General features: G+C 33.9%; 2 protein-coding genes across 3 annotated transcripts; both read right to left on the bottom strand.

Annotated features, from left to right (window-relative positions):
• Window positions 1-32,064: 32,064 nt before the first annotated feature.
• LOC133305099 (pentatricopeptide repeat-containing protein At3g06430, chloroplastic-like) lies at window positions 32,065-34,106 on the bottom strand. Its single transcript, XM_061505231.1, has 2 exons — window positions 33,696-34,106; window positions 32,065-33,390 (listed from the first exon to the last, which is right to left on the bottom strand). The coding sequence occupies exons 1-2, from the start codon at window positions 34,071-34,073 to the stop codon at window positions 32,278-32,280; spliced, it is 1,491 nt and encodes a 496-aa protein (XP_061361215.1). The 5' UTR covers window positions 34,074-34,106; the 3' UTR covers window positions 32,065-32,277.
• Window positions 34,107-35,580: 1,474 nt separating this feature from the next.
• On the bottom strand, window positions 35,581-48,256 carry LOC133305095 (squamosa promoter-binding-like protein 1). Of its 2 annotated transcripts, none has more exons than XM_061505222.1 (11): window positions 47,916-48,256; window positions 47,086-47,761; window positions 46,638-46,822; window positions 40,284-40,936; window positions 39,439-39,513; window positions 39,240-39,347; window positions 39,030-39,147; window positions 38,753-38,894; window positions 38,156-38,306; window positions 36,848-37,483; window positions 35,581-36,395 (listed from the first exon to the last, which is right to left on the bottom strand). In XM_061505222.1, the coding sequence occupies exons 2-11, from the start codon at window positions 47,643-47,645 to the stop codon at window positions 35,943-35,945; spliced, it is 3,081 nt and encodes a 1,026-aa protein (XP_061361206.1). In that variant the 5' UTR covers window positions 47,646-47,761; window positions 47,916-48,256; the 3' UTR covers window positions 35,581-35,942. The 2 variants fall into 2 exon arrangements, with proteins under 2 accessions (XP_061361206.1, XP_061361208.1); XM_061505224.1 differs by having other exon boundaries at window positions 47,841-47,931.
• Window positions 48,257-72,089: the final 23,833 nt, after the last annotated feature.

The raw sequence follows: 72,089 nt of genomic DNA, 5'->3' as shown, positions 1-72,089 counted from the left end.
TCTCTTTGTTTTTATTATTTTCAGGTACCTGAACCTCCCTCGAGTTTTAACCAAAGTTATGTCTTCGTGATTAAAAATTGTCTCCATATTATGATCATCCTAATCATTTTCTCCTTTTCTCCCTTTTTGAGGATTTTTATGTTTGGAACCGATCATTTTCCTATGTACAATATGAATTGGAGCATTTACAGTTGGAATATTAGACTTATTGGTCAGTTAAACCATCTGGCAGTCGATAAATAATATCTTTTTCTCGTATTTACTTGGTGAGAGGATCTATATGAGATAATAATAATGCATTATGTATTTTTCAACTGTTTATTCTCTCCCCCTTATGTTGGAAAAACTGATAACAATAATCCACTAAATCTTTAATCATTATTTCAATATATTATTTAAGGAGATTCATATCCAACATATATTTCCAACTATATTTGGGATTCATCTTTGTGCGTTATAGTCGAGTAATTAGAATATAAATCGCACATCAAAAATATTATTTGGCTCCTGACCATAAGCCAATGTAATGGGGAGATGATAACTTATTGGCATAATGCGTACAAGTATTGCAACATAAAATATAGCATATCCCATGCCAAAATAGGGAGCTTTGTTCTCATAGGAAATGTTCTAGCAACCAATTGGAGACATATAATATAAATTCACCAGCATTATAAAAATTAATTGTCTTTGTTGTGCTCTTGATATTATTATTTGAGCAAACAATCTCATAAGTGTCAAGATAGAGAAACATGTGGCCATTTTATAGATGCATCTATTAAATTCAAAATATTTGAAAGGTCCACATGATGGGTGAACGGGCCCATATATTTCACCCTGTATGCATTTCAAAACGCAAGAGATTGAATCTCAACTTTAGCTGGTATAATTTCCCTTGAGAACAAGCAATACAAGAAAATTCAATAAATTGAAGAATCTTCTGGTTCTTCAATGCATGATAATATGATTTTTTTTTTTATAATTTGTTTGCATCATATTTGATCCGGGATGGTCGAACCGGTCATGCCAAATAATGTAGCTATCATAATCAATATCCTTTTGATTTACCAAGGCATGTTTTTCAATCATGCTAATATTAGTGTAGTTTTCAATTGAAAGAAAAACATGTAAATTTTTTTTCACATTTCTTACCTGCAATATTGTAATAATAGTCAATTTTACCACCATCTTGGTCTCAATGTGATATCATTTATAGCCAATTTAGTCCCCCTTGATAATCACAAATTAGCACTTCTAGAGCTTTATATTGTCAATTATTGTATTAAAATTTGCTTCCTCCATACCTATATGTGTAATTACATCCATCACATATTGAGGCATTAAATAGGCAATTGATAAAATAATTGAGAATTTACTACTTCAAGAGCAATAACCAACAAAGATATTTAGCCTCTCATCAGTGGGATTAATTTCAATGGCATAAGATTCATAACACTTGCCCTTATTTTAATTTGTCATATTAATTTCATTAGCCACTTTCGTTTGGCTTCTTTCATTTTCATGATTTGACCCAATATTGGATTTTCTTTCAGGATTTTGGCATTTGCTTCAGGCAATGCTTTTGAACAACGGGTCTAAAATTTATTTTCACTCATTCGGATACGGAGAAACAATGAATATTCATAATGATCCAAAACAAAGATAATTTATATTATAAATTGAGCATTAAAAATATTCAATATCTAATCAATGTCATGCTATAAATAACCATACAAATTCATTACATGTATTTTCTTTATTAAAAAAACGGGGTCAAGTCAAATTATGACGTTCGGTTACAATAATCATGTCAATCCATAACTGAATAAATTGTATTTAATTATAAAAATCACAAATACCGCATCGGTAATAATCATTATTGTCTCATTTAAAACATATATGCATAATCATATCAACTCATAAATTCATGCGTTAAATTATTGAATAACATTTAGCCATGCACGAGATAACTGTAACAGTTATGGGATTTGATCATATATAAAATAATTGTAACGGTTATTTAATCAACGGGTATTTAATTAACGGTTAAATTTCAAATAAAAGAATGAATTTATTTGCACATCATCATTACTCTTTATTTGCATTCAATTAAAAGAATATTACTACTTAATATATTGAAGTAAAATATATTACATGCAAAATAAAACGGTTAAACTCATAACCATTCATTTGAATGCATTAATTGCTCCAACGATTTCTCATTCATTTCAAAAATTAAATTTGATTGATGATAAATGGTTTGTAACTGCCTTTTAACACAAAATTAATAGCGATATAAAAGGAAAAATAAATTGCACATATTATAATACATGGTTATATAATAATTGCAATAAAGCGACATATTCTCAATCGTATATACTGAGTTAAGTAATCAAAAAAGGTGCCTATGATCAAATTCAACAATCAACATCTTAGAAAGACCAAAACAGAACAAACAAATATATGAAGCAACCTACTGCTCTTGGGATTGAATCCCGTTTCAATCAACCACTTCAATTTAAAAGGTTATGCTATAGGGAAATAGCCATGCAACGCAGATACTTTTTTTTTTCAAACACTATGTTACAATATTTAGCACAAATTTAGTAGCAATACACACTAAATGGGCTAAAACCCAAGGTTAAAGCTAAATCAGCTGCGACTTCATGTAGCAAATGGTTGAATGAATACTTCCACAAAAAAAAAATTAACCCAAAGGACAGCTGATCAAGAGAGGAACAGCCATCGGGTGATCAACAGTTAAGTTAATAAAAAGTTCTTTCTTCCTGCTAAAAGAGCTAACATATTTAACCCATCAACCCTTTCAAGTTCTTTCATTTTTGAAGGTATATGACAACTTTTTAAACCCTTCACTTTGAAGGAAAAGAAAAGAAAAAGACAAAAGACATTTCCAGAGAATTGTTCCTAGCCAATTACATTTACAGATTCAAGCTTCTTTTTGGCATATATACCCTTTTATCATTCAGGTTTCTTTTTATAGCCAGACAGACAAGTTACATTGCACCTCTTGCATATATTTAACATGCAAATGTCTATATTGAAACAATAATAATGAAATCGACACCCCATTTCCCACTTCTATGTTTCATTTTCTTTTTATGCTCATCATAATAGTCATTACCAATGTAACATATTTAAAAAAAAAAAAAAAGGATAAGGTGAAATAATGGTTTGGGAAAGCACTAAGGCCAGCTGCATTGAATTAAACTCCAGAATGAAAAAGGTGAAAACAAACTGTTTTTGATGGACAAATATTTAGTATAATATAATAATGATTAACAGCTAGTATCCTCCAATGCAGAGAAATATACAAAACAACACCACTTCAATGAATGAGGATTAAATTGTGGGTGGTGATAAATTTAAATTGTGAAAAACTTATCCCCATGTGAAGTTCAAGAAGAAATTCTATCCATCCTATAAGAAATATTCGTGTATGCATATATGGTCATTTTAGAAATCATTATTTTATATAAATGAGATTAAAAATTGGGTTAGTAACCTTTCTCCGTAGCTATTTGAAAATCTAACCTTTTTCCTTTAGGCTCTCTATATCCAAAACTCCAATAGGCTAGAAGAATCTTCATGTGAGTGGAATAATGCTAATAACATGTTGTAAAATTAATAAGAATTATAAGAAGAATAGAGATAGGAAAATGTATTCTCGTATTGTCACACTACAATGTCTTATTTATATGCTCAGAAAATACGAAAGTTACAATAACTGAAATTTTTATCCAACGGTCATATGGCCGTTGGTGACGTTATGGTTGTTAGAGATATTATAACCGTTGGAGAATGATTTTCATGGAGAATGATTTTCAGTTATTGTAACTTTCATGTTTCCCGAGCCTATAAATAAGACATCATTGTAGTGTGACAATACAACGAGAATACATTCCCCTATCTCTCTTATCTCTATTATTCTTCTGATTTTTATTAATTTTACAACAACAACAATATTATTTAAGAATTTTTTTTTTAAAAAAGCAGGGAATTCAAAATTCAATTTTAGTTTAAATTTCTAAAGAACTCTTCTTTGCGGGACGCACTCCACACTATTCCAAGGATGACTTTAAATTTCAAATTGCATAACCAAAACAAGAAAAAGAAAATCGAAATGCAAATCAAATCCAACCATCAAATTCTGTATTGAATGTGACTATTGGCGTAACACCAAAAACTATCATCAAATACAATATAGCTTTATATATTGGCATTAAATTAGGAAATAACAATAAAAACCAAGCAATTATTTATCAAGTAAGAACTTACATAACATAAAATTAGTGGTGTGAAAAAAACCAAAATAACTTAATTGTATTATAAACTAAACTGTATTTGTTTTGAAAAATCAGTTACAAATTCAAAAACCGAACTAGTTTTTAAAAATTCAGTTCAAAAACAAAATTGTTTTAAAAAAAAAAAAACAATTCATAAACCAAACTGATTTTTTCAAAATAATGAACAAAACTTTTTTGTGTGTGTTATTCTATAGATTTTTTTTATCACATGCAATGCTTCAGTTATCATATTTAGACATTATGCAAAACATTTATGAAAGTTGTAACATTGGTAAGCCTATGATCAATTTATTTTATTACAATTCTTCAGTCTATTGTACATTCAGGGTTGTTGTACAAAAAACAAAAACAAAATATAAATGGTGATCCTTCAAAAAGATATTCTTGTGAGAGTTTCTTTTATAATCTAAAGACCAAAACAACACTTAAAAAGGTTAGGAATGTGACAACTTAAATGTTTTTTTATTGAACGGTAAATAACATAAATCAGTGTTTGCTTGAATTGATAGATCATTGATGGGTTGGTGGGATATTCAAATTAATTTTAACTGGTTCAAAACAAAACCAGTTCAGAACGGGTTCAAAACCACAACCAGTTCTGAACTGATTTGATAAAATAATTTAGTTTTGTTCTACAAACTGATTTTTTTTTTCAGTTCAGTTTGGTTAAAAAAAAAATGAACCAAACTAAATTGTGCACACCTAACAAATTTTGAACTGATTTGATAAAATAATTTAGTTTTGTTCTACAAACTGAGTTTTTTTTTTTTCAGTTCAGTTTGGTTAAAAAAAAATGAACCAAACTAAATTGTGCACACCTTTATATGAAATTGATCGTTTATAAACCAATAAATTTGTTCAAGTTATGCTCTACAACACCACTTCAGGTCGTGTAGCCTAATACATACTAGACAAGCAAATCCACCCTCTTATTTATTTTATCTATAGATTATACAACCTTTTTTAGATGATTTCATGGATTCGGAGTGATCTAAAAGATATGAAAAGATAACAAAACATCAAGATACCCACACATATTGTTCCGGCCAAACAACAATTAACCTTGTTAATTGCGAATTGAAGGAAACAACTCAAATAAATCAAGAACAGTAAGAAAGCAATTGGCACAAAGACTTTTTTTTTTTGGTACATTGGCACAAAGACTTTTAACGTGGAAAAATTTAGAGCCCTTCCCCGTTTGGAAGGGCTTTTTCCCTCAAAAGTTGTTTTTTTTTCAACAAAAAAATTCTTCCGTTATAAACTAGTGTCTGGATGTCTGCTTTTAAAAAAAGAAGTCATTAAAAAAGTAAAATACCTACTTTTTATTGAAATTAAAAATTTTAGCTTTTAAGAAAAGAGAAGTTAAACGCCAAATATTTTTTTCAAAATCCAAATTTAACCCAACTTCAACCAATCTCACCTCCCCTGCCTCCACCTCCATCATTGCCACTAACGCTGCCACCACTACAATCATAACCCTAAACCCAACCAATTTCACCTCCTCTACGATTGTTGCCGCCATCACCATCACTGCACCCCACTATCACTACCACAAAATCATCATTGTTGCCACCACCATCACTACCACTCTGCTACCACCCTGCCACTGCCATGACCACCACATTGTCGATGATACCACCCCACAACCACCAATAATATCGCCATTGTCGCCACCACCATTATCACATTATCGTCGCTATCAACACGTCACTACCACCACTTATACCACTATTGTTTCTGCTACCCTCACCACCACCATACCCCGCCACTGGCCCCACAGCCTCCATTATAACCAAAATTCCTCCAATGATTTGTTTTCACATGTCATTTTTACTAAAATTATAAATAAAAAGTGCTTTTTAATTTTAACATCCAAATAATATATTTAGTTAAAAGTGTTTTTCATTTACTACATCCAAATAAATATTTAGTTAGAAGTGTTTTCCATTTACTACATCCAAATGCAAAATAGCTTTAACTTTTGAAAAAAGTCCTTCTAAAACAAGCAAGATATAAAATGTCGTTTTTTCAAAAGTTCATCCAAACAGGCCCTTAAAGTGAGGGGAAATTACGGGACATTTATTAAAGTCCAACCAAATCTTCCACAAATATAATACATAAAGGAACTCAAATACATAATCACATAGATGGAAACCAATAGAAAAAGTAAAGAAGAAAGTCACCAATAAATGATCCAAATGGGGAAAATAAATATGTGCTCTAGAGAACTCCAAATCATAAATCTTCTATTGGATATGAAGTACTAGATGCCATGAACACCCAGCTAAAGTTTGAGCTCATTCCAACAATTCTCATTGTTAAATTAGTCGAAGAAGGTCTTATATCCTTTCTTCATCCTTTTTCTCTCTTTTATTTTTTCTTTATCTCTTCTTTCTCACTCGTGGTTGCTGCTACCTCACTTTTTCATAGAGATGGAAAAATAATAGGTTGGTCCACCCCACCAACCTACCAAAATAAGGTGGGGCATGTTGGCTCACTTTTTAGAAGTGGGTTGAAAACATTAACCCGTCTTGTTTTTTGGCAGGTTGGGGGTTAACCCATTTAAACAATAAAAAGATAAAAAAAAATCATTTTATGAATTTTAAAATGTTACTCAATTATGTCTCATATTTTCATTCATTTGTTCCATTCCCAAGCCTAAATGTATATTAATACTCAATATGACAATCTTTAGGAGCTCATGTTTGTCTCATACATGGATAACCTCCTACATAAATTAAATGTTTTTTCTCCATCTTTTAGTAAAGAATAATTGAGATAAAAATATTAGAAAACATAAAAACTTGGCAATACAAACTAAACATACTTGAAAATAAAAAGACTCGATGAATCCAGCCCATTTTGCCACACCAACTTTTTTACACATAATGTTCTTCCCTTATTTCTTTCTTTAAGAAAGAATTAGGATAGAAAAACTAACTCTTAACTAAAAGTCCATGCATGCTAGATCATTGCATAACTCAAACTTCTCTAAAGTAACAATTTTAGCCAATATGTTGGAGGCATTCTTGTTAGTATAGATCTTCTTAATCTTCAATAACTCGTCTTCCATTACTTCACGTAGTCAATGGCATCTCACACTTATATGCTTTGTTCGAGAATGATAAGTTGAATTCTTGCTCAATTCATTAACACTTCATATATAACAATAGATCACATATTTATCCTGCTTGAAACTTAAGTCTTCAATAAATCTTTTCAACCATAGTATCCTTTTTTAGCTTCCATAGGGCCATTACTTAGCCTTAATTATAGATAATGCAATATATTTCTGCAACTTAGACTGCCAAGAAAGCTCCCCCTCAAAAGTAAGCAAGTACCCAGAGATGGACTTTTTTCAATCAAGGTCACCCGTCATATTAGAATTTATGTATCCTTCCAAGACTGGATTTGAACCTCCAAAACATAAACACAGTTTGGAGCTTCCTCTCAAGTATCTAACTATCCATTTTGCAGCTTTCCAATTATATCTTTCACGATCATCAAGAAACCTGCTCACCTGATCATCAGATCAGAGGAATCCTTTGGAATTTTAAACACAGGTTGATATTTAAAAAAATAATTTTACTTTTTAAATAAATCATTAGTTATCTCCTTCGCAGTAGTAATTTCAATTGGATTTTACTCATAAATAATTCTATCGACACACACATATAAGTAATTTTATATTTATATGTCTTTTATGATCTAATTAAAATTAGTAACACTTTTTATACTTATGTTTTAATTCTAAGACTCCAAGCAAATATGATTTTTATTTTTCTTATGTGATATAAGATAAAAAATTTCCCCTACTTTCATTTTAATGTCAATGTTTTTATTTTAAGTAAAATGGATCTCATCATTTGTTTTATGTGTAGGAAATAAGGGTTTTCTTATATGACATAAAAGAAATAAAGCCCGCAAATCTATATGGTTATGATTTTCTATATGACTATATTATATATTTTTTTTTTTTCAAATAAGAGACAATCCACTTGATTACCAATTCTTGGACTATTTCAGGACATTAATCATTATGTCACATTTATTATAATTAAGAGTTTATTGTTTCTCAAGTTTAGGAAAATAAATTTATCTCTTACATACATATAAAATTATATGAGACTCATCATATTTTTTTTTCTCTTTTTTTATCACATAAGAAACATTAAATCTTAAAATTAAATATTATAATGATACGGATAAATGCTAAGACTAGAAGAGCTGTTGTCATTAATATTTTTTTTTTGGGTGTGTGTGTTAAAAGTTACATTTTTCATATAAAAAGATGAAAATATAATTTTAAAAGGTGCTGTAAAACTCGAAAAACATTTATGACAAGTGGTGTGAATTGATATATTTAAAAAGAACTTTGGGAGACGAAACTTTTTTGAATTTATATACCTGATGTCGAACTTTGGGAGAAGAACATTATGACAAGGGCTGCCAACAAAAAAAGTATTTTCTCCCAAATTCTTTTTGAACTATAGTAAATTCTCACCCCATGTCATAAATGTTTTTCGGGTTTTACAACAACTTTTTAAATTTTATTTTCATCTTTTTATGAGAAAAATACAACTTTTAATGTGTATCTGCTACATGTCCCATATACAGGGACTGACCAGCAAAGATCCGCCATTAATGATAGCGAGTCTTCACCCTCAACATTTTCGTCATGTAGCATTCAAACTCTTTGCCGCTGACACTGGATATGTCACCATGGCATTTTGAAAAAATTCGCCACGTATATGGCATCATGGTATTTAATTTTAGTAAATGTGACACAATAGTAGATGTCCCTTATTCCTAATGTATAAACATATTTTATTATTTATTAAAAATAATTTTCTATTTAAATTAAATATTTTAATAAATAATAAGGTATTAATTTTTCATTGATTCAATCTACGGAATATTGAGAATTCAAATATGTGATAAAAAGTCATATGACCTAAATTGGGTTTGTGGGCATCGGACAAGCAAGTTTTCTTTCACCTGCGGGTGCACGACAGCACGAGTCATGAAAATTTGATGAGGTGTGAAAAGAACTATATATGACCAAATGGGTCACCTTAAAAGAAAACAGGTGGAGCTGTGAAAACCTTATGTTTAGATTTAGGATGAGCAACGGTACAAAAAAATTTGATTCCTGAAGAAATAATGGAGTTGCCTTTCCTTTTTCACAATGATTTTGCAGATTGCCATAGTATTAAGCCACTTGTACACAATTCCGGTTACCTAGTAGGCACGTTGGACCACTAGCTATCAGTTTCATCATTCGTGTAGGGGACTAATCAATGATAACAAAGAATCTAATAGCAAAGTAATCACATTATTTTTTATAAATAAATAAAGAGATTAATATTTCTTAAGTTATAGAGAATAATTTTAACTTCTACATACATATAAAGATGTATGAGGCTTGATACGTGTTGACAAGTATACCAATCGAACAAGTAATACAGTTATAAGAAGAGTATCGTTTTCACAGGGATTATGATCGAATATCAAATAATTGTTCCTTTTAAGATGGAAGAAATTCAAATAGTTGTGAAAAAATATTGTGGATTTCAGTCAAAATAAAAACTAAAGGTAAAGACGTATTTTGGATTTCTATTATGAAAATATAACAGATATGGATTTTATAAAATATAAGAAATCATTGTAGCTAGAGTGCACTCATCATATGATCCCCACCTTTTACTCTGGATTGATTTAAAATACTCATCTAAATAAATATTCAGATAATTTATCATCTAAAAATATTAAATAGCTAACCCTCAATTCCTTGCAAGATTAGCCCTTTAACCCCAATTGGAACCCTAATTCCTTGCAATGTTCCTCATGGAATTAAGCAATAAGCACGATAAATTAAACATCTGCAATAATATATACGTCTATTCCTAGCACGCATACAAATTGTTATCCTACTCCCTTTCAAGATCAAAATCCAAATATTCCTATATAGAGTTCCAACCCTCGAACTATCATCTACTATCAGATTGATCAGTTCTAATAAAGAGGATAGACATTACGCACAAAGTAGAGATAAATATAAATATATAAAAGAGTAAATATAAATCAATCTGTCGTAACAGGGGTTCACATAAGGTTTGTGACCCTAACTACACTAAAGAGTACTAGCCAACCATGGTAATGGCTAACATACAAAAATCCAACATAAACTGGAATAGAAAATGGAAGAACAAAAGATGAACAAGATTTTCTCTCAAGAACTCTCTCTCCGAAGCACCGACGTCTCTGATGATCGATCCCCAATTCTGTCTATTCAGCATCCTTTTTATATTCTTTCTCGCGCGTCATTCCAAAATTTTCCTTCAAAACACGCGGTCAGGTCTTTCCGCAAACTGGCGCGAAATCACGCCATCACAGCGCTGAATCACGCCAACTTTCTGGAAAATGGAAGAAGAACTATTGGCGCAGGATCGCGCCACCATCCGCGCGACAATCTTCTTTTCTCACAATTTCGTGTTTTCCTTCTTTTTCCTATATAAAAATAACAAATAAGTGAGAAATAACACTGAAATGGAAAAGTCAATATATAAAGCAAATATGTACAAAAACTGCTCTTTTATGACTTAATCCTTATTATTTTTAACTTGAAAAACCACATATGCCAGAGGCACATCAATGCTCATATGAGGTCATATGAAGAAAAGAAATAGAAAAAATAGGTCTCTTACATTTTTATATATGTGTAGGAGATAAAATTATCTCTTACAATATGAAAAACACTAATTCCATAAATAAATTCATCAAATTAAGATTGAAAAATGTTATGGAATCATATATGAGGCTCGTTTATCATATGGACCAATAAGGGGCAATTCAAATAAAATTTGATATAATCAAAGGAAGATATCCGCCAAAGATATCAACCCTAATACGATAGCATTAAACATAGGCTTGAGCTGCTACAAGAGGCACAGAAGGTCCACAATTCTAATACCCACAGGTAAACCATATAAATAGGAGGTAAAGCCTACAAGTATGATGATTCTCTCCCTTTACTGTTACGCTGTCACTGTGCACACACCACCCCTTTGGCTAAAACTGTTCTTTACTCTTTTGTGCACAGTGATTCACTAAACTCTAAGGTATCTAACTCGTAGATACCTTAGAGAAAGCACCTAGATCCAAAATATTCACTAGTCCTTTGGGCTAGACATCTCTGTCTTCAGGACAGAACACTGGCATCTTTTGTGGCGAACAATAAATTATTATTCCCACGGTCAAGAATGGTGGTTCATACAAAAAGTAGCAGTCAATTGTCGCCATAACCAAATCTACCGTCGAATCCAATTTTGGAGGAGGTGGATCGACCATAAAATCAGTCTGAGCATGAAGCAACACCAGATTATGACGCAATTCATGTAAGCGAAGGTGTCTCAGATAGAGCCTCTACGCCGGCTCCAGCAAGGAATCCTCAGAATCAAGTAGTGCCTCTTCAACATCAACTTGCAAATCTAGAAGCTCGCCTTACACGGACCGCTTTCAACGTGAATTTAAAGTGGATGGAGAAGATGGAACATTGCAACAATCTTCATAGGCAATAAGATGTTCAAAGGTTTCAAGAGACGCAGGAACGTCTAATGCAATTAAGAAATCTGGAATATGTTAGAGGCTAGATCTGAGATAATGAGAAAAGAAAGGCATAGGGGGCTCATAATGGTGAAAATGCTAATGAGCCTAGGAATGCCAATGATACAAATAATTAGGTTCGGGTTAATGAGAACCATAATCAAAATAATCAGGTCCGGGTTAATACAGATAATAACCTGGATAATCAAATCTGGGTTGGAGTTAATGAAGGTCGAGGTATAGGTAACATTGGCCAAAATTCAAATACTAATAATCAGGTCCAGGTTGGAAGTAATGAAGGTCGTGTCTTAGATGATAATGACCGCAATGCAAATGTGATAGCTCGTAACCTGATTGTTGGAAGAGGAAAGAATATGGAGCACAACCGAGGTGAGATGCATCACAATCAGGATATCTAATTTCAATATAACCAGGTCAAACTCAAGGTTATGTTGAAGCTGGTATGTATGGAAGGAAATATAGTAGGGGACAATACAATAATAGTCCTTTTACTAATGAGATTGTTAGTGCTCCATTCCTAGAGGAGTTTGACTTGATACACTTGTTGAAATATGATGGAAGCCAGGATCCACAAGTCCATATTGATACATTTGATACTGATATGTATGTAAGAGGAAGTGATGAATTCATCATTTCTCGGATATTTACTACAACTCTGACTGGGGCAACGCATACATGGTTCTCAACTCTGCCTGCAAATTCGATTGGATCTTTTGAAGATTCCGGAGATAAGCTTTTATTGAACTTTGCAACAAGCAAGAAGCATCCGAAATCCAAATGTACGTTTAGCAAAATCAGGCAGCAATCTGGAGAGACTCTCTAAATATATGTGGATCGTTTTAAGGATACAACATTATAAGTCCCGGGATTGCAAGAAAATGTGCATGTGCATTTGATTGTAGCTGGCTTGGATGGTTAATCTCGGCTAGCAAAGTCAATATATAGAGATCCAGTGCGAACGCTGGAAGAATAAGATCTCGATCAAAGAAGTACTTGGAGCTTGAACGAATGAAAATAGAAAATGCTTCAAACAAGGAGAATAGAAACCAAAGTTCGAAAATAAAAAGTCTAGCTCCAAAGGAAAAAGAATAGCCAAGGAACAAAAAACTCGATTTTCGAAGAAGAAACCCGGAAGACAGATTTCGAGTAGGGAGGTATGAGAGATATACCCCCTTAAATGTATCGCGATCTCAGATCTGTAGGGAGGTAGCTACAACAAAGAAGAAGAAAGTAGAACGACCTAGGCCTGTGTTTAACAAAGGAGGTTTAAATCAATCAAGATTTTGAGCATTTCACAATGGACCTGGGCACACTACAAATCAGTGTTGGGATCTTAGAGATGCTGTTGAGAAATTCATCAAATATGGAAAGCTGCGTCAATATGTAATCAAGACTCAGGGATGGAAGAACAATAAGCAAAAATTCAGCGGTCGAAGCAAGAGCAAGAGTCTGGTTCTTGAAAAGAAGGATGAGGAGGATAAAGAGAAGAAGGTAGAATCCAATGACGATGAATTTCCAGAAGCCGAGTTTGACTATATTGTTATCAGTGGACCTCTAGGTGGTGAAGGAAGAGATACAGTAAGTGCAAGGAGAAAATATCTTAGGGAAGTACTTTCAGTTAGGGATCGACCAAAATTTAAGGATGATCACAATAAACCAGATCCTCCTTTGTTATATTTCACTAAATAAGACTTGAAAGATGTGGTACCGGAACACGAAGATGGACTGGTTATCACATGAAACTTGGTGAATTTTTGGGTTAAGAAAATCTTTAAGATGCCTGGAAACTGTGCTGATATCATCTTGTTGGATGCTTTAAAACAATGAATCTAGATGAGGAAGATTTAAAGCCATCAAATACTACTTTGATAGCCTTCAATGGATAAAATACCCCTCCAAAGGGGTATATTGATCTCAGATTAACTCTGAAAACCAAGGAAGCATTTAAGTCAGAAAGGGTGACATTCATTGTAACCGACTTCCTCTTTTCATATAATATAATCTTGGGAAGGCTAACTATTCATAAGTGGGATATGCTATTAAGCATAAAAAATTGAAGATGGTGAACAACAAGAATGAAATCATCACTATACAGGGAGACCAAAAAGAGTCAAGAGAATGCTACTTTGAAACTGTCAAAGAAAATGAAGGGGGACACTTATCTCCACCCTGGATTCATTCAGAGGATAAAGTCAGAAAAAAGAAGATTACTCATCATCCAAGCAAGCCAGTTAACATGATTGAATTGGATATGAGAGAAGAAGATATTATTCCAAGACCAGAATCGGATGGTGAGTTAGAAGATCTTATCTTAGGCAATGAGCATGGGCAATTTACTAAAATTGGTAAAACTATTACCTCGGATGTAAAAGTCGGGTTAATATAATTCTTGAAGAAGAACAAAGATATTTTTGCATAGAAGTTATCTGAGATTCTTGGGATTGATCCTAAATTTCGCTGTCATAAGCTGGCAGTATATTCCGAATCAACTCATGTTGCACAGATGAAAAGGAAGCTGGGGCCTGAGAGAATGTAGGTTTTAGATGAGCATGTAAAGGAGCTTCTAGCTGCCAGTTTCGTAAGGGAGATTGAATACACTACATGGCTAGCAAATGTGGTTATGGTAAAGAAGCCTAATATGAAATGAAGAGTCTATACTAATTACAATGATCTTAATAAAGTGTGTCCTAAGAATTCATATCCAATGCCCAATATAGATCAGCTTGTGGAAAACTCATCCGGGTTCCAGTTGCTATCTTTTGTGGATGCATATTCCGACTATAATCAGATACCAATGTATCCAAAAGATCAAGAGAAGAAGGCCTTCATCGTTGAAAAGGCCAATTACTGCTATATTGTAATGCCTTTTGGTTTAAAAAATTTGGGGGCTATATATCAGAGGATGATGAACCGAGTATTCGAAGATCAACTCGGCAAGATTGCAGAAGTTTATATAGATGACCTGATTATCAAGTCAACAGATCTTGTAAGTCATGTTCAGGATTTGAACCAGCTTTTCCAGAAGTTGAGATCTCGTCGTATTCGGTTAAACCCGATAAAATGCGCATTTGGAGTCTCAGCTGGAAAGTTCTTGAGCTTTATGTTAACGCACAAGGGGATTGAAGCAAACCCAGACAAATGTAAAGTTGTGCTAGAAATAAAAGCTCCTAGAAATAAGAAAGAAGTTCAGCAATTAACAGGTAGATTGGCCGCATTGATTAGATTCTTGCCAAAGTCGGCTGAAAATGCATTCCTATTTTTCAAGTTATTGAAAATAAAAGCTGAATATGGATGAAACTCGAAATATGAAGATGCATTTGAAAAGGTGAAGAGATGTTTATCTCCACCACTGATTCTATCAAAGCCGAACCCAAGAGAAATCTTGGTTCTATATTTAGCTATTGGAGAAGAAGTTATAAGTACCGTGCTAATACGAGAAAGAGAAAATGGCCAAAAGCCGATTTATCTTGTCAACAGGGCCTTTAAGATCCTGAATTGAGATATAAAAAATTGGAGAAGGTAGCATTCACTTTACTTACTACGGCAAGGAGACTTCGTCCATACTTTCAAGGACATCAAGTTATCGTCAGAGACGATCAACCAATTCAGTAAGTATTTCATAAGCCGGATTTAGCTGGACAGATGACCAACTATGCAATTGAACTTTCTGAGTTTGATATTACCTATGAAGCTCGGCATGCCATCAAATCTCAAGCTCTAGCTGACTTTATAATGGAGCTCACCTCGTCTCATAAAGGGGATGACAAGATAGATGATACGTGGAAAGTTTATGTTGAAAGTTCTTCAAATACTAAAGGAAGTGGAGTTGGAATCATAGTTGACAACTAAGAAGGGATTTTAATAGAACACTCTTTTCATTTGAATTTCCCAACTTCAAATAATCAAGTAGAATATAAGGCTCTGATAGCCGGGTCAATGCAAGTCAAGGAGCACGAACCTAAGAGAGTTAAAGTTTTAAGTGATTCGCAACTTGTTACTTCTCAAATTGAAGGAAAGAATCAAGCCAAGGGTTTTTTGCTGATGAAATATCTGATTAGAGTAAAGGAGATTATATCTGAGTTTAATGAGGTTACAATCATTCATATTCCACAAGGAGAGAATAACAGAGCTGATATTTTGTCTAAATTGGCAAGTACTAAGAACCCAAGTAATCACACAACCGTTATTCAACAAAGTATAGCTGAGCTGAGTTGTGTGATGGTTATTATGTCATCTGAAGATTGGAGGCGTCTAATCATTGCTTATTTGGAAAGAGGAATATTGCTAGAGGATTCAGCTGAGGCCAAGAAATTAATCTGAGATGCATCCATGTATACGTTGGTAGAGTATCGATTATACAGAAAAAGTTTGCATTCTCCAATATCGAAGTGCTTGAACGTGGAAGAAGCTGAGTATGTCTTAGCCGAGATACATGAAGGAATTAGTGGACAACACATGGGTGTCAGAGCCCTAGCTCGAAAAGCTCTTCGAGCAGGGTATTATTGGCCAACTATGGAAGTTGATGCAAAAGATCATGTAAAGAAATGCAATAGTTGTCAAAAGCATGCCAAGATGATATTTTCTCCTCCTAAAGAATTTAAATATATCTCGGCTCCATGACCCTTCTGTAAATGGGAAATGGATTTGTTGGGACCATTTAATTAAAGCGACTGAAGGGCCGTTATGATGGTTGATTGTAGCAGTTGATTATTTCACAAAATGGATAGAAGTTAAACTCGTCACTACCATTACCTCGGCTAAAGTTCAAAGATTCTTTGAAAGAAATATCATATCCAGATTTGGAATTTTAGTCGAGATAGTAACAGATAATGGAACCCAGTTCACTAATAAGAGATTCCAAGAGTTGATGACTGATTTTAAGATTCAACATCACTTCACATCTGTTGAACATCCCCAATCAAATGGGCAAGCTGAAGTTGCTAATAAAATAATTATGGATGGACTTTGAAAACGGATGGAAGATGCTAAAGCAAGTTGGGTTCAACAACTATATTTTGTTTTGTGGGGATACATAACAAGTATTCAAACAGCAACTGGAGAGATTCCACTCATACTTACATATGGATGTGAGGCTATAATTTCACTTGAAATAGGAGAGCCATCTTGGAGGAGAATGAAGACCCTTGAAGAGAAATAAGAAAAGAATAGCGAAGCTCTGGCAATACAGTTAGATCTAATAGATGAAGTCATAATCACTGCTCATTTTCGAGATGTGGCAACCAAGCAATTGATAGCAACTAGATACAATAGTAAAGTAAGACCAAGATTGTTCGAAAAAGATAATTTGATACTTCGGAGAGCAGATATTGAAAACAAGAATGCTAGAGATGGAAATTTAGCTGCAAACTGGGAAGACCATTGTCCAGTAAGAGAGAAACTTGATAAAAGAGCTTATATTCTAGAGACTCTAGAAGAGAAGCCTATCAAGAGAACATGGAATGCAGATAAATTGAAGATATATTACAGTTAAGATCTAAGTTCCATGGAAAGGCTATTTTAAATATTTTTTCAATTTTTAGGCGAATTATTTTTGCTTTATAGGGATTGTCTAAAGTCTACTATAAAAATCATGTAATCAATAATTTCAATTTGAACAAATGAGGAAATTTTTATTAAAATTTATCCTTGAAATTCTGATGCTAACACCTAAATTTTTAAAAAATGAGAACAAAATACAAAAAGATTAAAAAAATAATAATCTAAATTTGTGAACCTCTATTTCCTTAAAATAAAAGAAAAAAAAGGGATTTGAAAAAGGAAATTAAAAGAGAGTATATTTGTCTTATAATTTGCAATGAGCTGATATTAAAAAAAGAAAACAAAAGTAACTAGATGCCAATTCCGCAGAGGACAAGATACGCATGCAAAGTCCAATAGTAGACAAATGGCAGAAAACAAATGCAAGGGCTTGAAGCAGAGAGGTATTCACAAGAAGAGAAATTTCAATGAAAAACACAGGTCCAATAAAGAGGACTTCAGGTCTTCTTGGTCGACACCTCTTTTGAAGAAGACAAATGCCTTACCTGCATACATAGCAAAAGAACAGAGCTGTCTGTACGCAGAGAGCAAAAGAATCAGAGTTGATTTGGGATTTAGCCTAAATAAGGAATAAAACTTTGGTACTACTGTTGTACTTAGTATCAGTGCATCTCATCAATGAGAGTATTACACATCAGAGGAGAGAGAAAAAATCTGACAGAAAAAACAAAAGTTTAGCTAACATGTAATATTTTCATTAGTGAGATGTACTGAATCTTTGGTACAGCAGCAGTAGTACCAAAGATTTATTCCTAAATAAGGATGACAAGAAAGTAAAAAAAAAAAAAGATAAGGGCTTCAATGCAAGTTTTATAAACATAGCAAGAGTGCTCCTAGCAAAAAAGAAGAAGGAGAAAGAGGCAATCAGAAAAGAACAAAAATCATTCTTTATATAAAAGGGGGTTCTGGGTGTTCCACAAAAAAAAGGGAAGGAGCATGCAAAGGAAAAGATGAAATCGGAGTAAGAGTTTGTAGTCCATGGTAGTAGGAGTGTTCATCAACCGATTTAAACCGCGAAAACCAAATCGAAAATTCGATAACCGAATAAACCGAAAATCAAAAAATCGAAAACCGAAAAAAAACCGCAAATTTTAATTCGATTGGATCGGTTTTCGGATGGGTTGATGAAAACCGATCTAATCCAAACCGATCAAATATATTAATTATCCTCTACCTAGTTGTCCTTTCTCCAATCATAGCCCAAAAATTTCTAAACTCAAGACTCATTAACTCATCAACTAAACCCAAAAAAAAACTTAGTCACGTCTCATCAACTATAGTATTGTTTACTGATATTTTTGTATTTCAAACAAAAAAAAATTACAAAACCAATATATACAAAAGATGTTATTTACACAATAATCACGAAACTAATTTTAGGATATTCAAAAAACCGAAAACCGATCTAATCCAAACCGAAAAAAATTGGATTGGATCGGATCGGATTTGAAAAATATCTAAACTGAATGGATAATTACATGATCAAATCGAAGAGATTGGATCGGATGAGTTTTGCTTCCAAAACCGATCCAATCCAGACCACGAACACCCCTACATGGTAGTGAAAGGCATTGAAAGAAAAACACCACCGGAAGGAGGAAGGGGGCTTCCATAAGTTAGAAAACAAAGAATTTTATAGAAGACATCACAGGAGAAACACCAAAGAGAAAAGGTGTGCGAAGACACCAAAAACCCACACTGCCACAAGACGTCTGCTGCATCAAAGCTGTTGTCTCTCCCTCGCGCTACCAATCTGTGTGGCCGGAAAGCTACGCCACGACAAGCTCCATCCGCCACCATTTACCGGTCACTGCTTGATACTCTCATTTCTTGCCATACTGTCATGTCATCATTGTTTTGGTGTACCCATCCATTGGCATACCTTCATCTCCATTATTCAGAAGAAGAAAAGAATTTACAGCTCAGGAGTTGACACTGGAAGGAGGTATCTTTACGATTTATGTGTTTTTCTTTCTTTCTTTTTATCATTATTATCTTGTGTTTTTTTATATCACCTAACACCTGTTCATCATTTGTCACCTCATCTATAGGTAGTGTGTCACTAACTAAATTCACATGGCTTAGTGATGTTTTTATTTTATTCTTTTCCTCTATTGTATCAGTTTTTTTTTTTCGTTACCTTACCATATGTAAATTTTTAGCTTTTTTTTTATTATTATTAGACTAGATGTTTGCCTCTTTTAAAGTAAATAAATATAAATAAAAATCTGACATTATATTATTTCAACACAAAGATAATAAGAGAACTCACTTTCTCTTTCTTATTAGGATAATCACTATGATTAATATATATATATATATATGCTTTCTTAACGTATGCTTTTCATTAAATACAAATGGCGAAAAGCAATTTCATTTTAACAAGGCTTTTATAAAAATGTTAACTCTCATATTGAATAAAGGGGTAAAATCACATATTAGTTGGTTTGATGTTTAAGTTGTACTAGCCTACTGATTTAAAATAATAGACACCGAAATTCTCTTTTTTTGATTACGTAGACTAATACTACTTAATTGTTCAAATCAATGTCAACCCCAGTTTTAAATGCCTCCACTGTTGTTATTATTTGGTATAAAGTTTGGGAAGTAAAGAAAATTAATTTATTTTAATAGAAGGATTATATTTGAAGGTTCAAAATTTAGCAGAATTTATCATAAGCTTTATAACAACACAAGTAACAACAATGAAATCATTTTATTACGTAAAGGGGTAATTTAGCCGTGACGGCTTGTCAATCCCTTATGTTTCATTCCGGATTATTTTAATCGAGACGGCTTGATGATCTGAAATTCATTAAATTTATCATATTTTCATATCAATTTAAAACATATAAAATATTAAAATTACGCGTAAGGGTGATTTAGCCGTGACGACTTGTTTAATCCTCTGTGTTTGGTTAGGGATCATTTTAACCGTGACGGCTTGATGATTCGTAACTCATTAAACTCATCATATATTGTTTTTATATTAATTTAACCTTAAAATCGTTTAAATGGGGTAATTTAGCCGTGACGGCTTGTCAATCCCATGCGTTCGTTCAGGATCATTTTAACCGTGACGGTTTGGTGATTCAGAGTTTATTCAAATTCATCATAAAATTCGTATTAATGAAAATTATCGTATAAAATTTATTTTTGTAAAAAATGGGGTAATTTAGCTGTGACGACTTGTCAACCCTGAGTATGTTCGAAATTATTTTAGTTGTGACAGCTTGGTAGTCCGAAATTTATTTTATCGTTAACCCTGTAATAATAAAATTCATAATATTATTCTATCACATAGAGATAATTTGGCCGTGACGGCTTGTCGGTCTCGCGTAATTTATTTTGGTCATTTTGGTTGCGACAGCCTGAAAATTCAAAATTTCAAATTTAATAAATTCCACAAACAAAATCCTTTCAAACTATTTTTTTAAAAATAAAATAAAATAAAATCAACCAACATACAAATATTTTTTAAAAGAACGACGTAGCTTTGAATTCCTCACTGCACCTGAGGATAGGTCGGAACGAAACTCTTTCCGTCAAGCTAAAATAAAGTTTAATAAATTATTTCTCTTCTTAATCATATTTATATTTTAGGGAAAAAGAAAATATTTTTAAAAGCTATTAATAATTCGCACAATTAATTTAAGGTAACCGTTTTAAAACGGATGTGTCAGGGGTGCACTGGAATTAAGTTTTCACCCTTCCTTGCGCATAATTAGACTCTCGAACCTTTGATCTATAATTTTATAGAACGGTTTGCAGTAAAGGGTTTTCCAATTTTTCCAAAGTAAATAAAATTGGTGGCGACTCCATTGTTTTAATTTTTTAATTTTCAGTCGTTATAGCATCAATGTGATGATCCAGGATAAAGATGTGATTTGTTATAATGACTCTGATCAAGTCAAAATGTTCTAAATTTATGGTCAATGAACCAAGCCCGAACATGTGACAATATTGCCTTTACTTCGGATAAAATCTTGGTAACAAAACCCGGATTACAAATCGAAGGAATGAATATTTACCTTCACAAATAAGAACTTTGCAAAAATGCTAAGTTAAAATAAAGAAATATCATAAAAATTAATACCAGAAAAATAAAAGTGCGGAATCCGCATAATATAGAGTGATTATTTCCAGGTCAGCGATAACATTCGAAAATCATATTCGAGTTAATACATATAATAAAATAAACCTATTATGGTTCGAAAAACTTGAAGATATATCCGAGTTAATAAATAAGCCTAAAAATCTAGGCAAACAAAATCATATTATCAAATTAAAGATACGATGAAAGCCTTGGCCTGAAAGGCCAGCTAAATCAAGATAATATTGGTTGTAAAGCAATGCATGCAATTAGCAAATGATGTAAACGTGAAAAATTATCAAAAATAAAAAAGAATAAATCGGGAAAGAACCCGTCAATATTCATTACAACACCAAAAAGGGGCTCAAAGGCCCCAAACCAGATATACAAAATTAAATCGACATATCGCTTCTACACTCATTTGGAATCTTGGTATAATTTTGCATCATATTTTCCACCCCGACAGCAATAACCCTCTCGGTATCAACCTCCTGCTCTCCTTCACTTTGTTCCTCATCGAATCGGGTTGCTGAATCACATGTTGGAGGAGACAGAGGAGGGTTTAATTTCCCTTTACTAAGGTAGACCAGGTGATGCAAGCCATTAATGTTGAGCTCGATGTCAGGGTTCAAATGCTTAATTTGATTCAAAGCATTGTTGAAAAAGCCTAATACAGATTTCTCAAGTTCAGCATGGAAATGAGATGTTTCAGCATCCTTTAAATTTTCTTCGGTATTCTCTATCAACACTTTGCATGATTTCAAAGATTCCACATTAAAAGCGTAGGTCCTCTAAAGAGAAAGATACTCAGACTTCTTCATTTTTAACTCCTCCTTCAACTTAAGAAGTTCTTCATAAGTTTTGGCTTTCTCCTCTCTGACAGCAGCTATCTCGGAGTTAGCCTTGCTATACATAGTCTTCATAGAAGCATAAGTCTTCACTAAAGAAGTCATTTTTATGAAGTTTAATTTAATCTCTTCCAACTCTTTGATCTTGGCATCAGAGGGAGAGTTGGGATCATAAAAACGAGTAGGAGGTCGGAGAACACTGCGAAGATTGCCATTAATTCTCACCTCCCAAATAGCACCTCAAGAAAGTCCACGAGGAAGAAAAGGAAGAGCTTGAGTTCTATCTGCCTGAGTGTGAGAAGAATCACCAGCAGTAGTGTAAGAATCCGCACCGTTAATTAAGGAAGTTAATTAATTAATTATGTGAAATTAGGAAATAATTTCATAATTGACCCTAATAATTATCATGAGGCTTAAATAAATGTAGTAAGTGATTAAGAATGCTAAAAGTCTCTTTTCTGACGAAAAGTGCAGATACCGATTCTGCTAGTCGGAATAAATGCGTACCGAAAAATTATCCCGGAAAATTATAATAAGTGCATGATAATTCCTAGAATAATATATAGGACTTGTAAAACGAGTTTCAAGTTAAAGTAATGAGAACTTGTGCCAGAAACTGATGCTGGCTATGAAAAGCGCTTACCGGAAAGGTGCTCCGAAAAATATTATAAAAATATGATAATTCTTGTAAAATTGAGTAGGTTAAGAATCTTGAGTTTGGGATTAATATGCTAAACGTATCAATTAAAGTTAATATTGTGTGTTTATTTCCTAAGTGGCTATATATACTTAGTGGCACATGATCCTAGGGCATATTTGTGCCTTCTAGGTGAACCTTGCTGAAGCCTTGTGACCAGCCACCTTGCTACCCCTCTTCTTCTCCATTTTGTCATCAAAGACACCATATTCGATCATTGTTTCTCTTCTTGATCAAGTAAACACTTGAATGTGAGCATGAGAGAGTGCTAAGGGTGCCTTTTCTGAGTTGTGAGGGCTGCCTTGTGAGGTGTTGAGGGGCTGAGTTCTTGGGTTGGGTTGTGTGGGTTGTCTTCTTGGCTTGTGGAGCTTCAAGACGCCTTCTTTGTGAAGAAAGGGCATAGCTTGGTTGTCTTTTTCGTTTTTGGCAAAGTCTGTGAGGAGCCATTGGTGAGCTCCAAGAGCACTCATTTCCTCTGTTTTAGCCTTGGGGTGAGTTGCCTAACCTTGATCATGAGCTAAAGTTGATGTCTTGGCATGTTTCTTGAGTTAAACAAGTAACCCACTGGTTTGTGGACCTAAAATAGAATTAAAATGCATGCTTTGACGTTTTGAAGTGTTAAAAATGGAACCTTTGAAGGATATCTTCACGAAATGCAGAACTGCATTCTGTCGTGAAATATCCGGATATGAATATCAGGATATTGGTATTCGGATATGATATCCGAATATGGGGTCTTTTGATATCTGGATATCGATATCCGGATATGTCCCCGACAAATATCCGAATATTCTGGGTTTGCGAAGAACAGTAGCTTACTGTTCATCCAGAACTGATATTTGGGGTTTGTGGATCCTAGTTTGAGGAAGTGTAACTTCTGTAATAATTGAACTAAGTCAGAATCAAGTGATTAAGGGCTTGTGGCTTGTGTGAAGCCTTAAGACATAAAACGTAAGAAAAGGCGTTGTCTTTATGTTGTATGCTTGTAGAGTATGATTGTTGATATACTATTGGTCCATAACATATTGTGATTGTGCTGTGTGTAGACCTTGAGCTTGGTTGGATTCTTGGTTTAGATAGCTAGCTTGAAAGGTAAGCTTTCGTGTCCTCATATTAGTCTGTTGCTTGTTCCACCAACCTCCATGGGAGGGTGGTTTATATGCATGGTATGCTTTTATGAAAGATGAAATATGCATTGATATATGCCTGAGATGTATTAAATTAATTGTTGACTACTTGCACAATCAGACAACGACTCTGGTGTGTAACACATGTAGTGTATGAAAGTGATGTTGTCACTTACACGATCAGACAGCGACTCTGGTGTGTAAGGCATAAGACTGCGACTCTTATGTTTAGATGGGTCGCAGACGTGTATAATCCCTATCCTGTTCCCTGGCCAGTCGAACCGCATTTACATACATCACATGATTAATGAGTTGTAGTATTAGCTCGTCGAGCAAGAAATTATACTATCATGATATAAATGCCTTAACATGAACATGCATTGAATTTACTGCTTTTGAACTTATATTATACTTGTAAGTGAGCTTGGGGCGGAAGAGTCCTTGAGGACCCCTTGTCTTACTGAGATTTCTTTTTAGAGATCTCACCCCACGTTTGGGGCACATATTTCAGGTTCAGGTAACGCTGGGGTTGAGACCTCTAGCGGCAGGAGGCCGGAGCTGAGTTAGATGTCTGTTGTTATGATTATATGCTGGATGCTGTTATGTTATCTTTATGATTATGCTGTTATTGTTGAGACTGATGTTGGGTCTTGTTGCCTTATTTGGCGAGCATGGGGATTGTCCATGCCACATTGGATTATGTTGTTGATTAGATTTGGGTTGTATAAACTATCAGGGTTGTCCGGTCTACGTGTTGTAGTTTCGTGACTAGAGACTCAGTTAATGATCTTATTTATGTTTTGAGGTATTTCAGTTAGTTGTCTTTTGCAATTTACATACAGGCAATGTTTTGAAAATGAATTAAGTATTCAACTTGGCTAAGTATAATGACGTCATAATTGAAAAGAAAAAGATATTCCACAATTTTAATTAAGCGCAGCTTAATACGATGATATGATAACATTACCGGATATATACGGAGTGTTACAAGTAGAAGCCGGGATATCCTTCGACTTATTAGCCTGAGTCCCTTTGGATTTAAGTACAATGCTATTCTTTTTGGCCTTTGGGTCAGGGGCCTTGCATTTCTTTGTTTTTGGATCTGTGGCTGAGATAGGCTTACCACGACCCTGTGCAGTGAGGAAACTCAATTGTTCCATCGGTTGTTCCTCCATATCTAGAATTACAAAATCAAAAACAAGAAAATTAGATAAGAAATGAGATTTCTTTATTACAAATATTAAATATGTAGTAGAGAAATTATACTCATTTTCAAATCTAACTCGGTTTGAGATTTGAAAATAAATGAGGCTACGCTAACATGGCCATGCTTCTCCACATATGCAAGTAATGATACAACCACGTTAACTTCAATATCCGAAAGTTCCGTTTCTTTGAAACGATAATTGGAGGGACTAAAGTCATGAAGGTCAAGGGACCAATATAATGGGAATTTTCTCTCAAACTCCTCAGCTTCAGGGGAACAAAGAAACCAGGGTTATTTTCTGACTTGGTAATAACTTTAAAATATCCATCTTTAAAGTTCTTAAAAGAGTCAGAATAGACATTGATGAGCTTGAATATTAATCCAACCCTTTCTTTTGAGAGACTCATGACCAGTATGATAAATGGCTAAGAAAAAGTAAAAAAAGAGTGAAATTGTACAAGGTAAAGTTTAATATACACAGAAACACTCGAAAGCTTTGACAAAACCCCAACTATTAGTGTGAAGTTGAGTAGGAGCAATATGAAGGTGATCAAAACACTAATTTGAAATTCGGATAGAGAAAATCGAAGATCAATTTTTCGTAATCAAATCTCGATAGAAAAAGAAAAATGAAGGCTCATCTATGTTCCTCCCAGAGCAGACTAACTCATTTTCATTGGGAGGAATAATGTCATAATCTTCTAATTTGCCAACATTAAGCTTGGTTACGTCTTCCATACTCATCTCGGACAAAGTATTTAATACTCCATATGTGACCCAAGAATACTGGGATATTAACGTGGCCGGAGGACGTTCGAAATTCGACTCAGTAGAGCGATATTCCCCTATAATTTCTGTGGAAGATGACCCCATAAAAACCTTAAATAAGGAAAGTCAAAATAAAAGATAATTGATAGACACACTGGACCAAAAAAGCTACTAGTTGAAGAGTCACTAATTGATAAACTTGAAGATTTATCCAATATCAAAATCGGATGATTTACATCACCAGGAGCCGAGTTTGATTCTGAAATAATCCTATGAAGACAACTTGACAAAGTAGACTCGGCTAAAGAGTCGCAACCTCTTTCTATAAGCTTATAACTCAAGAAGACACAAGAATAACATGGGTCACTTTTATTACCCTTATTTGAAACTAGAGGTTTTGAAATAATAATATTTGAAGGAGTTCTTCTATCCGAGGTTCGATGTGGAGCATTGCTCAATGGAGTTAATCTCAGATTTGAAATATGATGGGAAATTTGTCTGTTTGGGATAGATCGACCTCGACCTCGACTACTAATATGATGGAAAGCTTGAGTGTTTGTGGTAGATCGACCTCGACCTCGATTCCCAGAACTTTGTGATCCGAATCTTTTTCTATTGCTTCCACCACGATATCCACGAAGCATTGCTCCGCGATTATCCTCTTCAGTTCTTGATATTCCCCAAAACTAAAACTGGGGCCCAGGAGAAATCCTTTTGAGGAACTCATTTTCATCTTCTTTTTTATTTTCATCACGACCAGTACGCTATGGATTTTTCTTCCCTTTCATTTTTAACAGAAGTTGAATATAATAAATACTCTTATGTTTCAAGATAAAAGAGGGAAGGATAATATATTGATTTACCCAAAAAACCCAGAAAACAGTATATGCTTACCCACAAGTACTACAAAAGTTCAAAGAGATTCAACAAATCCAACAAATAAAGAACAATGTGGGGCAGAAAGCAGTAAGAGATTAAATTTTTAGAATATGTAGTTAGCAAAGAGTATGCGAAGATTCAAGAATACAAATTACTACAAATGCGTAAAATAAGCCAAAGACAAAGAAAGATTCAGTGATCATAGAAGATACCTGAGTTCAAACTGTTTAAAAAGTTATAAAGCACTTTGAATTGGATGACCTCTCAAAAATGAAAATGAAGAGAGAACACAAGAAGACCCTTCAGAAATGCAAATGAGAAATGAACGAGCAATGAAGGGGGAATATGAAATGTAAAACGTAAATGTTGGAGTTACGAATAACAAAGGACAGGGACAAAAATGTCAATACACCTCTAAAGTAATGATTAGATGGATGAAACGATTTATGCATTTAATGCGCATGAAATGCGAAGATGGCATATGTTGGCTACAACACGTTAATCCAATCAAAAGTTACGATGTGTAAGGATATCAACATTACTTGAAATGTATGAAGTTCTTGTCTCGAATTCATGATCTTGTGAATAGATAAAAAATAGTTGTTAACTCGGTTCATGTAAAGTCAAAACATAAGAAATTATGTGATGACTAAGAATTGAGGTTAATACAAAATGAAATAAGAATATCAAGAAAGATACTCTTGCAGAATAAAGTGACAATAAGTCTCATAAGAAGCAATTAAATCGGGTCGATAAAAGTTTGACATGGGGGCAAATCACCATCAGAAACTAAAGGCAATTCAAGGTTGATCATAACTTAGATTAGATTTATATGAATTATATCCTGACAATTTGAAGATTCAATTTGTCGGGATAGGGGACATTTATATTATCCCTTAGAATTAATTTAATACAATAAATCTGGATACTTCTCAATGGGAATCCGAGTAATTTTTAATCGAAACTCAGATATGCAAAGAAATCTACAGAAATTCGGGTGACTTTTAAAGTCAGAAACCTATATACAGCCCGGACATCCAGACTGTCTGGCTGGGAGACAATTGTTATAGACTCATATATGAGGCCTGTTTATCATATGGTCCAATAAGGGGCCATCCAAATAAAATTTGATAAATCAAAAGAGGATATATATCAAAGATATCAACCCTAATACGACAGCATCAAACATGGGCTTTGGTTGCTAGAAGAGGCATAGAAGGTCCACAATTCTAATACCCACATGTAAATCTTATAAGTAGAAAGTAAAACCTACATGTATGATGATTCTTTCTCTTTACTGTTATGTTGTCACTGTGCATACACATCACCCCTTTAGCGAAAGCTGTTCTTTACTCTTTTGTGCATAGTGATCCACTAAATTTAAAGGTATCTAACTCATAGATACCTTAGAGAGAACACCTAGATTGAGATAAATTTACTAGTCCTTTGAGCTAGACATCTCTATCTTTAGGACAGAACAAAATTATTAACACATTAAACTTTATACATATAAAAGGAGGAATTTGAAAACTATTGATAATATTTGAAGGACTAATTAATTTGTTGAAAAAGTTTTTTAAAAGATTAATGTGATAAGACACTAAATTTTAGAGGATCAATTTAAGAATTTACTCAAAATTTAACCAACAAATATTGACAAACCTGCATATTAGCATTTCAAGTAAAACCAAGTTTAATTATTCGAAGTTAAAAATACCAAAATATTTAGAATGATCATTTAAAAAAAAATGCCAAGTCAGAAACCTTCAATTAACAGTAAAAATTCAATGGTATATATAGAACAAGTAATTATTCTTGTTACCTTTGAACATAGAAATCTCTCACAAAATGTATATTATTTATATGAGTTCGTTTTTTCTGCAGTAAGTTCAATACGACGTCTTTTTGGGGCAAAAATCATGAAATTTTTGTAATTTTAATTTATTTCAGGGTTATCATAGTCTTTATATTTATAATTTTTTAATTTTTAATAAATGTAGATAACTTAACTGCATTAACTGCAGAAATATCTTTTCCTATTTATATTTGTCCAAATACATAAATGCATGCTCTCACTGCAGCATGATGGTATTTAATGTCGAAGGGAGAATTTCAGCTTCATGTGCATCGACATCCTTTCTCGTGCATGGCTTTAATGTTAGATAGATCCTTAGCCAGAAAATGCCAGCTGTAACAGTTAGCACTGATTTCAAAAAATAAAAAATAGAATAGAAAATAGAAAACTCTACCCTTGAGATTCTGATTCAAGCTTTATTTAATTTATTATGATGAAAACAGTGTGAAAATCATACATTTTTGGGGGAGTAGTCACGTTGAAACACAATAATTCATCTTATATCTTTGTAACGTATAGGACAAGCATTAATTCTTAATTCAATCTCTTCAATATCTGATAGGTACAAAATGCAATTCATTTTTTCAAACTCTATATAATATATAGCATCGCATGATCCGGATTACATTCCTCCATACCCTTAGCTAATTGATGCATTAACTAGTGTTATCTTAATCAAGATTAAGTGATATACACAGCTTCCACAGGCCGCAAATAAATTACTAAAAACAAGAAAAGAAGAAACATTGTAATATATGGCACCCAAGACTGAGTCAGCAATTAAGTTAAATTCATCAAATAATTTGGTTGTGTCTGTGATATTTTTAACTGACTAGCTAACTCTCAACTTTAATTTTTAATGAACAAGAGATAGGATAATAAAGAAACTTTATTCCTCAGTAATTAATCTCCAGGCTTATAAAAAAAAGTGCCAAGTTTTTGTTAGATAAATTTCTTTATTTTTTAGACTAATAACACTAAATAAGTCAGTTAAATAACTGTTCTACAAAATGACCACTGCACGCTCTTATCTCCAAGGAGATAGTTACCGTGCAGATTTAAAGTGATTAAACGTTTGTTGATCTAGTCAATCCCATTAACTTATCTTCATTTCCAGTTGATTAGTCAAATGCCTTGTAACTTATAAGCCTAAGCTTCCAACCTTATCCCTGTTTTGATGGGAAATGGATACAATGCAGAACACAACCAGTTATAGTCCATAACTTCAGCAAACCATAATTTAAAATTGATCTTCATCATCTGGCCCAATTACGCTGTCATTGCTGGACTTATTAATTTTTCATAGCTTAGGCCCGTTTCGGACTTGGCTCATTACTGCATTAATATGCAATCTTAACTCATTTAGCTAACATTTCGTTGAATTATGGTCATGTTTGGACCTAAATTAGCTGACACTGCACAAGTGCCTTGATCAAGCTTATTTTCAATCTTTTTAGTGTTAACAGGTTGTTAGTAACAAGATTGTGTAACATGGTCATCCCTTTTATCTAGTAAATTGTAACATAACCTCACGTTACAGTTTCTGTATAAATGTACTTATCATACTCGAAATGCAACACAGTTCCTTTACTTCAAATCTCCCTAAGATAGTGGGTTCGATTCTCAGAGTTACAAACGAGAATAGAGAGGCTCAAACTTAAAACTGAATTAATCATTAATAGGTCTATTAGAGTTTCGGACACCAATTGGTACGTACCAACAAAATATCTCCTTATTGTATCAAGAGCTCAACGCTACACATCTTTTTCCATCCCCACCCACCCGCAGCAGTGCAGCTCCATGAGCACAACCTCTTTCAACGATGACGCAACAATGTCATAATCTTAGATTATGTAGTGTTGGATAGGTTCCTTCAACAGACTGAAGATAAAAGCCATAACATAATATTTGATTTGGGTGTGGCTAAGGTTTTAACCACAGTATTAGTCTTGGAAACTCTTTCATATTGTTAACAATAAATAGAATAATGTGAATTTTAAGCCAAACTTTGTGAATTTTAACCCTTCTCTCTCTTTTTTTCTTCCGAAAAAGTGACTGGAAAAGAAAGAAACTAAAGTGGCCCATACTTGAGGTTTTTCTAGTGAGAAATCAGCAAGATTCCTGCACGATGAGTGATCGAAATACCACAAACTTTTATATTGAACAATTCTTATTATGATAATGATACTGGAGACACGGATCCTCAAAATCTCTACGGGGCCTTTTGATCTATGGAATGAAAAATAAAAAACAAAACAAATATATCACCGGTTTAATTCTTTTGACAAACTATTTACTAATTTAATGCAAATGAAATGTGCATGGAGAGTGTGCGCATTTAAATCACGCATCACCTCCATACACGACTTGTGTAGGAGAGTTAGGTTTGTATTCCTTGATGGGTGAAGTATATGACTATGGAAGTACTCTGAGAGGCAGTGATATGGATCAAAGCTCTTGAAGGAGTCATACTATGTACATCTCAATGGTGGATGAGAGAGGAAGAATGTGTGTAGGCACGGTGACTCAATATTCGAGCAAAGTAACAACTCATAAAAGTAATAAATGCAAAAGTCTCCTCAATATATATATATATATATATATATATATATATATATATATATATATAGAGAGAGAGAGAGAGAGAGAGACATGATCCTTTGATACAGGTGTCAAACAAAAAAATTTGGAAACTCTATGAAGGACGCAACTTTGATAGTATGTTAAAATTTTAGTGATTACGTTCGAAAAAAGGATATATATTTCACTAATAAAACTAAATAATTTATATATAATGCACTAGCCTACTAGTCCTATTTATACTAATAATTTAGGTTAACTACAAGTGTAATACACCTAATACAACCCCAAGCCAGTAACACTTACAACAAAACGACATTCCAAGAATTTCTACTGTAGTGATTTTCTACCAGATTCATCATAGGGGGAAAAGGATTACGTCAAAATGCTGGAATTTCTTAGCCTTCTACAGATGCAAAAAGTGAATTGAAATTCATGAATAAAAACATTCAAGTAATCTATTTGCTGTCAAGTGTTTGCTTTCAAAAGAAATTTCAACATTGACCAAAATATTATTGTCATTTTAAGGTATTCAAGATTCCATTTCATTTTTGAAGGATCATCATACTAGCTATCAGCATCAAAATGCAAAATGGATGCCAACACTATTTACTATAAACTTACACAAAGTAGGGAAGGAGTTGTCGTCATTCATCAAGAAAAAAGAAGCAAGACTACCAAACTGATCGATTCTTTCACATCAGATAACAAAACTACAGCTGATTCGAAAAGATGTCATCAGATATCATCATCTGCTTTTCCTGCTCCAAATAGTATATCTTGTCATTCATACCTTCTTTTCTGTATGCCTCAACCATGACAGAATATGTTGTGTCATCTGGTTGACATTGTTTTTCTTTCATACGATCGAAAGCTCTTTCCATTTCCACCAAAGCCTCTGCCCTTGCACATGCAGATATGATTGAATTGTAGAAGGAAGTATTCTCAGGTATCTGTAACTTCTCAGCCAAACCAACACTGCTAATTACTTTATGGAAGATACCTGCTTTAGCATAACCATTGATAAGGCAGCAGAAAGTCTTAGTATCTGCTTTCAAACCCTCAGCACACATCTGATCAAATGCAGACTCCATGTTTTCAGCATCACCTACAGCTGCAAATGCCTCAATCACACTGTTATAAGTTGAGGTATTCCATGGATATTGCATCTTATGCATATACTTCATAACTGATGACATTTTATCATACATTCTTTTATTCCCATATACTGCAATCAAAATATTAAAAGTGCTCCTTTCCGGTTGTATCCCGAAATTTTGGAATTTCTCATACCACTTCTCCATCATAAAAATCTGACCATAACTACCAAGGGCACTGATGACCGTGTTCATTGTCCGAACATCAGGCTTGCATGTAGTGCTCTCCAGCATACTTGACAGCAATTTCTCCATCTGATCAAACCTCCCAGTCTTACCATAACCACTCAGGACAATGTTCTGAGTGGAAGCATTCGGCATGACAGATCTTTCAGCCATCTCTTCATACAGCAACTCAACCAGTTCGAATTGCGAAGCATCCACACGAGCTTTTATCAGGGTACTATAAGTAAAAACATCAGGCTGGCAACAAGGGAGGTTCTTCATCTCATCGAGAATCGAAAACGCCTCATCAATCAGGTTGTTCTGACAATACACTGCAATTAAGGTTGTATAAAGTTGGGTACTTTCACAACCATCTTCTTTTATAGTGTCAAAAAGCTGATGGGCACGATGGGGTTGGCCACATTTTCCAAGCAACACAACGAGTTTCATGTAAGTCTGCTCTCTGGGTTCATAATAGGGTTGTTCTCTAAGCATGTCAAATAACTGCACATTCAAATTACTTATGAAGCATAATAATACTCATAATAATTCCTATAAAAGAAGAAACTCTTATCTATTCCAAGATAAGAAATTCCTATTCCTAAATTTTAGAATTTGGATCATCTATTGTTGTTAAATAACAGCATATGGTCATATCCAAGCATTCAATCAAAACTGAAGTTATATACACAGTTTAGTAGAAAACAAAAAACAAAAACAAAAAACAATAACAAAAACAAAAAAATAAAAATAAAAAACCGAAAAAATGAGGATGTGAGTTTTTTAAGAACACACGAGTGGTGACTAACCTCAAGGGCTTTAGGCCAGTGCTTCTTGTGAATGTGAAAGGATAAGGTTTCGGTGAGAGTGTGGACCCATGCCTTATCATTGTTCTGTTTCTCCACCACCTTCTTCTTTTTCTTCTTCTTATTAATCTGTGTCTTCCTCGTACTCTCCGAATACGATGTTTCAGGAAATTCACTTTCTTTCCGCTGTCTGTGTTTCGACGCAGACGATGATGAAAATGAAGATACAGAAGCAGCAGTTTTTGACGCTGGAGCTGAAAGTGAAAGTGAAATTGAGCTGCGGGGAACCCGGGGAATCGGGTCTTGGGTTATCGGGTTCGGGTTGGATTTGGCATGGGAAATGGGAGAAGGAAGAATGGATGCAGAAAATGAGAGTGACATTGAAGCCGTAGAAACAGAGACACAGAACTGAGAACTGAATGAAGCTTTAGATTAAAATTATTTTTGCAAAATTAAATGTATAAATTTGAACAACTTTATTTTTTTTTAAAGAACATTTGATTTTGAAATAGTTTCATATTGATGTTTTCTAGTGTAATTTTAAAATTTAAGATAAATTAACAGGGAAAGGATTCATTTATAAACTTTTTTTTATAAATTTTTGCAAATTACACTACGTACTCTCATGAGTGCGTAATGTAGTTTGTAAATAAAAAATTTGTAAATATAACCCTTCCCAAATTAATAATGGGAGAAAAAATGGTGAGGAGTAAGAAAACTATGGTCAAATGTAAAATGGTTATTTCAAAGGGTTTGTTTTTTCTAAAGTTACTTTAGATAACTTTATCTAATGTTCATCGAAACGATGTCGTTTTCGACGGAAATCATGGTCTTTTTGTAATTTTAATTTATTTCAGGGTTATAATAGTCTTTATCTTTTTAATTTTTCAACCCCAAAACGACGTCGTTTCGATGAACATTAGACAAAGTTATCTAAAGTAATATCGGAAACTTTTTTCTCTATTTCAAATAAGGGCAAATGATTTCTGCAAAAAGAAGATAAAATTTTCTGCCATTGATATATAAAATTCAGGGTTTGTTTTTTCTAAAGTTACTTTAGATAACTTTATCTAATGTTCATCGAAACGACGTCGTTTTGGGACAGAAATCATGATGTTTTTGTAATTTTAATTTATTTCAGGGATATAATAGTCTTTATCATTCTAATTTTTTAATTTTTTAATCCAAAACGACGTCGTTTCGATGAACATTAAATAAAATTACCTAAAGGATTAGTCAATCAAATAATAGATGGTAAATGGGTTAGTTTGCAAATAAATGAATTGTTAGTTGTAGAATATTATTCTCGTCAGACTTAAACCTAACTAAAAGAATAGGGTTTTGAACATTATATACTTTTTTTCCCCCTAAAATTTATGTTTTTTCTCTCATTATTTTCTTTCTCATTCTTTTTGCTTTCTCTCATTTATATTTTCTCTCTCATTCCTCTTGTTTTCTCTCTCTATCATAGAGAAATTTGTCTTTGAAAGAGAAATCATTTGCCCTTCAAATAATATTTCTGGATTTTCTTGGATAAGTTTTGGCTTAACTTTAGCAGAACATTTAATTATACTATTGCTTATAAGTACATAAAATTACATAGTGTTCTTAGTAAAAACAATTACGTGGTGTATTAAAAATGATAAAAAAATTATTGAATTATACTAAATTTTTGTTGAAGTTTATATAAAATTATTTTAAATGTAAGAAATAATAAACCTCCGTTATAAATAAATAATAAGGATAATTATCTTTGTCCAATTGATACTATTTAAGACAAAATTATTGTTACATAAATCCAAATACATATTAACACCAAAATTCAATCTAAAGTCGCCTGCAAATTATATAATTCTCTTGTCACTAATCTACTACATGTAGTAGCTTATCTATTTTTCATAATAGCATCAATAAATAATAATAACTTAAAAAGAATACTAACCTGTAGTAAATCTTTTACATTTATTGACTATTACAAGGTACCCTCCTAAATGCTGGCAAGCTTACCCTATTATCATTGCATATACATAACCTAATAAACAGCATTTACCCAACATTTGATAGATAATAGCATAGGGAACATTCTTGCTGAACAGCATAAGGTAAACCTTCCCTATGCATTTGGATGACAGCTCCATCATTCATATGTATATACCCAAGACTAATAATTTCACACTTCAAAAATAAAATGTAAAAAAAAAATAAAAAAAAAAATGCAGGCCTACTGCATAGAACATCTGATGTACAACATTAGATGGATCCATACTCCAATGATTCCCAGGTGAAGGGCTGGAATACATAATTAACTCTGGGGGAGCTTTTGAAGAGCAAAGCCACACAGACACATACAGCTGCAATGGCCACCATCGACAGCATTGCCGGCCGATAAACCAGTGCCCTTCTGACGCCACCATATGCCAGCTTGCGCTGGCAGAGCCCACAATGATGTGGCATTGCTTTTATTTCAATCTTCTCAGTTTGCAAACATGAAACTTTTGATGACCTATGCCCATCTGATTGCTTCTGCTTTATGTTAGTGTCTACAAGGGTGCCTGGGATATCAAGCACATGTTGACTTCCACATTTCTTGCTTGTTTTCCTCTGAACAAGTTGAATGTAGGAGTAGAAGCCCCGTAGGGATGCATAGTCATTTGGTGTCAAACCTGTATTATCCCTAGCACTTTTCCATGCCTCCGTTCCCACCTGAACATGGTAAACACAAGAATAAAACATTTTTATTAAATCCTTCCACAAGTAATTCAATTAAGGATTGACATTGTGCTCAAAATCACACATGCTTTAAGAGCAGATGAAAAGAAAGGAAGAGGGAGAGTGCTTGAAAGTATCAATCGTATAAATAAAGGTTTAAATGAAGTCTCCCACCCCTAGGCTATGTACAAGGGTAACCTAAAGCTACATAGCTCCCGTTACGCGTAGGGTCTAGGGAAGGGTCAGACTCATTGTGTATGTCTATAGCAGGCAGCCATATCTTGCATTTGCAAGAAGATCTATTACATGAATAGAGCAAGTAACGTCTGAGTCACATGGTGACAACACCAACCGTTGTGCCAAGGCAACCCTTCCACCCCAAGAGTTTGTATTAGTTAAAAAATGAACTGAAGAAATATGATGCATGCAGGAGAGAAAGGAATTACCATTCCTGGATCCTCAGTTAATGCATCCAATACATTCTCCGAGCCATTCATACTTGCGGCAACATGAAGGGGAGTCAACCCAGCAGGCCCAACAGCGTCAGGTCTAAATAAGAATCTGTCAGGGGACTTGTTGGCTTGCTTCTCTTCACTGTCTCCACCATCCGAAGCTTTAACTGGCACAAATTTTAGCAGTAATTCCACCATAGGCCTGCAATTTCTCTTTACTGCTTTGTGTAGAAGACCCATGTCTAACAATGCAAGCTCAACAGAGGTATACTCTCCTGTATCAACAACACCCGCAAAGATAACGTCCAAGAGTTTCTTTATCACGGCACACCAATCATGGTCCATGGAGAAGCCAACAAGCCAGGTGAACCGATTAAACTGGAAGCCATCTTGGACAGGTGCCATGGGACCTAGTCTAGCTTTCATATGATTTCTATGAAGGAGCCAACCCATTTCCTGTATGCAATACAAAGCTCGAGTCTTTTCTTCCATTAGTTTCGTTTTTATCTGGACATCATCAGTAGTCTCGGCTGCCTCAATGACATTCTCCAGCCTACAGATCTCTGAACAAATTTCTTGCTCTGCAACTATGAATGGAAATGAACAGCTGCTAAGTCCATTATCTTCCACCTGTGTAAAAATTATCAAACCAGATATGAAAATATAGCTTCAAAAGCTAGCAAAAGATGGGGGGAGAAACCCCCATTTGTGCAGAATATTTTTTATCTAATTCTACCACTTGGCAATTCTCTGCTTCATCTGCAGAAACCATCTATATGCTTTCTAGGAATATGTAACTTGCCTCTACTCAGCCATTTCTTAAACCATTTTCTAAAATTTATAGTTTGGTGTCACGAACAAAGCATCTCTTTTACATAAGTAGTTTCACCTAAGAAAAAACCACATGATTATGTATAACTCACGGTCTCAAGACAGGAAAAAGGGGAAGGGGGGATGTCAAACTTAACATTCACTCTCATTCATAGATCGGTTTTCAGTAGTTCATAAGAAAACCTAAAACTATATAGGACAATGATCAAGTCAAAGTTTATAAAAGCTAAAGTGACCAGAATGACCAAATGGCAGGCATCAATAGCAGCAAATATTGAATCATCTAGAAAAATTAATGAAGGAAGTCTCAAAAGTATGCTCCAGCTCATTCCGAGCTTCTGCTAAAATAAAGAAGTTTAGATTGAATAAAACAAAAATTATTTCATGAACTTAGAGCAGATTTCACTTTGCCGAAAAGAAGACCAGGGAAAAATATATATATGTTCAGAAAAAAATTGAGTAAGATACCACCTCAATAAAACCTCTCCCAATCACATTTGGTATGTGACAAGAGAAACTGAGATGCTGAAGCTCATGATGTTCAGTGGCTGCATCAGCACCATCAATCAAATCATAACAACTATCCTGTACCAGATACTTCCCTTCAAGTGCACAGAGCAACCTGAAATCAAGAGGAAGGTATTAACTCCTGGGCCAATTCCCATAAACAAAATCCAGAACATGGATTTTCCTTTCCGAATCATTGGCAAGATTATACCTGGACATTTTCAGTAAAGTTTCCTTGTTTCCCCCTCTCTCTCTCCCCCATCCATTTTTAAAGCTATTTCAGTGCCTATAAAACTATTGCATAATATTAATCACATGTGGCTATATTTTCTTTCAAAATCCCATCTAATCATTGCTTGAGTCTGGGGACATACGAGATATCTCCAACAAGTTGTTTTTTCCTAATTTCTTCTTATAAAATAGTATATCCAGCAGTATGATAACTGAAAAAAGTATAGCTCAACATATGCCTTTACGGCTCTGCCTATGCTCTTTTGGAGCTAGAACCTCTCGAGTTTCTATTAGACGAATTTGAATATCATCAGGTGTATGGAGATTTACCTTGTGCTAGACAGGTAAAGGTTGAATCCTTTCACAATAAATTGAGCACTTGCACTTGCAGAAACAGCGAGTGGTTTAATGCACAAAATCTGACAATTTTGTTGGCTTTTGAGGCGCAATGGCGCGTCTAAGACCACCTGACCTGCAGGAGATATATAAGAAACAAAAATACATATATTTTAGTTACCTAAGTAAGATGATAGTAGATTCTACTCATACTGGAAATGCAATCACATGAGAAGAATGCATGCAACACACAAAGTGTGAGAGAACAAACCATTATACAGGAAAGCTACAGAGTGCCGCACCCTTGTATATACCCATCCTGTTCTCCAAAAAGAATCATTTGATGCAGCAAGAAGTTTTCTCATGCTGGATCCTAGATTATAGCATAGCTGCATTATCAAATAGTAATAAGCACATTTAGAACTTTTATTGTTCCGATGGTTCCAGTAGGCAATACATATGGTATTATATCGAATTATACCTCCTCCCATGCAGAATTTTCTAGACGGAGATATATAGTTAATATGATACAGCCTGGCCTTATATAGCTCTCTATCTCTGTGGGACTGTGGGATAACCAGTTAAGGATCTGGCACTCGCAAAAACCATAAGTCAAACATTGCACAATGAAATAATGCAGTGGAACTGTTTATAGCAATTCCAAGGCAGGGAAAAAGTACCTGTGACCGGAGAACAAGAGGAAAATCATTTGGATCCTTGCCAAAGAGTTTGAAAACTATTCGATCTGTGCGACTCTGTAAACAGAAAACAGTAAACAAATAACATTTCAATAAATACAATCTTCTCACAGCCACCAGAAACCAAAGTTACAATAAAAAAAATCAAAAGTTAAACTGGGGAGAAGGAGGAATGCTATATTCTCTATATAGACTATGACTTTTGAGAACACTGAAGTACATCACTTTATCAATTAGCAAGAAATAAATCAAATATACACACAAGTATAAAAAACATGACTTTCTAAAATTTAGGTAACCAATTACATGGATTTTGCAATGGCTGAGAAATATACATGAATATTCGGATTAAAAGATAGACAAATTAAAACCAACAAATAAATTATAAGTTTGGTAATAAACATAATATACCCATCTGACTATGCATTATACTCTACATAATAATCAAGAGCCTAAATCTTACCTCTTCTTTCAAGAATAACAAGTATCTAAGACACACAACAGAACCGATAAATACAATGATAGCCAAGCATGATCAACAATTTAATAAAAATATAGGTCCTTTTCATACAAAATAATCTGGTCACTAGGAAAGGTAGATGAAACTGAATAATAGACCCCAATTGATGATGGTCTTGGGAACAAAACCCCATGGGGGGTAGCTAGGTACAATGTTTGTGATAATCATCCATCACGAAAAGATATTTAAACAATCATCCACAATAAACATTTGGAAAAACCATAACTTCTTTGATACAAAGGTATTAGGAACATTTTCAAATTATACAGTAATAAGGAAATGAATTCAAATTACTCATATAATATACCTGAGCTTCTCCACTAGAACTAGATGGTGACTGGGTAGAGGTTGAATCTGAGTTTCTGCTTGTCTGTGGTGGACTTGACTTGAGAGAGTCACATTGTACCCATGAAGGATGATCAAGTGACCCAATTCCTGATGCCACAGGAAGATGAGAATTCTTGGGGTTCTCAACATGATCCTGTACATCATCATATACATTATTCAGGTCTATATTATTTAACCCATTTCTTCCAATACTAGTCTCTGCTGCAACTGATTGGGGAGGAGAGCTATCCCTAAGCAGAAGTACATCTGAGGACTGCAGTCCTAAAGGAGATTTTGAACTTCCTACTCCACAACTGCCTGAAGGTATACATTTTTGGGCCATATCATTAGCAGGAACCATCTCACACTGTACCCTGGATGCTGGAGGGTCTTGATGGATTAGACCATTATCCATCTCGATAGAAGAACCAAAAGGTCTGGGCAGTTCAGGACCATTTGAATTTGTGTTTGGAACATTCTGTGCAGCTCCAGATGTCCCTGCTTTTACCAATTCCTGAGATCCCTCCAATAAGGATGCTATATTTCTTCCATTAATTGTACCAGTCATGCTTGCCAGGTTCCTCAGCAGATGAGACAGAACGTCCTGGTTTCTTGTATGATCTGAGCCATCTGCTGCAATTTATAGAAGGCAAAATTTATGGAGTCAAATAAATATGCCAATGATGAAACCAAAATGATGGTAGATAGACATAAAAATACCAAAAGCAGAGATAATTAGAATGAGCTCAAAAGGCAGCCTTCATCTTTTTCAAGAAATGTTTCAGCAGAACTCACTCTCACTAAGAAGGGCAAACATTCCAGCTTTCTAGTTATCCAGTATTTATGAGCCCAAAAGTTAGAAGGCACATGGAAACAAAATCAAGTGAATGAAACTGATGGTACAGTCCAGAAAAAAACAGAGAATCGTTATTGTACATTTTGACCAAATACTTCATGCCAGTCACAATTTTGGCGAATTTTAATCAGATTCTACATCAGATGATCCATTCTGGCCAACTCACATTGCCCAAATGATTTTCCCATCCATTTGGCAGTTAACGGTCCAAAGAAGAGCAAAGGGGTCAAGCTAAATTACTGAAGATAAATCATCTACGTTTCAAGTAGAGTTAATCTACTTGTGAAGCTTAAAACTTTCAACACACCGGAGAAAAATATAATCTTAGAATCATCTTAGGGACTAAGCTAGTCTTTCATTTAAATAAGAACTGTTAGCACCATTAAAATTGTCACTACCAACAGGCCACACATCATAGCTCTTAAGATACTACATATCCAAATCATCCCTATTAGCATCAGCAATGAATTACCTTTTAAGACTTTATAAATCCACCTCCAAGTCATAAATGTTGGGCATCTAAACTCACTATACTTGTTACTATAATAATAATAAATACAGAGATTCAGGCTCGGACAGCCTATACTGGAAAAAAATGTAAATCATATCTGTAAAAAACCAATTCAACCCAAAAACTTAAGCAGGTGGGTGAGGACTTTTTAATGGTTTATACTCTTCTCTACCACGCCGCCTCACACAAGAGCCCACAGAGCTTGTAAGGTGGACAATGCACAGGCCCACCTACTTATGCTAAGAAAATTCCAGAAGAGAAAGTGGGAGCGGTGAGGATCGAACCCGGGACACAAGGCTCTGATACCATGTAAAGAATCAATTCAACCCAAAAGCTTAAGTTGGTGGGTGAGGGCTTTTTAATGGTTTATACTCAAGCCAGGATAAAGGAGGAGGGTTGGCATCAGGTGTTGCAAACCGGCCGTAAAAAACAGCTATATTTTTATGTGATAAACCTATATGATTTTTCGTTGGGGCGTACCCTTCATAACGACGCGTTGCATCGGGCCCCGGGTGTAGCGAAAAATGGGTTAGGGTCCTTGCCACAAGGCAAGGCGCTGCATCGGGCCCGGGGTGTAGTGAAAAGTGGGCTAGGGTCCTTGCCCCAAGGCAAGGCGCCAGGTCTTCACCCGGATTTGGTGAGAAGTATGCCAGGGTCCCAACACGCAGATGGGCGAGCGTGGCAGGAAAGCACAGCCCAGGGCTTAAGGATAAGATTGGGCAGCTGGAACATAGGAACCTTAACAGGTAAATTGAGGGAGTTGGCAGATGTTTTTGCTAGAAGGAAAGTGAATATTGTTTGTTTGCAAGAAACTAAGTGGACTGGAGAAAAGGCCAAGGAAGTGGATGGAACTGGTTTCAAGTTATGGTACACAGATACTAACAAGAGTCGAAATGGTGTTGGAATTTTGATCGATAAAAGTTTCAGAGATAAAGTTGTGGACGTAAAAAGGAAAGGCGACAGGATTATTCTGGTTAAGCTTGTTGTGGGTGATTTAATCCTGAATATCCTCAGTGTGTATGCACCCCAAGTTGGATTGCAACCAACTGATAAAAGCCAATGTTGGGAAGACTTGGAGGAGGTTTTGAGGGGAATACCTCGAGAGGAGAAGATTTTCTTAGGAGGAGATCTAAATGGTCATGTTGGTAAAAGCAATGGAGGTTTTGGTTATGGGACGAGAAACGAGACTGGAGAAGATATCTTGAATGTTGCACTAGCCTACGATTTGATGTTGGTGAACACCTTTTTTCGAAAAAGGGAGTCACACCTAATCACTTATCATGATGGCCAAAATCGTAGTCAGATTGATTTCTTTCTGGCTAGAAGAGAAGATAGAACTTCTTGTGTCGACTGTAAGGTTTACCCTGGAGAGTGTGTCGCTACGCAACATAAGCTAGTAGTCTTGGATGTTCAGTTCAACAAAGTACTTACAGTGAAGAAGAGGGCTCAGAGCCCAAGGATAAGGTGGTGGAAGCTTAAGGAGGGAAAAGAGAGAGAGTTCAATGAAAGAATGTTGCACAACGAACCTTGGGAGTTTGATGGAGAAGTAAATGCAATATGGAATGAGATGGTTAAGTGTATTCAAAATTTGGGAAGGAGGGTGGTGGGAGAAAGTAAAGGAAATGGATTTCATACAAAGGAAACATGGTGGTGGAATGGAGAGGTGCAAGAGGCAATTAAACATAAGAAGGAATGCTATAGATCTTTGCATAAAAGTCCCAGTGAAGAGAACTTGCAAAAGTTTAGATTGGCAAGAAAAAATGCAAAGAAAGCAGTGCGAGAAGCTAGAGGCAAGGTTTTCGACGAGTTGTATAAAAATCTTGGGAGCAAGGATGGTGAAAGAGGTATTTATAAACTTGCAAAGATAAGGGATAAGAAAAGTAAAGACCTCACCCAAGTTAGATGCATCAAGGATGAAAATCAAAAACTTCTGGTGAGAGATGAAGATGTAAATGAAAGATGGTTGAACTACTTCAACAAGCTGTTTAATGGGGATGGAGATACAAGCGAGGTGGACTTGGAGGATGCGTATGATGATATGAATAGAAGATTTGTACGCAGAATTAATACACATGAAGTTAAGGAGGCTTTAAAGAGGATGAAGACTAATAAAGTCTTGGGGCCTGATGGTGTCCCTATTGAAGTGTGGAGAGACCTAGGGGATGTGGCAATAAAATGGTTGATCAATCTTTTCAATAAGATTCTCCAGACAAATAAGATGCTTGATGCTTGGAGGAAAAGTATGATTGTGCCTATCTACAAAAAACAAGGGAGATATACAGAATTGTTCAAACTATAGAGGCATTAAGCTAACGAGCCATACTATGAAGTTGTGAGAGAGGGTTATTGAACATCGCTTGAGGAGAGATACCAAGATTTTTGTAAATCAATTTGGTTTTATGCCAGGAAGATGTACCATGGAAGCCATTTTCTTGATGCGACAACTTATGGAAAGATACCGAGAAAAGAAGAAGGACTTGCATATGGTGTTCATAGACCTTGAGAAAGCATACGATAGGGTTCCAAAGAAAGTTTTATGGTGGGTTCTGGAGAAGAAAAAGGTTCCATCAAAGTATGTAAAGGCAATCCAGGATATGTATGATGGGGCTACTACATGTGTAAAAGCTTGTAACGGAACATCAAGTTATTTTCCTATCACGGTTGGTGTACACCAAGGGTCGGCTCTAAGTCCTTATCTCTTTGCCTTAGTTATGGATGAACTAACAAAAGATATTCAAGAAGAAGTGCCATGGTGTATGCTTTTTGCAGACGATATTGTGCTTATTGATGAGAGCAAGGAGGGTGTTAATAGAAAACTTAAATTGTGGAGAAGCACATTGGAATCCAAAGGATTCACATTAAGTCGAAGCAAGACTGAGTATCTGAAGTGTGAGTTTTCTCTGGTACGAGATGGGGACCAAGAGCCCGTGCATTTAAGTGGTCAAGAGGTACCCAAAAAAGATGTTTTTAAATACTTGGGCTCCATTTTACAAAAAGGTGGAGAGATTGATGAGGATGTAAATCACAGAATCAGAGCAGGGTGGATGAAATGGTGCAGTGCATCTGAGTTTTTGTGTGACCGCAAAATCCCCCTTAAGTTAAAAGAAAAATTCTATAAAACGGCAGTAAGACGGGCAATGCTATATGGAGCGGAATGCTGGCCAGCACATAGGCAACATGAGCATAAGATGAGAGTAGCAGAGATGAGGATGTTAAGGTGGATGTGTGGTTACACAAGGATGGATAAGATAAGAAATGAAGATATTCGACGAAAGGTCGGAGTAGTACCGGTAGCCGAGAAGATGAGAGAACATAGATTGAGGTGGTTTGGGCACGTGATGAGAAGGCCCCTGGATGCTCCTGTAAGAACAGAAGTTTGTTACCAAGAGCTCAACACAAAAAGAGGCAGAGGTCGGCCGAAACTTACTTGGGGGAAGGTAGTAAAACAAGATTTAATGGAGTGGGATATAGATTGGCGGACGGTATGTCTTAGAACGGAATGGAAAAAAGCTATAAGTATGTTGGAGGGTTAGACCCGTTGTTATTCCTATGTTCCAGATGGTCCCTTTTTAGTCCTTTTCCCCTTCACTTCCCCCACTTCTTCTTGTCCCTTTCTTTTTTACTTTTATTTATTTATATATACATATATATTTTTTTATTTTTATTTTTTTATTTTTGTTTATTTTTTTTAATTTATTTTTTTAATTTATTATCTTTTTCAACCGTTTTGTATCTTTCATGTGGGTTCATCTACCACCGACCCCAATTAATTTGGGATAAAGGTGATGTTGATGTTGATACTATTCTCTAACAATACCAAACAAGAAAGGGAACTCTATAAATATTAAGCATTATGTTCAGTTTTATGGTGTTTGGTACCAATAAAGTTAGCAATAACTTCCAGTTACCTGAACTTGGACAATAATCAATGAGTCAACCAACCTAAATAGTGGGAGCCTCATGCACTAGGAAACCTAATTCCTTGCGAAATGCAATCATAAAATACTAGAATTGTAATTCCAAAAACATGAATTGCAATTTTGTTGAACAGCTGGAGCCTGAGTCAATTTCAATTGATTAGTAATGAGCTTTGAATAAATTAAAACGATTGATGTCCATCAATAGGGTGGAAGTTGCCCTCTCATAAGAATTACTAGGGACTAATAAAAGTTCGTTCGTAGGTAGGTAAATGGCTCCTTACAAAAGATTAATTTTTCCAACTGCCTCAAAACTTCTACTACTAAGAACATGAAGTCATTCTACACTTCAGCAATGAAATATCGCCCAACCAATGCAGCAAATAAGAAAAAAAGGAAAATTCTCCACACATACCTTAGTAAATAATACCAGGAATTAAGAATAAGTGTGAATCTATATAGTTTCAATAACATAATTTAGGCAAGTTCTATTTATGCTCATTGTAATGTATCAGCTTATCTGTGCCAAAGGCTTTAAAATTTCGGTAACAATCTTGAATGAAAAGCGAGAGTAAGTGACCGAAAATGAAAGAAGAGAGAGAATGTAGTCTCTGAAAATTCTGATTGATGCAATTGAAAAACTGCTTCAGATTGTTACAATTACAACACAGATATTTATATAGTATCAGAAAGCTACCTAACTATAACTCTCTCTGACTTAGCAAGGCTGTAAGTGTAACTAATTCTGCAAGAGTCTGACCTAGCATGAATCCTAACTACTAACAGAAACTATTAGAGAAACAGCATGATTACAAGCAAGGTGTTATCCATGCAATTGACACATTCCAGCAAGGTGTCATCCATGCAGCACGTTCCACCTATCGTTTTTTATTTTTATGATTATCAAATTTTCCTCAATTTAGAGAGGATATATAGACAAAACAACAAGCGAATAAGCATCATTTCAGTTTCATTATATAACAGTCCAATAAATAGATTATGATTAGAGGAATGCCAAGTAGATAAACTTCTGACAACACACAAACTCACAATGCATGTTGGAAAGTATCCTTAGAAGACTCATTAACAGATAGCTACTTCCCCTTTCTTCGTTCAGAGAGCCTCCATTAACAACAGTAGCATCAGGATGGGTTTTCCTCCTCCTCTTATTGTGGCCTGCCAGACGCCTACGACAACTTCTCTTCCCTTCATCAAACTCTTGAAGAACATGAAACCTGCCATAAATTTAACAAGTTGCACCAACTGGGGTGCTAAAGTAAATGTTCTGGAAACTAATAAAGCAGCTTTTAAACAACCAACTACAAGAAACAGGAAGGCCTAAGGAGTTTAAAAACTTCCAGCAACACAAACCCCAGACTTTTCATCTTTCAATTTAGAGAATTTACCAAAAAAAAAATAACATAATAATAATGTGATGAACATATCATAAATCTGAAAAGTGCACCCCAAGAAACTATCATATTATAACCAAACTGACCTGCTACACTGCTGACAGAATCTCTGCATAACATTTCCCACTAGTGCCTTGCTAGCCTTAGAATGCAAATCACAAACTTTGTGGCGACGGTGGTAATCCTTTGCATTACTAAGATCAGCCCTACAATCTTCCACCTGACAAACAGCACGGTTCGAAGTAGTCCCAGTTATCTTAGTCTTCTTTTCACTCTTTTCCTCCCCTTCCATGATAGGGTATGCTTGATCCCCAAGGTTAAAATTAAGAGAACCATTTTCATCATTCATCTGCACCCCTTCAGCAATAACACCTCTCCTCCTCTTCTCCAATTCTCTATTTCCTTCCCACCCAGAAGACAAATTGTTAGAAGTATCAGCATTTGCAGGGGTTTCAGGATCAACTGGGAACAGTTGACGACTCCTACAATCTGATGGGACTGAATTCAATTGCCTAGCAGTAAAAAGATCCCCATCCCATTTCCAATCATTCAAATCCCATTCCAAACTTCTCTTCCCAACAGCCTTCATCTCTGGCAACAGTGGTCCATAAAAATACTGATTCTTACCCTCAAATTTAGCCTCCATGAACAAAACCCCCCACAAAAACCAACAAAATTAAAAACACCCAGATTCCAAATCCACCAGAATAAGATACCCAGTTGAAGAAATTACAATAAACACACAAATACTTCAAACCCTACCTGCAAAAACACAGACTTTAATCACCTACTAACATCAGATAACAAAAACAATAAACCCCTCAAGCTAGTTCATCCATACATCCTGAACAGAAGCATGAGCATGGATCCAAACAATAGCTGCTCACCCAAAACCAGAAAATATAACAGAAATTACCCAGCAATCATAGACAACCAACCCAGAATTGAAAAATCCAAACTTGCAGCTTCATTCCACAGGACCCAACAACTCAATGTCACAGCTTTTCAACCGTACAAGGTAGAATTTTTTTGCATCGAAACTCCTGGGAAGTTGAAAGGAAGAGAAGAGAACAAGTTGGGCATGAAAAGTTGAGAGGAAGTAGAGAGAGAAGGGGGAGATAATAGAATATAGAAGCTGGCCACAGAAAGCATGCGTACAACAGAGGGAAATTAGGAAAAGGTTAGGAACGAATGTAATGAAAATGCTGTTTCTGTGCTGAGACAGTCTCTCTCTCTCTCTCTTAATTTTCCTTGTGATGCCATGCGAAAGGAATCTTATAAACTACCACTTTCTCTCTCTCTCTCTCTCTGTTAAAACAAAAATACAGAATTATACGAAATGAAAATACAAAAATACAGAAATTGTCAAAATTCTGAAACAAAATAAGCATACAACACTGTCTGAGGAAGATAACTTTGGTCTCATTTTCACTAATGGCTTTTGCAATATTTTATGGGAATATGTTTCTCATCTTCCATAAAACAATTTTATCTTATATAATAAAAAAAAAAAGTGGATGGAAACATATTTTATATACTAATTATGTCATGAATGATGTAGTTAAGAGATCTTGTACAACAAAAAAATATTTTATGTAAAACTTGCTTGCTGGTGAGTTCGTACAATTCACATGTTTGTCTTTTTTTATTGGAAATTTTTTAATTTTTTTTGTTTAAAAGAATGGAAACTTTGGTAGCTATTGAATTTATAACTATTCAAACTATCAAAGAGATTTAGGTGTTATGTTGAAAATTAATTCTTTTAAAATTTTAATTATTATTTTAAAATAAACTTTGGCTGTCAAGTAAAATTGATAAATGAATTTATATTTAAAAGTAAAAAGTAAAAAGTAAAATGTTTATTACGTTAAAATGAAAATATTAAATAATTTTTATTGATATATTTTGAATACTAGTCAAGAAAATTAATATATGAAAAAATTAAATTCTAACATATTTTTTCTATCCTAAAAATAGAGATGTCTAGTTTAATAGGCTAATGTTTTTCTTTTGGATCTAGGTGCTTCTCCAATATATCTATGAATTATTAATGAATAATGTAAAAATATTAACGAAAAACTAAGAAGTAGTATAATACTTTATTTTAAATATTTTTAGATACTTGAAATATTAATAAACACTTTTAAGATTTTAATATGTTAAAAATATTTATTAAAATTAAATTTTTTATTCCTTAATAATACCTTAAGAACACTCGGTAGCAAATTCCTTGGGGATGAGTTTAAAAAAAAAAAATTTAAATTAATGAATTAACATAATATTCTCTTAATTATTCAAAATACAATATTAAATTTAGAAGAAGAAGATAATAAAAACTTCTTCTTTTATATTAATATATTTTGTTTGTAACACTTGAGAAAATATTAAAAAGGGTTGGGAGTTCACAACACTTCTCTTATTTGATGGTTATTCACTATTACTAACCAAGTTAGTTTAAATTGGTAAAATTAAAGCAGCTCTCTTAAAGACTTAATTCTTCTTCTAAATAATATTATCATTAGTAGGTTATTCATAAATATTATTATAAATCCTCGTTAAAATTATAACTTACCTTGAACTTTTTTTAGATAAACAACGACATTTAAGTTTGAACCTATTAGCTCATACAAATTACTGAAGTTCTCACCACTAAACTAATCCTAATTGCTTACATACCTTATCTTTAAAAAGATTGATTATGATGAATTTTTACTAATATTCAAGAAAGTTAACTTATTAAATGAAACATTAGCATGCATTTAGTGGAAGTTTTATATTTAAAGTATGAATTTAAAGAGGAAAATTAAACAGCTCTTAAAATAAGATATTCTCTATTATCCTCTATTTTATTCTAAAAGAAACATTATTATTTATTAAAAAATATTTTAACATTTATTGATGCACTTACAGTTGGCCCATTGCATAAGTATGGTTCATTTGTTCACGGTTGTCTTTCGTTCTTCAGCACCATTTCGCTGCCGAAATGATGCATTTCTGGCGACCGTTCAAAGTCTATAAATAGGATCGATGACTTTAGGATTATCTTAATTTTCTAATCCCATTCCGATATTCTACTAAAATTAGTTTGCATTCTTCCATCTCTTGTGCAATCCTTTCAAGTATTCGATTGTGTTCATTGGGGTTTTTGATCAATAGTGCCACCATTCTTGAGACAAATATGTTCTACTCTGGGAGGGGATTGTCCACGGTTCTTTGGCACCGATGCATAGAGCAGATTCGCTTTAAGGGAACAACTTAGATTGGGCTCAGATTTTCTGCATTCCTTCGCATTTATCGTGTTATTAATCTGTTACAAGTTCTTGTTTCCATATTGTCTTTTTTAAGATTCAATATCATAGGTTATTCATCTCTTACGTTTTATTTAACATTTTACACACATTTTCACTAAAAAAATTTAATATATCTATCTAGTTAAATTGGATATATGAATTTATATGTAACACTTAAAAAATAAAATATTTAATACTTATTTCTTTTAATTTTCAAAATATTTGATGTTTAAAATAGAATATTAAATACATTTAGAAGAAGAAGATAATAAATACTACTGTTTGTATATATATTAATATTATTTTTATTTGTAAAACTTAAGAGAATATTAAAAAGTTGTTGAGAGTTTTTACCAAAAAAAAAGTTTTTGAGAGTACTAGGGTTCAAGTTCTTGACTGTTGCGGTCTTTTTTTTAGCAAAACAACAAAATACAAAAAGAAGAAAACAAAAACCAACAAAAGCATAAAAATAGAAAAGAAATAAACTATCATGTTCCTTTTCTAGGATGACAAACGCCAACAGCATCTGCTTGAAGCAACAATCTTAATGGAGAAGGAGGAACCACAAAAATAGACTCATCTGTCAAAGAAGAATTCAGAATAGGGAGATTAGCTAAATAATCAACACAACTATTGGCTTCTCTAAAAGCTTGTGTAACCAAGACCTGCCAATCACGATCTAAAAGTGCCCGTATACGAGTCAACAAACAAGACACACGAGTTGCACCATCATGATTAGTGAGTAAAGCGATCACCGAAGTAAAATCACTTTCAATGATTAAACAACGCCAACCTCTGTGCCACGCAATATTAAGACCATACCAAACTTCCCATAACTTAGCTGAAAATGCATTACAAATACCAATACGAGCAGAATATCCAAGAACACAAATCCCTTTGTAATTATGAATTAAACCACCACAAGCAGCAACACCAGGAACTCCATTAACAGCACCATCAGTGTTAAGTTTAACAAAACCAAAGGAAGGAAAGTCCCAACGAACCAAAGCCTCCACTGGATGAGAAATAGAAGAGGAAAAAGACCCCAATATGTGAACAAGGGTATGCTTAATGATACCAGCAGAATGAGGCAGTGAAGAAGCTATCAAATGAGAATGAGCAACCTCATTTCTCCAACACCAAATATGAAAATAAAAACAGAAAATATAGAAGACCAATTATGGATATCTAACTTTTTTGTAAACCAAAAATCATGTAGCCAAGAATCAAGTTTTCCCATGAAGAATTCATCCTAGTGCATTTGAGGAATAAATTCGCACCATAATTCACGGACAACTGCACAGTCCCGAAACATGAATAATATACTCATCTTCACTTTTACAAATCAGACAGAGACTCTCCCCATTAGACCATGAGGCAATCCATAATTTAGTAGGTAACCTCCATGAGTTAACTTTCAAAGCAGAATTTTTATACGATGGGGACTAGGCCACTTCCAAATCGTACGCTAGCAACAAGCCTCCCAACCATCATTCCAACCATTTTGTGTTAACTCACAAAGCAAAGTATATATTCCTTTTATTGAAATTGAATCACCTGAACCCAAGGACCACAACTTTCTATCTAGGGGATCATTAGTTGAAGGGGGAAATACACTATGAATATGATGAATAATGTTAATAGGGAGCCAAGACGTAAGCAGCTCATACTGCCACTTGCCAGAATCTGAAACATAATCAGTAAGATATTTTGATTTCTCATAAAGAGGGAGATTCAAAGCTAACTTTTCAAGTTTCTCGTCATGAAATAACCAATTATTATTCCAAAATAAAATTGTATTACCATCTCCAACCTGCCAATATTCATGAAATAGAACCTTGGCCTAAACATGACATAAATGAGACCATAACCGAGAATAACCAGCAGAAGCAGTAAAAGAAAGAGAACCATTAGTGCCATATAAAGCACGCAAGATTCTTCCCCACAATGAATCCTCCTTAGAGCAAAGCCTCCATAATAGTGTCCCCAAGAACGCTTCATCCATCACCACCATATTCTTAAGACCCAGACCACCCTTATCTTTAGGACGTTGGAGAATATCCCATCTTAAAAGGCGAACTTTGTGATCAGGCGTGTCTCCCTAGATAAAATTCTGAATAAGTTTCTCAATCTCCTTACAAACGCCAACAGGTAACATACCATGTTGCATGTGCAAATAAGGAATTGAAGAAAGAACAGATTTAGCCAAAGTTATACACCCAGCTTGAGAAAGAGAAAGCCGCTACCAACTACCTAACCTGGAGGATAATTTATCAATGATATGAACATAATGTTGCTTAGTAGCGCGACCATGAATCACCCAAGCTCTGAGATATCTCCCAATATTTCTGGTTCTCTCAAAACCACATCTAATTGTCAAAAGATCAACAAGTTTCTCCAGAGTATTTTTAGAGAAATAAATAAAGGTTTTAGATACACTAAGTTTTAGGTCAGAAATTTCTTCAAACAGAGAAATACATTTAAGCACTAGCTCTAGTTGCTCCAACGAGGCTTCCGCAAAATGGAGTAGATCATCTGCAAATAATAAATGGGAGACACCAGGTCCATTGTTACCCGCAATAATACACTTCCACAACTTCCCCTCAACTGCTGTTAAAATAATATGCGTAAGCTTTTCCATTGCCAACACAAATAGATATGGGGACAAAGGATCACCTTGGTGAAGGCCCCTAGTAGGATAAAATTACAAGTGAGCCCACCATTCCACAAGATATTAAAAGAAGAATAGGTAACAACCTCTATGATAATAGTATGCAACTCCTCCGGTCACTTCATCTCTTCCAAAACTCTCCTCAAAAAACCCCAACTCATACGGTCATATGCTTTTTCTAAATCAACTTTAATGGTAAAAAGCAGTGTCTTGACTTCATTTTATGCATCCTATGAATTAATTCCTGGGCAATAATAATATTATCATGAATCTGCCTCCCAGGCACAAAACTAGCTTGGAACGGAGAAATTAATCGCTTCATAATCAGTTGGAGCCGAGAGACACTTATTTTGCTAATAATTTTATACATAAACGAGCATAAAGAAATAAGCCTGAATTAACTGATTAGAGAAGGAACATTCACTTTGGGAATAAGAACTAGCAGCGTAGAGTTGATAAATTTAAAATGCTTGGGATTCCTCCAAACATCAGAGATACAATTAAAAAGCTGGTCTTTAATAAGCAGCAAATTTTTCTGGAAGAAAATAGCAGGAAAGTCATCCCTCCGAGGAGCCTTATACGCACCCATCCTAAAAAGATTCACCATAATATCCTCCATAGAAATTTTAACCGTTAGTGTCAATTAGGTAGTCTTTGGGCTTTTTTGCTCTCACTTTTCTTATGAAGATCGTGTGTTAGGGGAAAAAAATTATTCTGTACATTTTTAGTATAAAAAGTGGGTTTGGTGTTTGTCATTTTAAATGACATAAGTTATGTCATTTTAGGAGAGAGATAGACACAGAAAAATGAAAATCATGGAAGAGAGAAAGTGAGTGTTTTTTTTAATTTAAAATTCAAATTTTCTGTGTCTGTATCTCTCTTAAAATAACATAACTTTCTGTCATTTAAAATGACAAACACTTTTTCCTAAAAACATTTATCTTAATTCAGCTAGTTCTATAAAAAAATTCAAATCTTTTATTACTTGCGTTTCTCCGATTCCTTCACTGTCTGAAATGTAGTTGATACTGCATGTTTTTGTTAGTTTTAGATATTACGTGCAAGATAGACAATGTCAACCTTGACATTAAGCCATTAATTGCACATTTGAGAAGCTTGCACATGTCTCTTAACTCATGCATATATAGTAGCGTAATTTAAATGTCTACTATTTTCAAAATTCTGAAAATTACTCACACTAAAGAGTGATTAATAAGGATGTAAATGAGCAGCCGGCCAGCCTAACAGGGGCTTATGACCCAATTTATATCATATCAGATTTGGCCTATTATATAGTTAAATAAAACAGGTTCAGACTTTTAAAACAATCTATTTAGAAAATAGGCCATATGTTTTCTTTTACGTGTCGAGTCTATAAGTTTATAGGCCGACCTATATCATATTATTTATTTTAAATAAAATTACTATTTTAATAATTTTAAATAATAAAGTAATATTATTTTAATTATTAAATATCTAATTGGCGTAAATAGATTAACAGATCTAAGCCAAAGCTTTTATTTTTAAATATAAAACAGACCATACTTATAATTTGGATCTACACAAGACTAACAGATTAGGCCAGACCTAAAATATTTTGGTCAGACCTAAAATATTTTGGTCAGACCGACCTATTTAAGCTAAAACTCAGTCTAACTCGATCTGACCCGTTTCCACCCCTATTGATTAATATATAAATGAATAAATACATTTTTTGGTCCCTAACAAAAAAACACGGTCCCCACTTTAGTCCCTTACAAAAATAAATTAGTCAGTTAGTCCCTAACAAATTCAAAGTGGACCCATTTAGTTAAAATCGTGGTCCCTCACAAATTCAAAAAAGACCCATATTAGTCCCTCAAAAGGACTAAAATGGGTCCACTTTGAATTTGTTAGGGACTAACTGACTAATTTATTTTTGTAAAGGACTAAAGTGAGAACCGTATTTTTTATTAACGACCCAAAAAGATATTACTCTATATAAATAACATCCTCGTAATTTGCGTGCATGAATTTTGCTTCACCCACTTTTTCTATTTTTCCCGTTAGTTTCACCAAATCAATCAATTTTAATAGGGAGTTTTTGTTTTTATTCTAGAAAAAATAATTTTGTCACAACCACATGAAAGTGAGTGAGTTTGATTAAAAAGAGAAAAAAAAAGGAAAATATTAATGACTCATTTACTTTCATGAGAGTGTTGCAGAAAATAAAATTCTGCAGCAAAAAAATTATTTTTTCGATTTTAATAATGGATAAATTAAAGAGAAAAGTGTTTCTGCAGTTACTGCAGATAAGTTATCTGCATTTTTCTCAAAACGACGTCGTTTTGGTATTGAAATCTTAAAAAATTATAAATATAAAGACTATTATAACCCTGAAATAAATTAAAATTACAAAAACAGCATGATTTTTGTCCCAAAACAACGTCGTATTGGATTTACTGCAGATAACTTATGCAGAGTAAGTAAGTGCAGAAAAAAGTGAACCCTGTACTAAAACTCATTGTTTAGTGCAAGTGTTTATTGTGATTTTTTCTTTGTTTCCTCGGTTCATTAAGATGATTATTGTATGAATGACAGTCTTTTCAATATACAATATTAGGTTATCAAATGTCTTTCTACGGTTGCTGCGTTCTTAGTGATAATTTTATGGGTTTTATAAGAGTTATATTGTAGTAAAAGTGATTGTGTTATGTTATAGAGATTCGTTTTGCGTGCCAGAGTTTTTTTTTTTTTTTTTTTGCTGCGGGCCCCACAAAATGTTGTGTGTGTAGGAAAATTTTTGTGGTCATGTTAAATGATAGATGATAAACCCTAATTTTATATTAGAAAACGTGAGATTTAAAGTTTGCCGTCAATTGTGATTTATGATCATCTCAATGCTGAAGTAAAAATGGTAGACAAATTGGGAAAAAGGAAGAACATTGATGTTGACACTATATTCGATATATCAGAGAATAAACATGGATTTTTTTGTAACTTCATGTTACTAAGCTTCAGTTTAAAACACATGATTTTTGTTATTCTTGACAAAAATAAAGAAAAAATATTTTTAAAAGCTGGTAACTATTACAAAAAAATTTAGATAGAACAGATTTACATTATTCTTCTGATTAAATAATTGCTTGAATTGTATCTATAAATCTATATAATTTCAAAGTGATGGTTATTAATATTGCTAACGGAGTTGGTTTAATTAGTAAAAATTTAAATTAAACCAGTTCTTTTTAATAATTAAAATTCTTTGTACATAATATTGTTAAAACTATAACTAAATTACTTTAATATTTAAAGAGTTAAATTTTGATGTGAAAATACTTACTATTATTTAATAAAGTTAAACTCATTAAATGGTATTTAACATAATATTTGATGACAGTTTTACAAATTAAGGAGGAAAATTAAACTGCTCTTAAAATAAGATATCCTCTATTATCTTCAATTTTATTCTAAAAGAAGGGGACGGTTAATGGTCTCTTAGCTATTTTGTGCGTGTAAATGTAAATTATTGGTGGGGCCATTAATGGTAAAACGAAGCTACAACTTGTGTATATGATCGTAGAGAGATCTATGCCGTTGATTGTGACTCTTTTGTTAGTTGTCCCTTTTAGTCTTTAGACAACGACCATTTATTTTTGTGTAATATTATTAAGCATTTTCCTCCGTTTTTAATGCTGACTTTTTTACTCTTTTCCCTAACTAAACGGAAAACGCGTTTTATCCCTTTTTCTCCCGGAGAGTTTAGACTGCAGAGTGCAAGGTCGTTTGAAAGCATCAAAGTCAAACTACTTAAATAAAAAGTATTTTAATAATTTTAAGTAATTAAAATTTATTGATAAATGGTATTAAATGTTCTTCTTTAATCATTTAATCAGTAAGTGCCTTGTTTATAAACATGTTTTCCTTCCCTATTTTTTAGTAGAAATTCCTCCCCTCTTTAAAATACCTAGCCATAGCATAACGTGTAAGTGTTTCTATTATTCTTTATTTATTTAATAAAAGGTGGATTATATTTATTTATTTATTTATTTATTATAAGTATAAAAAATCTTACATCTAATCTTAATATTTGATCTATTTGTATCTAATAGTCAAGGATCAATTTTATATTTATCAGATACTTATTTATGTAAATAAAAAATTTAGAAAATTATAAACTAATTACTAATATATTATAAAATATTTACACAACTAAAACAAGTATAACATATTCAAAGAACAAAAATAAGAAAACATATTCACAGAACAAAACTAGCATGAGTAGTAGTTGAGTATGACATTGACATGACCTTATACTAAACGGGGAAAGATGGCCGTGTGAGCAAATTCAATTAACTATGTAAATAATGTGTTTCTAATTTAAGTGGGTAAAAATGTAGGAAAAAGTATTTGTCATTTTAAATGACACAATTTTGTGTCATTTTTTAATAAAACTATGCTATTTTAGTGTATTTTTGGGTTTTTTTTTACATTTTTTTATAGAATTAGGAAAAAAAAGGGAAAAGAGAGAATGAAAAAATACATCAAAACAACATAGTTTCATTAAAAATGACACAAAGTTGTAACATTTAAAATGACAAATATTTTTTCAAAGTATTCCCATTTTAAAGAAAAGTATAATTTTTAATAATTGGTCTGTCTTAATAATTACATATTACTTTTTATTCCACTTTTCATTAATTATGGGTTTAGTGTGTTATAAATTTGGGGTTTGCATTCATCATTTAACATGACCACAAAAAGTTTTTTACACACACAACATTTTGTCGGACCCGCATATTTTGAAGAAAAAAAAACCTACAGCACGCAAAACAAATCTCTATAACATAACACAATCATTTTTCCTATAACATAACTCTTATAAAACCTTATAAATTTATGTCCTTTCACCCCTTATAACTATGTACTCCGGGGAATACATAGTTATAATATGAAAGTTGCTTTTTTCTCTCTCTCCATGTTAACCTATAAGTTTATGAAGAGGGGAAAAAAAGATCAACTTTAATACTGTAACTATATATTTTCCGAAATACATAATTACAAGGGGTGAAAAAAAATATGTGTAATGTTCAAATTTTTTTAAAATAAAATAATAATAAATAAATATATAAATTGTGACTTAATGGTGTTGAGAGCACCAATGTTAAAAGAAAAGTGTTACTCGCTGTAATATATATATATATATATATATATATATATATATATATATATATATATATATAAATAAAATATAAAATTAATAAATCAAAAGTAAGAAAATAAATAAAATAATATGTATAAAATCTAGCAAGGCCATGTAAAGTGAGTCAAAGATAAGGATAATTAGAGAATTTTTATGATAATGATTATTCAGTTACAAATATGGTTAGATTTTGTTTGATTTAGTTAAATCCTAACTATGCAATGATTACTTGGAAAAAGATTAGAAGGAAAAGAGGACAAAGTGAAGAGTAGAATGAAAAAAAGGAAAGGCAAAGACAGAGAGAGTAAGAAGGAGAAGACGAAAACAGTAAGAGAGGAAGGAGAGGAACCGAGAGAAGGAAAGAGAGTAGAAAAGAAGAGAGAACAGATAAAAGAAACGTAATATTGAAAGATAAAAATCTTCTCTCATTTATCTTCTTTTGACTATTTCTTTTAAATATTTTTAATGGTATTGTTACTCTGCCAAGTTCCTTTCTTAAAATTCTTTTTCTACTTGATTTTATTCCTATCTTTAGCTTTATTACTAATTAGTTCTAAAATCTTATTTTTTTTTAAAAAAATTGATTATTGATTGATGAATTATTTGGTACCAAATAAATATTAAAAGAATGTGTAACTTTAACTGGATGATACTGCTGTGAACTGAACCACAAAGTTTTGGTATCAAACGGTTATAGGATAAGGGATGTCTTATCATGGCTTAAGCTCTGCCATACAGAACGTTTCACATGCAGAAACCCACAAAATTAGGAATTAAATAGCTTCAAATAAATATTGCACAATTTAGTATTATTTCTGATGCTACTTCATCTTTATGAAATTACTTGAGAGAATGCTATCTTCCGTATTACGTCTGGAATGGTTATAGTTAGAAAACCTTAATATTACTGAAATTTTTCTCATGTTTGTCTATTTTTGCTAACCTTTTCAGATGATCATCATGCCTAGTTTGTATTTTATCGGCGAGAATTGGGAAATTTCTGTCTATTTCTATAAAGCATGTTTAGAGTTTTATATTATTTTAAGGAATCAACAAGTGGTTGTTGTGTTTTATCAAGATAGAGTGAAAGCATTTACATATAAAACAGATTAGATGAAATTTAAGCAGTGTATAATGTGTAACTTTAAGTAGTTAGGATGTAATATATATACTAATCTGATGTAACATAGTTTAGAAAGTAGGCTCTGATGTAAAATATATGTACTTGACTAATAATCATGTATAAAGCAATTAAGTAAAGTTTGATATATAAATCGATGTTTAAAAGTTTACACTGCTTTATTTTTATTTATTTATTATTAAGACATAATGTGATATTATCTAAAATAGAGGTTGTTACATTTTATGGTATCAGAGCAGTGGTTCAGGTAAATAAAAGACCTAAATTATTATAGTTTCTTGGTATTTTGACATAGATCATGTATATTTTGAATTATATAGTAATGAACTTGATCAACTCACTACCGTGAAACAATATATGTAGATCTATGGCAGATACAAGGCAAACATCTTCAACTTCTGAATCAGAAGTTAATATAGTAACCGATGCATTTACCCGAGTAGCAGAAGCTCTTAGAGAATAGACTGTAACAAATCAGCAAATTATTTAGGAGCTAAGAGAAGATCGTGCAACTAGAAACCACAACCAAAACTCTGAAAGTGAAAGTGGACCTAGAACTGCAAATGTTTAAGGAGGACCTAATTCTGATTATAAAGGACTCACTGATTTCGTAAGCTTAAACCTACCTCTTTCCGTGGAGATTATAACCCTAAGCTAGCTATGGAATGAGTGAAAGAACTTGAGAAAATATTCCTGGTAATGGACTGCCTTAATACTCATCGTGTATATAACACCTCACATTTCTAAAATATATATTAATATATTAAATAAGGATTTAAGGGAAGGATTAGTGAAAATCCTGAAGATTAGGTCAACATACAAAGAAAGGGTAAAACGGTAATTAGCCAAACACGTAACCCTAGGAAGGTAAAATTGAGTTGGAGGTCTCAAATGATAAAAATAACCCTGGAAATGGATTCAGAACGAAAAATTGAGTGGGTAGGCAAGTTTTAGAAAATTTTGTGAATAGTGTTTTTACTGGATAAAAATACTGCAGTACGATTGCACCGTAAAACGTGCCGACTGAGTTTTGAGCTCTAGGTTTGGATAAAAGTTGTAAATGGTATATAGGACTAGGAAATATGATTTCTGATGAAAATTGACGGAAATTAGTGAGTTTGGGGAAGCGTGCCTACGGCGCGCGTAACAGCTTAAAACTGTAATATCTCCGAATGACCGGAAAACTCCGGATTCATCTGATCAAGGGTAATTAAAGGACAATGGTTAATGTTAAAAATTAGAGTTTCTAAATAGGTTATGAAATTATGGACGTTTAGTGGAATCAGAGGAAATTTTGAATTAATTTGAAATCGCGTGAGGTGGCGGTAGGTCCCACCTCACTTAAGTGACTACATGACAACTGATCCATGCCACTATTCATCATCTTTTCTCTTCTCTCTCTCCTAAAACAGATCAGCCCCCCCCTCTCCATGGCCTTCCCTTGCAAAATTTTCAATCTCTCATAACTCCTTCAATACTACTCTGAATCGAGAAAAGTTTGTGAGCAAAGTTGTTAGAAATCATCACCCGAACACATCCTACCGATTAGTTTCCCTTGAAATCCTCTCTATTGTGAGAAAATAGGAAAATACAGCCACAAAATTTGGGGAGAAAATTGGGGTTTTTGTAGTTGTTGCTGAAGCTTTGCTTAGGGATCAATTGGAGGAGCCTTGTGCCTTGATTGTGGGTAAGTTACAACACCTTTCATGGATTGATTTGATGAATTTGATTTTATGAAACCTAGGGTTTGCATGCTTGATTTGTGGAGTTAGAGAGCTCAAATTGAAAATGTGTATTAGATAAATATGTCTTAGAATGATGTTTTGGAGTGATGTATGTCATAAAATTTATTAGTGAAAATTTATGATAACTTAGGAAATTTTGATGAGGAATCTTACACTTTGTGATTTTGAATTGTGATAGGATTGTGTAATTGATTTGTTGGATGTTTATACGATTTAATATTAGGATGTTATGATGCATTGCATTGCTAAATAGGATTGGATATCCCTTGGTGGGAGGCAAGGAAGAGTTCGGCCACATGTAGGATAATAGGGAATTTGATGTTGTAAAATTATTGGGTTGATGGATTATGTGATTAAATGATATTTGAATGGGTTGTGTAATGGTTGAATGCTTTGGATATCAAAGGAAAAGTGGATGGTTGTGTGGAATTGGTTATGGAACCTAGAGTGAATTAATTGGAAAAGTGAGGTTAGAATGATGTAGGATGCTAATTGGCACCTAAAATGACATTGGGGGTAGCCTTGGGATGCTTAAGAAAAATGAAAAAGAAAATAAAGAAAAATATTTTGTATTTTAACACTATAAGGGTCGAACCTCATATTGGTGGGGGGAGGAAATTGTCATTTTGGATTTTGATAGATTTATCGTATATGATCAATGTAGGTTGCCTTACGCGGATTTGAACCCTGAACCGTGAGCTCGGTGGGTTACCTTTGGTCCCAGACCAAAGGGGATTGTGGTGAGTATTTGAAACTATGACAGTAGAAGTAAAAACTTGCATGTGTTTGGATGAATGGTAATTAATTGGGAATGTCCTCTGTGTAGGCATTTCTGTTGTGTAACTAGCTCGGAAAAATATATTGCAGTGGAGCTGCAGGAGAGGATTATATAGGTAATCCCTTGGTACTGGGGTTTGATCCCCTTGTGTATTCCACTATGCCCGTTGAGGGTAATGGTAAAAAATGTATGTAAGTAATATAGGATAACTGTAAACTCTTTGCGGAATAATTATTTAAACTACTTTTATAACTTATTTTACTTCCCATAAGTCACTAAGGGGTTCCCATAAACCCACTTAGCTAATTTCTCACTTTTACGTTCTCTACCTATCCAAACATGGTTCAGTCTTTAATTTTCTAAGGACAAACCGCATTCTACAAGCCTCCCATATTTTGATATGTCATTCTACACTCAATTACATTTCTAGGAAGCTATCACATGAGTTATTTAGAGCTCGTTTGCTCCGGATATCGCCGTTTGAAGTTGGACAAGCAAAACTGCTAACCAACCCTAAAACAGCTCCAAACATCCCTCACTCAACGAATTACTGCAGAAACTCCACTCAACCATTTTCTCTCAAATGTTTATACAACAAACTAGACACCTCAAGCTTCAACTTGATATATCATACACCTAATTTGACTAAGAAACGAAGTGGGAATAAAATTCCCAAAATCGGTCCAGAACTGCCATAAGTGCAGCAAGCAAATGGGCAGTCTGTGTTCCCTGCCTTCTACAGGCCGACGTCCAACCCACATTATTACCAAATTTTACCAAAATATAGAGGACATCTCAAGATTCAAAATGGCTTATGGCACGTCCCTATCGGACCTCTGTGGAAGGAGATATGCTCTCCCGAAGTTTGCCTAAATTATGCCAATTTCTAGAAAATTCGCCAGAGTTTCCTTTGTTTTTACAAAAATCCCCAAATTTGCCAATGTAATCTAAGACTTCAAATGTACCTAATAATCATTGGGTGGCACACACAAGGACCAGCAATGCCTTGGGGCACTTACAACCCATCACATTTTATATTACTTATACAATACGTATCACATTGCTTTCGTTATTAATACTTAACATGTTTCAATCATCAAAGTCCAATTGCATGCATTTGCTAATCATACACATAATCATGATCCTAAAATAGGCCTAAAGCCCTTCCATCATATTACATATACTTCATAGTTACATCAACTCATGTATAATTTACAAGGCTTCTCATGACATATTACAAATACAACTTTAATCTCCAAATAATACATGATAAAGAAACCTCAAAATGACATAATCTAAATACAACTAGACTTAGGCAAAATGACATGAACAAATATGACTATGAATCTCCTCCTACATACATATGAAATGTTCACGCTCTAAGTCTAGCCTAGGCCCAGTGGCCATCAAAATGCAAGATATAAAATACTCCATCTAGTCATCCTACGGGCTTCTTGTCCGCCGCTCCTGCACCACTGTTATCTCCTGAAATAAAGCCCCCAAGACGAGGTGAGATATACGAATATATCTCAGTAACCCAGAGGTTCCGGAGAATACTCCGCCCAACGGCTCACTTCGATGCATATAAATAATATAATATAACATCTTGAAAATGGGATATAACAAAGGATTTAGAGAAACTGAGGAGTATAGGGATAAAAAATACGACGAAGCTGGAATGGTCGATGCCAATACCACGCAACATCCTACCTAATGGCTCGGCATATAAGCCTACGGGTCTCAACCAAGGCGTGTTCCGAGAACATCCAACCAAGGCACCCTTCCATTCATATGCACCCGAGACTTCCTAGTGTGCTCCTATCCGGATCACACACCACGACCCTAGGTCAACTGGAACTCCCTCTCGGAGACCTATCCAGTGGAAGTCCGTAACGCCCGAAGGCAAACTGTCTACTGGCCAGAGACTCGGTACATCCAATGTACCACTAACATACATAATAAATGCATGAACATGTTATTCTACATTACTTACATCACTTCCCACCATCACCCTCAACGGGCATGGTGGAACACACAAGGGGATCAAGCCCCAGTACCAAGAGGTTACCTGTATAGTCCTCTTCACTTAGCTCCCAGTAATATGTTCTCCGAGCTCGTTATACAGCAAAAATGCCTCAATCCCACTTGGTCCGGGACCAAGGGCAATCCATCGAACTCACGGTTCGGGATTCAAATCTACGTACGACAATCTACAACAACCATGTACGAATCATCAATACACGGCACATCTATCAAAATACGAAAACGTCAAAAAACCTCACCCGCACAAGGTAGGTTCGGCCTACATAGTGTTATTTTACACTTTATTTTTCTAAATTTTCTTTCTCATTTTCTTAGGCATCCTTAGGTTACCAAAAGGCCATATCAAGTGCCACTTTTCATTTTTCGTCATTCAAACGTCGTTTTGCCTAATATTTTGCTCTAGGTCCAATCACCCACTTAACACTACCAAATATTTTTCCATTGGTTTTCCAACCTTCCAACCACCACACAACCCATCTAATTACCATTTAACACATAATACATCATCCAAGTAATTTCAACAACATCATTTCCTTTCTTTTCCCTTAATGGCCGAATTCAACAATGGTGTACTCTAATGAATTTCAATCAATTTTTAACTACTCCACACCTCATACAATCCTATTATATCATCATACAACCATACCACAATCCCATTACACAATCCCAACAATAATCTCAAACACAAAGTCATGACACCATCAAATTTTTCTAAGTTAAAAATCATAATTTTCACCAATAATTTTTTATTGCATTTATGGCTCCTACACATCATTCTAAGACATATTCATGTACAAACATTTTTCATTTGAGCTCTCTAACAACACAAATCAACAAAAGCCCTTTTAGGGTACATGAAAATAAATCATCAAATCAATCCATGAGAGGTGTTGAAACTTACCCACAATTACGTCACAAGACTCCTCGTAGAACTCCACAAGCAATGGCTTAAGAAATCAACCCCAAAATCACAAAATTCCAAAAACTTTCGTGGCCGTATATGCCTCTTTTCTCACAATAGAGAGGGTTTCAAGATAAACTAATCGGTGGAATAGGTTCGGGTGATGATTTCCATCGAATTTCAAGACAAGAATCGTCCCATTTGGTTAAGGATTGATGAAGTTATGGAGAAAATAAAGAAAATCGAAAATGAAAGGGGGAGGGGGGCTGTCACGGTTTTGAGAGAGAGAGAGAGTGAGGGTGGGAGACGATGAATAGTGCATATACACATGTGTCTTAAGTGACTTAAGTGAGGTGGGCCCCACCGCCACCTCACACGATTTGAAACTAATTCAAAACTCCCTCTGATTCCACTAAACGTCCATAATTTCATAACCTATTTAGAAACTCTAATTTTTAATATTAACCATTGTCCTTTAATTACCCTTGATCAGATGAATCCGGAGTTTTTCGGTCGTTCCGAGAAAATGTTGTTTTAAGTTGTTACGCGCGTCGTTGGCACGTTTCCCCAAACTTACTAATTTCCATCAATTTTCATTAGAAATCATATTTCCTAGTTTTATATACCATTTATAACTTGTATTCAAAACTTAGAGCTCAAAACTCAATCGGCACGTTTTACGGTGTAATTGTACCGCAGTATTTTTACCTGGTAAAAACACTATCACTGAATTTTCTGAAACTTGCCTATCTACTCAATTTTTCGTTATGAATCCATTTCCAGGGTTATTTTTATCATCTGAGACCTTCTACTCAATTTCCTTCCTAGGGTTGTGTGCATGGTTAATTTACCATTTTGCCATTTCTTTGTATTTAGGCCTAATTTTCAAGATTTTCACTAATCCTTCCCTTTAATTATCATTTAATATATTAATTTATGATTTAGAAATGTGATGTGTTATATTTTATTTGAAGATTATGGTTTGTAAAATGTAATATGTAATATGTCAATTGGAAGTTGTAAATTATACATGAATACTTGATGTAATATGGAAGCATGTAATATGATGAAAGGGAAATAGGCCTATTTTAGGATGTGAATGATGTTTTATAATTCAAAGAATGCATGCAAATGGATTAAGGTGATTGAAACATGTTAAGTTGAAAATAATAAGTAAAGTGATGGAAAAAGAGTAATTGGATATAAACTGTGATGGGTTGTAAGAGTCCCAAGGCATTGCTGGTCCTTGTGTGTGCCACCCAATGATTATTAGGTACAATTTGAGGTCATAGAACACTTTTGCAAATTTGGGGATTTTTGGAAAAACAAAGGAAACTCTAGGAAAACTTTGGGAGAGCATATATCCCTCCACAGAGGTCCTATAAGGACGTGCCACATTCTGTTTTGAAGCTTAAGATGTCCTCTATCTTGTTGTAAAATTTGGTAATTTTCTGGGATGGGCGTCAGCCTGTAGAAGGCATAGAACACTGACTTCCCTGTTGGTCCCTGCACATGGGGCTGATCTGGACTGAGTTTGGCAAAATTATTCCCGCTTCGTTTCTTCGTCAAATTAGGTGTATGATATGTCAAAATAAATCTTGAGGTGTCTAGTTTCTTGTATAAAAATTTGAGAGAAATTGGTTGAGTGGATTTTCCAGAATGTTCGATTGAGTGAAGGCTGTTTGGAGCTGTTTTGGGGTTGGCTGGCAGTTTGCTTGTCCAACTTCAAACGGCGATATCCGGAGCAAACTAGAATTTTATGACTCATGTGATAGCTTCCTAGAAAGTTAATTAAGTTTAGAATAACATATCAAAAGATGGGAGGCTTGTAGAATGCGGTTTGTCCGCAGAAAATTAAAGACCAAACCATGTTCGGATAGGTAGAAAACGTAAAAGTGAGATTTTAGCTAAGTGAGTTTATGGGAATCCCTTAGTGACTTGAGAGATGTAATATATGTTATAAAAGTAGTTCAAATAATTATTCCTCAAATAGTTTACAGTTACGGTCACAACTTTTATTTATTACGCTTTTATTGTTTTAAATGCTCGCGTAATAAACGGAAAAAGTTTACTCGCATTTTTACAAATGAACTGCTGTGATTGTAACTGCATTTAATATCATAATTAATGTTAACAATACCGGTGTACAACGGGCTGTTACAGTGTAAACTTTGCAACATATTTGTTGATTGGAGAAGCAGAGCATTGGTGGATAAATACCAAAAGATATTTCCAAAGTCAATGAACAGAGATTACTTGGAAAATCTTTAAAGATGCCTTTTTTGGAAAAATATTTTTCTCAAAGTGTAAGAAACAGAAAAGAAATAGACTTCCTTGAACTGAAATAAGGAAACATGATTATTGGTGAATATGTGGCAAAAATTGAGAAATTATCCAGATAATCTAATTATGTACAAAATCAATCTAATGAGGAATGGTTGATAACTAAATTTAAATCTGGATTAAAACCTAAATTAAAAAGTAAGGTAATAGGACACCAAATTAGGAAATTTTTTATCATTAATAAGCAGGTGCAAAGATATTGAAGCAAGCATGAAGGAGGCTAAGGAAGCAAGGGAGAAAGATAGAGCTTCAAATCGAAGAAAGAACGAGGACAACAACAAAGGAAGGTTTTAACAGGCACAAAACTCGGGAAATAACTTTGACAACTATGGAAAAAGGAAAAAATGCAAGTCGGATGAATTTCCAGATTCAGGTATGTCCAAAATGTAAGAAGAATCATGTTGGAGAATGCTTAGCAGGAAGAGGTGTGTGCTTTAAGGTTGGAAAACATGGACATATTTTGAGACAATGCCCTCAGAATCAAAGTGAGAATTCATCAAATCAACCTACAACAAGAGGAAGAGTTTTCACTCTTAATGGTTAGGAAGCGGCTTAAGCCTCAGATTTGGTTCAAGGTACGACCTTACTACAAGATTCTCTTATAATTTTACCTTTTGATTATGGTACAACTCATTCTTTCATCTCCCTATCTTCTATTCAATACCAATTTTTATTTTACTTTCTTATCTTGAAATCTTCCTTCCTACTAGAGAGAAAGTAACCATATCTCAAGTCTATATAAATTGTCATCTTCGAATCGAAGGGAGATTGTTTGAAATAGATTTAGTTTGTTTGCCTATGATTGATATAGATGTAGTCCTTAGTATGAATTGGTTATCTTCCAATTGTGTAGTCATTGATTGTCATAATAAAAAAAGAATTTTCATAAAAAAGTCAAAAATTTCCAATGAATATTTATTCTTGCCAACTTCTCAACTTAGGAAGAGTATGTTAGAAGGAGCATAAGGATATATTCTCTTCAACCTTTCAGAAAACAAAGGTTAAGCCAGATGCAACTAGTATTCATGTTGTCTTTGAATACTTAGAGGTTTTTTCGGACGATATTCCAAGTTTACCTCCAAACAGAGAAATCGAATTCTATATTGATTTGGTACCTGGAGTAGGTTCAACTTCTATTGTGCCTTATAGGATGTCACCTGTAGAGCTTATTGAACTAAAGAAACAATTGGTGGAACTTCTATCAAAGTAGTTCATCAGACCAAATGTGTCACCTTGGGGAGCACCAATGTTCGTTGTCAAGAAGAAGGATGGAAGTATGAGGATGTGCATGGACTATAGGCAACTGAACAAAGTCACCAATAAAAATAAATATCCTTTGCTTAGGGTAGATGACCTTTTAGACCAGTTGAGAGGAGCCACAATGTTCTCAAAAATAGATTTAAGGTCAGGATACCACCAGATCAAGATAAATACCAAAGATATTCCAAAGATAGCCTTTAGGATTGGTACAGACAATATGAGTATCTAGTGATGCCTTTTGGGTTGACAAATGCTCTAGCTATATTTATGGATTACATGAATAAGATTTTTAGGCCTTAATTGGATCAATTTGTAGTAGTATTTATTGATGATATTTTAACATATTTTAGGAATAAAGAGGAACATAAGGAACATCAGAAGATAGTTTTACAAAATTTAAAAGGCAAACAATTATGTGCTAAACTTTCAAAATATGAATTTTGGATGAAAGAAGTTAAATTTTTAGGACAAGTGATATCAAAAGAAGGAGTGTCGGTTGATCATAGTAAAATTGAGGTTGTAATGCATTGGGGGAGACCTAAGACCATCACTGAGATCAGGAGTTTTCTAGGGTTGGCATGATATTATAGAAGATTTATCAAGGGATTCTCACAATTAGTATTACCTTTAACCAGGTTAACCAAGAATGGAATTCCTTTTGTTTGGACACAAGAATATGAAGATTATTTTCAAAATTTGAAAAATAAGTTGACATATGGACCAATTTTGACAATACTTGATCAATTAGGAAAATTTGAGGTTTATAGCGATGCATCTAGAAATGTATTAGGATGTGTCTTAATGCAAGAAAGAAAAGTCGTAGCTTATGCATCAAGACAATTGAGACCTTATGAGGAAAATAATCCAACTCATGACTTAGAATTGGCTGCAGTAGTCTTTGCACTTAAGATTTAGAGGCATTATTTGTATGGGGTCAAGTTTGAGATTTTTAGTGATCATAAGAGTCTTAAATATTTATTTGACCAAAAATAAAATAAAATATGAGACAAAGGAGTGGGTGGAATTCTTGAAAGATAATGATTTTGAACTCAAATTCCACCCAGGGAAAGCAAATGTGGTAGCTAATTTTTTAAACAGAAAATCTCTTCATATGTCACATTTAATGATCAAAGAAATGGAGTTATTAGAAAATTTTAGAGATATAAAATTATTTATGACTGTGTTGCCTCGATGTTTGGGTATTAGTGAAATGAGAATGTATAATGAGCTAATAGACAAAGTTAAAAAAGATCAGCAGGAGGATTCTAATTTAGAAAGATTTTGGAGAAGGAAGGGTTTACTAAAAAGAAAGATGGTTTGGTGAAATTTCAAGAAAAAATCGTTGTAACTAGAAAAGAAGAGTTGGTGAAAGAAGTTTTAGATGAAGCACATAGCAGCTATGAAGCACCGACACTTTCAAAATCCTGACGTGTCGTGTCCGACACTTCCTGACACTCCGACACTCCAACACGCGTTGTAGAAACTCAAAAAATGGTTCAAAGGTTGCGTTGTGTTACGTTTTTAGTTTCAACTATTAGATTCGTTGGATTACGATTACCATTTTATTGAGTTTAATATAAATATTTAGAATATCTTATGTTTCTTTGCAAAATTGATGTGTATTATAAGTTTAACTTCATTTTTTTGTTAAATTATTGAATATTAAAAATAATATACACTACATAAATTAAAAATATTATTTAATATCAAAACGTGTCCTAACGTGTCAAAATCTAACATTTTTTAGAATTAACGTGTCGAAGTGTCGTGTCGTGTCACGTGTCCCGTGTCGGTGTCGGTGCTACATAGCATAGCAGTAAGTTCATTGTTTACCCTGGTTTCACTAAAATGTATCAAGATTTGAAAAAGATATTTTGGAGGCCAAGAATAAAAAATGATATTGCTAAGTATGCTTCAAAGTGTCTAGTTTGTCAAAAAGTAAAAAATGAACATCAAAAGTCGTTAGGATTACTTCAGTCATTAGATATACCTGAGTGGAAATGGGAAGTGTACCACAGATTTTGTGATGGGTTTACCAAGAACCCAGAAGGGGTATGATGCAATTTGGATAATCATTGATCGATTAACCAAATATGTTTATTTTCTAGCAATTAGAGCCCAATATTCCATAGAGAGGTTAACCCAGTTGTATATAAAAGAAATTGTCAAACTTCATGGGGTACCTCTAAGTATTATGTCAAATAGTTAGATTCACTTCTAGAATTTGGGGATCTTTACAATGAGCCTTTGGGACTAAGTTGAGACTTAGTACCGCGTATTACCCGCAAACTGATAGTCGAGAAAACTATTCAAACTTTAGAGGATATGCTCAGAGCTTGTATTCTTGAACAAGTAGGGAGCTGGGATAGATACTTGTCATTGATAAAGTTTGCCTATAACAATAGTTACCCGCTCTAGTATTGGAATGACTCCATATAAGGCACTCTATGGAAGAAAGTACATATCTCCAGTGTGTTGGTATGAAAAGGGAAAAGAAATTGTTGGGACTAGAATTAGTTCAAGAAACCTTGAGACAAATTCAAATGATCAAGAAAAATCTAGAAAAAGCTCAAAGCAGACAGAAAAGTTATGTTGATCACAAGCGTAAACCTTTGGTTTTTGAAGAAGGAGAACATGTCTTTATCAAACTTTATCCTACGACATGTCTAGGTAGGACCTTCAAAGTTAGGAAATTGAGTCCTATGTATATTGATCCATTTCAAATACTCCAAAAAATAGGGCCAGTTACTTACCAACTTGCTCTTCCACCTCATCTTTTCAATTTCCATAGTGTTTTTCATATTTCTCAGCTTAGAAAATATATCCCAGATCCCTCTCATATTCTTGATACAGGCTCCGTACAAGTAAAAGTAAATTTGACTATTAGTACAAGACCAGCCCAAATCCTTGTTAAAAATCTGAAGCAACTAATAAATAGGATGATTCCATTAATTAAAGTGTGTTGTTAAGGACTTTCACCATATGAAACCACATGGGGAAAAAAATACGAGTTACGACAGAATTATCCAGAACTTTTCCTAGCAAGTATGTAGAAATTTTGGGAACAAAATTTTAATAAGGAAAGGGAAAATGTAATATTCAAATTTAAAAAAAATAAAATAAAAAATTATGACTTAATAGTGCTGAGAGCACCAATGTTAAAAGAAAAGCATTTTCTTTACCAAAAAAAGAAAGAAAAAGAAAAGCATTTGTAGCTGTAAAATAGAAATATATATATATATATATAATTAATAAATCAAAAGTAAGAAAATAAATAAAATAATATGTATAAAATCTGGCAAGGCCACGTAAAGTGAGTCAAAGATAAGGATAATTAGATATTTTTTAGGATAATGATTATTTAGTTGCAAATATGGTTAGATTTTGTTTGATTTAGTTAAATCCTAGCTATGCAATGATTGCTTAGAAAAAGATTAGAAGGAAAAGAAGACAAAGTGAAGTATATATAGATATATACATGAAGCATAGAATGAAAAAAAGGAAAGGAAAAGGCAGAGAGAATAAGAAGGAGGAGAAGAAGAAAACAGTACGAGAGGAAGGAAAAGAACTGAGAGAAGGAAAGAGAATAGAAGATATGAGGTAACAAATAAAAGCAAGGTAATATGAAGAGATAAAACATTTTTCTCACTTTTTCTTTTCACTATTTCTTTTAAAGATTTTTAATGGTATTGTTACTCTATCAGGTTCCTTTTTTAAAATTATTTTTCTACTTGAT

The sequence above is a fragment of the Gastrolobium bilobum genome, unplaced genomic scaffold, assembly GCF_033153095.1.
Source record: "Gastrolobium bilobum isolate Gb01-03AN ecotype WA unplaced genomic scaffold, APGP_CSIRO_Gbil_v1 utg38165, whole genome shotgun sequence".
Taxonomy (NCBI): domain Eukaryota; kingdom Viridiplantae; phylum Streptophyta; class Magnoliopsida; order Fabales; family Fabaceae; genus Gastrolobium; species Gastrolobium bilobum.
This window is presented reverse-complemented; position numbering and strand designations above follow the sequence as displayed.

Coding starts and splice junctions, on each gene's coding strand:
- LOC133305099 (XM_061505231.1), bottom strand. CDS start 34,073: ATGTCACTCTCATTTTCTGCATCCATTCTTCCTTCTCCCATTTCCCAT. Junction 33,391..33,695: donor ACTGGCCTAAAGCCCTTGAG/GTTAGTCACCAC, acceptor TTGAATGTGCAG/TTATTTGACATGCTTAGAGA.
- LOC133305095 (XM_061505222.1), bottom strand. CDS start 47,645: ATGGAGGCTAAATTTGAGGGTAAGAATCAGTATTTTTATGGACCACTG. Junction 40,937..46,637: donor GATACTTTCCAACATGCATT/GTGAGTTTGTGT, acceptor TATAAATTGCAG/CAGATGGCTCAGATCATACA. Junction 37,484..38,155: donor TTGGGAGAGGTTTTATTGAG/GTGGTATCTTAC, acceptor ATTTTTACACAG/GTGGAAGATAATGGACTTAG.